The sequence below is a fragment of the Panthera onca genome, chromosome A1 (assembly GCF_046562875.1).
Source record: "Panthera onca isolate mPanOnc1 chromosome A1, mPanOnc1 haplotype 2, whole genome shotgun sequence".
NCBI lineage: Eukaryota > Metazoa > Chordata > Mammalia > Carnivora > Felidae > Panthera > Panthera onca.
Window position 1 is genome coordinate 91,258,405 of NC_138339.1, and position 72,089 is coordinate 91,330,493.

Consider the following 72,089-nt stretch of genomic DNA (forward strand, 5'->3'; position numbering starts at 1 on the left):
ATTCTGATGCTTCCTGCTTTGGTTTTCTTCTTCAATATTACTTTGGCTATTCGAGGTTTTTTGTGGTTCCATACAAATTTTAGGATTGCTTGTTCTTGCTTCAAGAAGAATGCTGGTGCAGTTTTGATTGGGATTGCCTTAAATGTGAACATTGCTTTGGGTAGTATTGACATGTTAACAATATTTATTCTTCCAATCCATGAGCATAGAATGTTTTTCCATTACTTTGTATCTTCAATTTTCTTCTTAAGCTTTCTGTAGTTTTCAGCATACAGATCTTTTACTTCTTTGGTTAGATTTATTCCTAGGTATATTATGATTCTTGGTGCAATTGTGAAAGGGATCAGTTTGTCTTTCTGTTGCTTCATTATTGGTGTATAAAAATGCAACTGATTTCTGTTCATTAATTTTATACCTGAGACTTTGCTGAATTCATGTATCAGTGCTAGCAGACTTTTGGTGGAGTCTATCGGGTTTTCCATGTATAATATCATGTCATCTGCAAAAAGTGAAAGCTTGACTTCATCTTTGCCAATTTTGATGCCTTTGATTTCCTTTTGTTGTCTGATTGCTGATGCTCGAACTTCCAACACTATGTTAAACACCAGTGGTGCGAGTGCACATCCCTGTCGTGTTCCTGATCTCAGGGAAAAAGCTCTCAGTTTTTCCCCATTGAGGATGATGTTAGCTGTGGGCTTTTCATAAATGGCTTTTATGATGTTTAAATATGTTCCTTCTTTCCTGACTTTCTCGAGGGTCTTTATTAAGAAAGGATGCTGTATTTTGTCAAATGCTTTTTCTGCACGATTGACAGGATCATATGGTTCTTATCTTTTCTTTTATTAATGTGATGTATCAGATTGATTGATTTGTGAATATTGAACCAGCCCTGCAGCCCAGGAATGAATCCCACTTGATCATAGTGAATAATGCTTTTTATATGCTGTTGAATTAGATTCACTAGTATCTTGTTGAGACTTTTTGCATCCATATTCATCAGGGATATTGGACTGTAGTTCTCTCTTTTTTTGCTGGGTCTCTGTCTGGTTTGGGAATCAAAGTAATGCTAGCTTCATAGAATGAGTCTGGAAGTTTTCCTTCCCTTTCTATTCTGCAGGGTCTGTGCTGCTCTGGTGGATATTCAGTTACCCATTGCAAAGGGGTGTGGTTTGGTGTAGTCTGGACCCACCTGCACTATGGGCTCTAGGACTGATCCCTGAGGCCCTGCCTTGGTGGTGGTGGTTGGTGTCGGGGCAGGGGAGGAAATGGCGATCCCCCAGTCTCTTCTCCATGGACCCAGAGGCTGTGGACTCTGTTTGAGTTGTCCTCAGTGTGCCTTTGGTGCAGATGGGGCAGTCCTCCTCACTGCTCCAACTCCCCTGACCCTGCCCTTGACTAGGATTCAAAGTCTGCTCCTTGAACTCTGACACTGGGGAAGCTCCTCTCAAAGCAGCCAATATGTCATCTCAGCTGGCTTTGTACCTCAGCACTTCAGGGAGGATGACCTTCTCCTACTGGGGACTGAGAGCCACCGCCCTCCCCCTAGCCCCTGGGGTGGCAGTCACAGGCAGGCCTTGTCTTTTCCCACAGCACTCCAGGGAGGGGGCCACTTTCTCCTTTTGCAGACTGGGACCTAGACCCAGCCATTGAGCCCAGTGGTGGCAGAAACAGGCAGGTTTTATACTATCAGGCAGCCCTCCAGGGAGGAAACCACTTTCTCCAACTGCAAACTGAGCCCTTGACCTACCACCACACCCAGGCCCCTGGCTCCCCTCCTCCAAGGCCCTTGGCTCCCCTCCTCCCCACATGTGCAAACAGGGAACTGGCCTCAGGCCAAAGAATGCCCCACAGTTAGAGATCGGATCCCTCTCATTCTCAGTCCAAGGTCTTTCTCCTGTCCATAAATGGTCCTGCACTTCCCTAGATGCTCTTTCTCTTACCTTTGTCTCTCTGCAGAAGGGGATGCCTCCCTTCAGTGCCCACAAGGCCTTTTTTTTAATCTCCCCTAGTTCAATTGTCCACCTATTTTTTTTCCAGCTGTCCCCTTTTCTTCCTAGTAGATTCATTCTCTTTTCCTCCCAGGCTCTGGTGTTCAAAGTCCTTTGGCTTCTGCACTTATTTGTTTGAGAGAATGGGAAGTATGGATCCCCCTACTTCTCTACCATGCCAGCCCCTCCCTCTCTGTACCAGTCTGTAAGGGACAAATTTGACAATAGTTCCTCAAGTCAGTTTCAAAAACTGAGGCTTCAAATTATTTAGTATTGTAACTAAGGTCATGCAACTAATAAGATTTCCAACATTTGAAACCAAGTTCTTTAATTCTGAATCCCAAATAATTTTTTACTACCACACCATACCACCTTTGTGGTGAATGCTGTTAAGTGGTAACAAGCTCTCTAAAATTTCAGCGGAAATAACAGTAGCTTTCCTGTTCCATCAGGACTGTAGAAGCTCCATAATTAGGCTTTCCCAGATCACTGACAAACATTTATTTCTAGTTTCAACAAACTAAAAAGAATATTAAGCACCTAAATACTTTAGGAAGAACCAAAAAATGTATTCCCCCTAGGGAAAATGTTGATAAGGCAATGTTTATAGAATTTATAATGCCACAAAAATATGTTAGGAATGATTTAACACTTGCATTTTGGTATGTACAATTTAGTATAAATTATTTTATCACAAATCAAATAATTTCTGGGGTGCCTGGGTGGCTCAGTCGGTTGGGCATCTGACTTCAGCTCAGGTCACGATCTCGCGGTCTGTCAGTTCGAGCCCCGCGTCGGGCTCTGGGCTGATGGCTCAGAGCCTGGAGCCTGCTTCCGATTTTGTGTCTCCCTCTCTCTCTGCCCCTCCCCTGTTCATGCTCTGTCTCTCTCTGTCTCAAAAATAAATAAAAAAAGTTAAAAAATTTAAAAAAAAAATAATTTCATTTTATTTTTCCATAGTATCCAATATTCATCCTTCTTAATGCTCATCTTATAAACTCTGGCTGTTACTTTATCACACCAAACTCATTCTGGTTCAAGGCCATTCTGTTTGCTTTTCTCTTTGCCTGTAGTCTTACTCCTGATCTTCATGTTACTGATATGCTATATATTTCTTATGTCTGTTAGAATAGCAGTGCTTTGGAGAACTTTTTTTTTGATCACTTAATCTAAAATAATGTTCCTCCCCACCCACCCCCAGTCTACCCCTTGCTCTCATTTTTCTTCTTAATACTGCCTTTTGTTGGCATTATATATGTATTTCCCCCAGTGACTGTTTGATGTCATTTTCCCCCACTAGAAGGTAAACTCCATGAGAACTGGAGAACTAGAGAACTCTCAGGAAACTAGACATAGAGTTCATAATGCCCTTTCCCTAATGTTTTCCCTGATCTCTCCATTGGCCAGTGAACTGTGTAGCATTGTTTAGCACCTAGAAGGGCTTCAACCACTTAATTTCTGAATGAATGAATGAATGAATGATGAAGCAGGTTTTGCCAAACAGTTCTCAATACTAGAGTGCCAAGAATTGTTAACACATCAAACAGTTTTGAATGAAGTCCTTTTACCTTTACGCTTCCATTCCAGTTTATGTCATTACTGCCATATTTTCTTAGTCATCCATTTTTATGATTCCAGTTTTAATCTAATTCAAATTGTGTATTCTTTCAAGCCTCAATATCCACTTTGTGAATGCCTCTTCAATCTTACCTTTGTCAGACTAGGTAAAATACTGTTTACTTCATACATATATGACCAAACTAACCTCACACTGGTAATTATATCGTGCTCTGATCCTTCTTAATTATATAATGGGTGCCAGGCTTTCTCTTCTGGCACATGAATCTAGCACTCTTGAATTGCTTAGTCTTTGCTATTCCCACAATTATTCCCTACTACCCTTACTGTTGCTTTAATTATTGGCCTTGCTGTATCTCACCTTTGCATGTTTTAGTTTCTGTACATAACCCATTTTTTTCCTCTTTCATTACATCTATCATTGCTCCAGTATTCAATTCATAATGTTCTTCCACTGATGTTTTCCCTCTTAACTCCATTTTCCAATGTTCTCTCTTGAAACACAGTATTTCACATCTGATAATATCTTGCCAATGTAGGTGGCAGAAGAACATACATGTATTTATTGCTTAGTATTCTATCCTCCCTCTGAATCCTTAGCCATACTCCTTAGAAATCTAAATGTATGCAGAGAAATTTAATCCAAACGCTGCTGTTTAAAAGTTAACAATTTGTGGGGCACCTGGGTGGCTCATTCCATTAAGCGTCTGACTTCCACTCAGGTCATGATCTTGCAGTTTGTGAGTTCGAACCCCATGTTGGGTTCTGAGAGCCTGGAACCTGCTTTGGATTCTGTGTCTCCTTCTTTCTCTGCCCCTCCCTCGCTCACGCTCTGTCACTCCCTCTCAAAAATAAATAAACATTAAAAATTTTAAAAAATAAAAAATAAAATAATTTGATTCTCCCACATTGCTGTGAATATAGTACCTGACTTTTATTGTCTCTGAGAGTTGGCAATGAACTATTTGTCCTTAAATGCAGTTTTCAGACATGGTGAAAATGTGGTATTGGAATGGTTATACCCTTCATTGTGTGATAGATAAGTAAAAATAAGAAAAGCATAGAAAGTAGGACTAAGGAAAAGACTCATTAAATAGAGAGAAGGATGTATCTATATATTGTAAACATTTAAGTTCTAAACAATTTAAAAGATAACCACAAAAAAGGATAAAAGAAACTAAAAGTTTATGAGATTAATGTTTCTCTCTGAATACTTATCTGGCTGCAACAGATATTCAGTTTATATCTGCATAAAGCCATTCCTGTCAAATTGTGGTCACACTTGTTCAACACCAGGTGTTATTAGGTTAACCTCTAAAGTACTGCGAAATAATTGCATCTCTATGTAATATGAAATTCTAGTGAGTAGTGTTTGCTTAAACAGTCTAAACAAATTGACTAAAAATAGACAAAATTGGAATAAAGATGGTAAACAGGCACAATAAAATCTGGAGGGGGAAGTAGATTCTTTGGCTGGTACTAGTTGTTGTTTTTGTTGTGAGATATATAAGTCCAGGTCATAATTAGCAACTTGAAATCAGTTTATTTCTTGGGGACACTGAATGAATATAATTGAAATCATGAGCTGCGTAACAAAAATGGACATGGAATGCAATGCTGTCATGATATAACAAACCAACAGTCAGAGTTTCATCACAATAATAGGTAATTACATATCCTTTTAAAGGTTAGAATTTAATATTCTGTCGGTGGAAAAGGTCTGAAAAAGGAAGGTGACTAAATTTTTAAAATATGTGGCCGGTCCTATAATGTTACTTATTCTTTATTTAATAAGGATTATATAACCATGATAGTTTAAACCAATGAAATACCGGAATAAATTAAAAGTTACATAGTATTAAAAAAATAAAGATCAAGAGTGCTAGGAAGGGATGTTTTCTTTGTGTCTTTTCAGGTGTATAGGCACAAATACTTCAACATTTTCCAAAGAAATTGATTAACTGTTAAAAACTATACTTTCTATTCACTTTTGAAATGGACTTCCACTTTCTAATTTTGAAAATAACAGATATTCAGAAAAAAATAAGGCTTTTGTAATTTGTCGACTGAAATGTAGAGTAATTGTTTTTTGCTCTTTTTTCTCCCCTTACAACCCCACTTCTCCTTCTCCTTGTAGAACAACTACAACATATGGTTAGTTTCTGATGTATTCTGAGTACGGATAACATATTGTACTGTTTTGACCTTTTCAATATTCTGCACTTTAATTGGCTGCCCATTCTATATCTTCCCTACAGGTTAGTGGAACAGCAAGCAAGGAGAAAATGCATAGAGCAGCCAATCAAATCACAGAACATTGAAAAGGTCAAAGCTGTATAGTAGAATCCTGTAATTGTCTGAATGTATGAGACATTAAAATTCTACCACATCCTTCTTATGACAAAGACTGTAATGAAACAGAAAATGGCACTGCATAAATCTGTTCATATGACAATCATTGTTCTGAGAATTGAGAACATAATTTTACACATTCCAATTATAATTTAAAAAATTGCATTATTTTGGTATTCCACAGATTTTGTACTGGAGTTAAATTACACATAGTCAGCAGAACTGTTTATCTAACAGTGGATATCCAGTCCAACACAGAATTACGTATCAATCTTAAATTTAAATATGTCTACATTTATCAGAATCGAGAGAGACATCGTTAGCATAAAGAATGCTTTTCTCTTCTGCAGGACTCACTAAACTTACTTGAAGAAGTTAAGCTTTTTAAGGAAGAAACATAAAACTAATGTGAAAGTTTTCCCCATTTTCTCAGAAGCGATCTTCATTGATGATAAAAACCAGACTCAGAATCCCCTACGATAAAGCTATGGAGCCTGAAGCTGGAAATATATTCTGTATCTGGTTCTTAGATTATAGTCAAGGAAGACAGTTTTAGTCGGAGCATTGACCTAGAAGCCACATTTTAAGTGTCTCTCTTAGAATTTTTATTCCCTTGACTACACACATCTAGAGGTGATCAACTGGACGAGAGAGAGAGAGAGAAACAACACTCCAGAATTTCAACAAATGACATTGTAATGAATATTGGCATAATTCAGAAGAAACAAATGCAAAGCTTGCAATGAATTGTTATAGAGCATGAGATTTGTCACCTGTGGCCATGCTAATCATGTATAGTCATTAATAATAACTATTATATGGATGTATTTAAAAGAGGTCGGTGTGTTTATAACTTATTTTCAGCCTCTATTTCATTTATTTGTTAGCAGGTTGATTGGAAGAGTGTAGAAGAAAAATGGAAAATTTGTTTATATATTTTACATTTCCTGAAGATGTCTTCTTATTTGAACCCTAGAGGTTTATGCGTAAGTGCAGAAATTGTTTCCTTTTTTCTGGAAAATAGTATAGTTGCTTCCAAACTTTCGATTTCTCAACCAGAATTATATTAGATATTTCATTTATTTGCATTAAAGATTTTTCATCTCAGTCTCATGTGGAAAATGCATATATGAATTTAGAAAGCTTAGATGCCAACTGCTTTTTTATTTTATTTTATTTTTTTACATTTATTTATTTTTGAGGGACAGAGAGAGACAGAGCACAAGTGGGCCAGGGGCAGAGAGAGGAGACAGAATCAGAAGCAGGCTCCAGGCTCTGAGCTGTCACAGCACAGAGCCTGACATGGGGCTCGAACTCACAAGCCATGATATTATGACCTGAGCTGAAGTCAGACACTCAACCGACTGAGCCACCCAGGTGCCCCAATGCCAACTAATTATTTTAACATTAAACTTTCCAGGCATTAAATATGGTTAGTTTTAGACATATCAAATCAAGACTTATTTTTCTGATAATATTAATCGTATTTTGGGGGCTTTATTATTTTGTCAATTACAAAGTTACATGTACTGTGAGGTAACTCATTTTATTTCTCCATAACTGAAATTCACTTGGCTTTTGAGATACTGTTTCCAATGATTTAGGAGTTCTGGGAAAGCCAGTTAATTTTTCTTTGTTTTAGGATTACCAGTCATTGTTTTTAGGATTGCACCCATTTCCTATTATATTCATATACTTTAAAGTGCCAGAATGGCAGTGTTAGTCACTGCCTTTGGGGAAATAGAATCTTATCCAGTATCATCCTCTGTCCTCCTGAGCATCCCTGCAGCATATCGTGTTCAAATAATATTTTGAGTTGAGTTTATCGGCTTTTGTGACAGATATCAGCGAACACCTGTCATGGCCCCTCTTCATGACGTCTGAATACCTTGCTTATTTCTTATCTTAATCTCTTGCTTTTTGTATCCAACATCATGCTTTTAGTCATTTTGAGTAAATGGGTACTGGGAGAGTCAGGGAAGTTTTTGGAAAATCTCTAATACAATGACAATCTCTATAGAGCTTTTCTTCTGTTCGTTAATTCAAACATTTTCTTCAAACTCATGACCTATGCACCATATTTTTATGAAATACCAAATAAGTTTATGGCTTTTCTGGTTAAAATCCTAGGTATAATATTCAGATAAATTCTTCATTCTCTTAAAATATATAATACTTATATTAGGGTTTTCTCTTTCCTGTGTTCCAGTTTATCAACCAAAATCTTAATGTCAGTCAACAGTTACTCTCTTCTACATTATTGTTCAGCATAAAAACTTCGTATTTTATGTTTTCCAGATCTAGTTCTGATTTAAAAAGCCAAGGATAAAAATTACAAATTATTGTTGTGTTTTGGAAGCCTGGCTTTTACAAATGAAGAGCATTTTGATGTTCAGGTTGTCTCTGATAGTTGATAGTTATTTTGAAAACTAAAAGCCACAGCACAATTTACACGGTTTATTCAATAACCACCTTAAGTATTATATATATAAAAGGGAAAAGGTTAATAATGGATAGATTAAAAATGACTTGAATGACATATCAATCGAATTAATGCAAATTTGATCTTGTTAGATTCTGATTCATATAAAGAAGCTACAAAAATTATTGAGACATTTCAGCAAATTTCAATGTGAACTGAATGTTTTATGATATTAAAATAACTTTTAGATATTATTATTATTATTATTATTATTATTATTATACGGTGGGGTGACTGGGTGGCTCATTCAGTTAAGAATCTGACTTTGGCTCAGGTCATGATCTCACAGTTTGTGAGTTCTAGCCCCATGTTGCGCTCTGTGCTGACAGCTCAGAACCTAGAGCCTGTTTTGGATTCTGTGTCTCCCTCTCTCTCTCTCCCTCCCCCACTCACTCTCTCTCTCTCTCTCTCTCTCAAAAATAAACATTAATGAAACAAATATATTTTTATCATATGTCTACCTTAAAGAAAAAGCATCTGTTATTCATAAATATATGTTAAATATTTTCAGGTTAAATGACATTATTTCTGAGATTTTCTGTTAAATAAGGTCTAGAAAAAGATAAAAATAAAAATATGTGTATGGTGGGTAGGGGAATAGGTGAACATGATTGTCCAAAAGATTGCTATTTACTAAAACTTGATAATGGATACATGGTAATTTATTATTTTGTCTTACTCTTTTGATATTAACATTTATACTATATTTTTTAAAAAAAATTACTTCTGGTATTGGTAGAGTAACTTATCCTAAATATTTTTATGAGAATGATAAACTTTTACTCTTTTTTGAAAAAATGCTACCTGAAGGCAGTACAGGTTGACGAAAAGCAGGAAGAAACTTAAGATACAGCCTTTGAAAGAAGGGGAAAATGTCATGAGATCTATATTTGATTGACTTTTTTTCCATTGATGGCAGACCCAAGACAGTGAAACACGATGGGAACATAACTCAAGTAGTAAATTCCAGCCTTATGGGGTCAGAGTTTAGGGATCCAGTGTTCCTAAAAGGGAAGCCCCCATCTGAATACAAACTCTCATCTATACTTGGTTGACTACTGATGTGTTCCTGTGAGGTTTGTGACTCCAAGAAACCTAAGAGAAAACACTTGTAAGGCAAAACAAACAAACAAATAAGTAAATAAATGGAAAATTTCAGCTACTGAATACTATATTAGATACAAGTTTAGTATTGAAGTTCTCTTACGTTGGATACATTGGACTTTCTATTAAAATGTCTGATAGGCCTTAGAAATATTAACCATATTTCAGAAATGAGATCTGAACACCAGTTCTAAGGATAATATCAAAACATTTTCCCTAACAAAGAATAAAAACAAGCATTTAGTGAACTAAAGCGATCCATTTATTAGATGACTGCCTGGCTGGAAAATTTTCAACATTCTTTGAGCAACAATGGCCAGTATACAATAAAGAAAGCAATAGAAATGGAAATGAAATGGAAAATGTAATTAATAATAAAGAGATAGAACTATTCATAGATGTAGAACCATAGATAACCCAGATGTTGGAATTAGTACAATGTCTGTACAAAAATTGATGAATTTGCTGAAGATTTTATGGGATAATTGTATGCTACAGTTAAAGATATGGCAAATATCAGGGAAAATGTAAAAAAGCTCTAACAAAAAGAAATTCTAGAAATAATGCAGTTTCTGAAATAAAGCATTTATTACATGGCACTTACAACCAAAGGTGCAATGCACAAGGAAAAGTGAACTTTAAAAAGAGAACAGAAATGATGTAAACTAAAATATAAAGAAAAAACAGAATATGAATAAAAGATCATAACCTCAATGAAATGTAGGACAGTATCAAGCATTCTAATTGTGTCATTCAAGCTCATAGAGAAAGAAAAGAGAGAATATAAAAAGACGTTTAATGTACTGCTGGTTGAACATTTGTCAATTTTGGCTAAAATATTAACTCATGGACTCAGGAAGGTTTCATGGATTCAGCCTCAATCAGGCTAAATACTAAGGAAGTAATATTTAGAAATTTTGTAGGCGAACTATTGAAAACTAACAGTAAATGTTAAGAATGTTAAGGGACCAAGTAAAAGAAAGATATTATGTGAGAGAAACAATAAAGAATGGTAAAAATTCTTAATTAAAGAAACTATTGAGGCAATGAAGAAACCCAAAAGTCTGGCTAGGATTTGATATCTCACAAAACTCTCCTTTGAAAATAAGGCAAAAACATTTTTAAATGTTTTTAAACTGAGAGGATTATTCTAGTTGAGAGAATTATTCTTCAGCACATACTGCCATAGAATTGGTAAAAGAAACCCATCTGGCTGAATAACTGCATTACATATAATGGATTAAGCTATTTGATTATGAGGCAGTGGTTGCCAAACTGTATAAAAAAGCAAATTTGATTATATAATATTTATAAGACAAGCACATTTTTTAAATATTGCTAAGGTATAATTGGTATACAACATTGTATGAGTTTCAGTTATACAACATATAAATTTTATCTGTGTGTACACTACAAAGTGATCACCACAATAAGTCTAGTTACCATCCATTACCATATAATTCGCTGCTGTTACCCATTTCATCGCATGACTTATTTATAACTGGAAGTTTGTAGCTCTTGACCCGCTTAACACTTTTCACCACCCTCCAACTCTCTTGCCTTTGGATAACCACTAGTCTGTTTTCTGTATCTCTGAGGTTGGTTTTGTTTTGTTTGTTCTTTTGCTTTTGTTTTTGTAGACCCAAATATGAATGAAACTATATTGTCTTTCTATGTCTGACTTAGCTTAATACCCAGGTCCATCCATGCTCTGAGGAATGACAAGGTTTTCCTTTTGTATGGATGAATAGTGTTCCTGTGTGTCTGTGTGTGTGTGTGTGTGTGTGTGTGTGTGTATTTTCTTTATCCATTCATCCATCAGTAGACACCTACATTGTTTTCATATTTTGGCTGTTATAAATAATTCCACAGTGAACATAAGGGTGCATATATCTGTTCAAAATAATATTTTTGCTTTCTTTTGATAAACATTCAGAAATGGAGTAGCTGGATTACATGGTAATTCTATTTTTGTATTTTTAATATTTTTGAAGAAACTCCATACTGTTTTCCATAATGGCCACACCAATTTATATTCCCACCCATAGTGCACAGGGGTTCCTTTTTCTTCACATCCTATCCAGCAAATTTTTGTCTTTTGGATAATAGCCATTCTATTTAATAGTTTCAGTGCAATCCTTATCAAGATCCCAGTGGCATTTTTCACAGAAGTAGAACAAATAATATTTTAATTTATATGGAACCACAAAATCCCCTGAATAGCCAGGGCAATCATGAGACAGAACAAAGTTGGAGTTATCATGCTCTCTGATTTTAAATTGTACTACAAAGTTATAATTTAAACATTTAGTAATCAAATAAACATGGTACTGGCATAAAAACAGACACATAGATCAATGGAACAGAATAGAGACTTAGAAATCGACTCAGACATGTATGGTCAATTAATTTATGACAGAGGAGCCAAGAATATACAATGAGGAAGGTACAGTCTCTTCAATAAATGGTGCTGGGAAAATTGGAGAGACACATGAAAAAAAAATGAATCACACTGTCTTACACCGTACACAAAAATTAACACAAAAGGAATTAAAGACTTGAATTTAAGACCTGAAATCATAAAACTTCTAGAAGAGAACGTAGGCAGTAAGCTTGACATGGATCTTGATGTTGAATATTTGGTTGTGTTTCCAAAAACAAAAATAGACAAGTGAGATTACATCAAACTAAAAAGCTTCTGCACAGCATAGGAAATTAAAAACAAAATGAAAAGGCAACCTCCTGAATGGGAGAAAGTATTTATAAATCATATATCCAACAAGGGGTTAATATCTGAAGTATATAAAGAAGCAACTCAAATGCAAAAAAAATAAATCCAATGAAAAAAGTGGGCAAAGAGTCTGCATAGACATTTTTACAAAGAAAATGACATACAGATGGCAACAGGCACATTAAGAGACGTCCAACATCACTAATTATCAGAAAAATGCAAATCAAACCACAATGAGATAGCACATCATGCCTATTAAAATGGCTGTTATCAAAAAGACAAAAAAGCAAGTGCTGGAGAGGATGTGGAGAGGCATTTTAAGCCTGAGTTGAAAATAAAAGGATACAGGTGTGCTTGGGTGACTCAGTTAAGCATCCTCTTGATTTCAGCTCAGGTCATGATCTCAAGTTTCATGAGATCAGACCCCCCCTTTGGGCTCTGCACTGATAGCGGGGAGCCTGCTTGGGATTCACTCTCTCCTGTCTCTATTCCCTTTCCTCCACTCAAATGTGCATTCTTTCTCAAAATAAATAAACACTAAAAAAAGGAAAGGATACACATATAAAAATGTAAGAAATTTGACTGCATATCAGATAAAACTGACTTGAATACAAGGTATATAGCTAAAAATTTAGAAAGGAGTTTAGGTCACACATATCCCAGTGACAAAGGGAACAAGAAAATTTAACAAACCCAGAACTGGGTGTCTTGGTGAAAGTCCATGAGATCCTAGACATCCTTACATTAATCAGAGTTCAAACCTCACTGTCATTATGGCAAGTAAGTTTCCAGGTGTCCAGAGCTATCTGAAGACAGAATAAAAAAATGAGGAGAGGGGTAGATGCTTGAACTGATTCAAGTTACCTGAAAGAAATTAAATTATAATTAAGAATACTCTAACTTATTTTAAAAGGCTAATATTTTGCCCTCACATCAACAGAAATAAGATCTTATAAACAAGTTTAATTCACTAACAGAAAAACAAGGTTTCATTCCCTACTTCTGAATTCTAGAATGTAATTTCTATATAGTCCAAATATGTATACTTTTTCAAATAACATTTTTATTTTAAATACATTTCAATTTTCAGAAAATTGCAAAGATAGCACAGGAGTTCCCATATACCCTGTAATCAGATTCCCTTATAATTAAGACCTCATGTAGATATGAAAGAAAAGTCCATTGCCCAAATGGAAGAGGTAATTGCTTGTCAACCACAATATAAAATCTGAGCTATAAAATCTGTTTGAAAATAAGTCTTACAGAAGGATTAGACCAAGGACTTCACACCAATTATCAAAAACTCTGAACAGACTAAATGTATTTCAGAGGAAAGATACAACTCATTTTGTGGCACCTTTTAGTTATATAAAATGTTTAAAGTAAAGATAATATGTGTGTATCATTAAAACCTGATATGCTGAACTAAAGTTCATTGAGAGGAGAGAGAGTGTGTGTGAGAGAGAGAATATCTATAGCACATCACCCAGAAACCTTGGATTTTGAACCTGATAGCATGAATGAACATTACAAAGGCAGATTGTGGTTGTTATGGGGCTGTTCAGAAAAAATCCTGACACATGATAAGATTATATATCCCTGTTCCCCTTTGAAAGAAAGTGTGGCCATCTGACTAGGTTTGACCTATATAATGCGAATGAAAGTGATGAATAATACTTCCAGGTGGAAGCTTTAAGAGCCAGTATACAATTCACCATTTTCCCTTTCCCTTCTTTGGTGACTCTGAATTATAGATTGAGATTGAACATCTGTCATCTTGGGTCTCTGAGTGACTATGATCTGAGGTTTACAGAAATTTTAAGTAAAATACCCAAGGCCACACAATCTGTTACAGTACAAAGGTGGGAATGAAACATTTGCCTCTTGTCATAGTAAAAGTCTGTGTTCTTAACCATACTATTACAACAGAAAAAATACACAAAGCAAAGGAGTAGCAATTCACAGAGGAGAATAAATACAATTGGTCCAAAATATATAAAAAATATTTACTTCAGAAAAAAACAAAATGAATATTTAGGAAAAATAATAGGTCATGGTGTTACCTATTGATATGTATACATACACAATCACACAAAAAGTGCAATGTTCGAGATAATGCAGTTTACAGCAACTGTCATCCATTGTGTATGGTATTATGTTAATATGCTCTTTATGGAGAGTAATTTGACAGTATATGCTTAATGCCTTGATAATGTGCACTCCCACAGATCTAGCAATGACAGTTCAAGGAAATTATCTTTAACAGATAATTTCACTAGCACACAAATCTTAATGTATATGGATGTATAAAATGCTTTTTGACTTCCAATATAGTCGTGTCAAAATTCTATACACAGAATACAATGTTATCTCATGTTTGGAAGATAATGAGAATGACCCCTAATGTTGGGCTGGCTATATATCATATATTCAATATATATTTTCCCTTGTGAGAAATATTCTGACCCTCTCCCAAAGAATATCAGACTAATAAAGTCTTATTCAGTTATGGCATCAAGCTCAAAGGTAAAGGCATCCTATAGTTTCCTCGCGAGTTTCAGATTTGGCTTTAGGCTCTATACCCAGTAGAATTCTTCCTTTTCTAAATCTTTCTTCAACACATATGAAGGGAGTGTTGGAGCATATACCATTTTTGGTTTATTATGCCAAAAATTGTTTAAGGGTAAGGGTCATTTTAGGTCTTAGGCGGTTTTGCTTTTTATTCCCTACTTGTGATTTCTTTAGTGGCACGCATCTCTCATGTACTTGGTAGGTTTTCCATCTGTTTAACTTAAATCATTTCCATGAGCATACACACTTTCATATTTTTGAGTCTTGTTTTTGAATTTTTGATAATTTGTGTTTTCTTGACCCTGTGACTTTTTGTTTTTGCATTTTCTGTAATTTCTGTTTTACTGACCTTGTGTCATTCCTTCTCTGAAATTAGATTGCTAACTTGAGCCTATAAGACCTTTATTATTATAAAATTTAGTTGTATTTTTTTCCTCTTGTTTGACATAAACATTTAAAAGATTTTACTTAATATCCCACCCATAGTTGGGCCTTTACTCTCAAGAGTATTACTCAGTTTTTAAGAATGAATGAATGGTTTTACTCTTAATTTCACTCTTGTATTGGGCTTTCATTGTTCAATTTTTTTCAAATTTTTCTCTTCCTAAATCCGTTTAAAATAACTGAATTTTCTAATATTTCAAGGCTGTGAATTTCTGGAAATCAGCTGAATTCCTTTCTTTTCTGCTATAAAGTAGATGATTCCTTTCTAAATCAATCTGTTTATTATAATTCGTATTATAACTAACAACCAATATCCATTTTTTACCTTCTTCCAATAGAGATGAACAGTTATGAAGTAAATCATCTGTAATTATATACAGGGCATTTGAGAGGAAGGGTCGGCTATTACTAGTAATGCTGGGCAGTAGATACAGACTGGGACTATACTGAACAAACAAATTCACTCTAATTATCTGCTGTACAAATCATGGCAGATGAGTTTTGCAAAATATGTTTCTATTATATAACCAGTATCAACATCTTCCTTGGTTTCAAATAACATTTTTTAACTGTCTGTGAAACAATTGCTAATCCAATATTTCATATTTTAAATTTTTGTTATAGCAGCATTTAAATTCTGTACATTACATTCTATATGACAACATGGGCTAGTTTCTGTTGTGGTTTAAAAATAAATGCTAAAATGTATTGTAGTTTAATGCAATGTAATTATATTTGTCTAATATGCTTCTTATCATACTGTGGGTTGGTAGCGTATCCCTGCCCACTTTGGAGCCTGTTATGGACTGAATTATGCCTCCCAAAATTAATATGTTGAAGTTCTGAGCCCTCATATAACTCAGAATATAAATGTATTTGAGGATAGGGTCTTCAAAGAGAAAATTAAGATTAAATGAGTTCATATACGTGGGTCTTAATCCAAAAGAACTGGTGTTTTTTTAAGAAGGGACATGAGCAATATGAGTTCACAGATGACCATTTGAAGAGGTAGCCAGAACATGGCCATCTGCAAGGCAAGAAGAGAGGCCTCAGGAGAACCCAAACCTGTGGACACCTTGATCTTAAAGTTCCAGCCTTCAAAAGTGTGAGAGAAATTAATTTCTGTTAAGCCAATCCAATCTCTGTTATTATTTATGGCAGTCCTAGTAAACAGACTCAAGGAACCAGGTGTTGGATGCCCTATCAGAATATGGATGTTCATGGTCACTTGGGCAGAATGAAGCATGATAAATTACACACTTACTATAAAAAGGTGTAACCAGGAAATTTTATATCTATATTTTTTTCACATTTCATTGGCAAAACACTTCACATGGCTACACATGATACTTCCTTGTTCCAGTTTTGCATGTAAGTAAGGAACTTGGAAGTCATCACTCTGTCCAAACAAAGAGTACAAAGCTGAGCCTGGGTGGTTCAGTTGGTTAAGCATCTCACTTTGTCTCAGGTCATAATCTCATGGCTCATGAGTTCAGGCCCCATGTTGGGCTCTGTGCTGACAGCTCAGACCTCAGGGCCTGGAGCCTGCTTCAGGTTCTTTCTCCATCTCTCTGTCTGCCCCTCACCCACTCACACTCTGTCTCTCTCTCTCTCAAAAAAATAAATAAAACATTAAAAAATAACAATGCTGAACAGACTGAAAAATCAACAGCTCTTTTTGGATACATAAAAAAGGGAGGGGCAGACTGCTGCCCTTCTCTAATCTTGGGGATTAGAGAGACAGAGAAGCAAATTCAAGGAGTCCTGGCTCACTAGAGCAGATACATAGAACAGAAACCACCACAAGAAATAGTGCGAGGGTAGGAAAACCTGAACTGTGATTGACGAATTGATGGAGACTCCGTGTGGCCAAGTCTGAGGTTTAAAATCTCCAGGGATACCCAGTCATAGGAGAGGTCTCATAATATTAAAGGTTTGCCTCCGGGAACTCAACCAGCTTCCCATAGTAGATATCTGAAAAAAGTCCCCTCCTGCTTTCAGCAGGGGGAAGGGTAAAAGAACGATTTTGAAATATGCCAGAGCATTTTGTTCTCTTTAACAAGGTGTGAACTCAGGGAAAATTAGTGAACTAAAGCCTAAATTGCTGATGCATTATATAATTGACATGGCGACACTTAACTTCAAGAGGTTAGAGAAATGCAGTCCTGTCATGTGCGCCAACCCCCCCCCCCCCCACAAAGAACTGAAATATCAATGAGTAGTTCTAATGAGACTTGTAAAATCACTTGCGGTATTACCTTGGGACTGATAAGGCTGTATATTTACATCCATTATGCTCTGTGCAGACCACCCTATAACTTTTATCTTACTGTTTTCTTTATTATAATTATTATCCCCAACTAGGTTATAAACTTTTTAAGTCACAGTATATAGATTTTTCCTTTTTTAATATATATAATCTCTGATATGAAGTAGAATGCAAGTCATGGTTCATAGTATGTGCTCAAGAATTGCTGTTTAAATAATGGCCTGCCTAATTTTTTTCCCCAACCATTGTAACTATATACCATTTTAGCAAATTATAGTCACTCTCATTATCTGCCTTCCAAAATATCACAGTTCAAATTAATTAAATTACATTAAATATTTTGCAGTGAATGAACAATATATAGCATGGATTACCATCTTTCTAGTTTCCAACAATAGTTTTCTCATTGCTTTCTGCCTGAATGTTCAACCAATATGACTTATTATATAACTGTTGAAAATGTCAGGCAGGTCTTTATAAATATATAGAAATCTGTGTACACTTAACCTCAGTCATAATCCATGTACCTATTTTCATGACCTCTTTTTTTCTCTCCCGGTGACTTAGTTCATTGGGAAGTATAACGGGAGTCTGGTCTCTTTGCATCCTTAAGATGAGCTACCATGAATTATCCTTTTATTGCAGAGTGTGCACAACATTGTTTCTTTTGTTTTATCTGAAGTAATTTCAGTAGGTAACATAAATAGAAATGGGTTGCTGTCCAAATGTGATAAACATGGAGCAGAAAGAAGAGGATGTAACAAGAATATACAATATGTAAACTTAACTGGAAATGAAACATACCCATATACCTGGAATTGAAGGTGACTATGTGATCAGTTCCTTCATCTCACACCCTAGTAACTCTAGTGAATATTAGAATGAGAGCCCAAGATAATTTTATCTGAATTTTAAAGAATGAAACTCCAGCAGTTATCTACTTTATATTTGTCATCTCTGTCCTACAAAACCTGAACTTTAGAATAAGTTGTTTAAGATAGAGGCAAGAGTAGGGGTGCCTGGGTGGCTCAGTCAGTTAAGCATCCGACTTCAGCTCAGGTCATGATCTCGCGGTCCGTGAGTTCGAGCCCCGTGTCAGGCTCTGGGCTGGTGGCTCAAGCCTGGAGCCTGCTTCCGATTCTGTGTCTCCCTCTCTCTCTGCCCCTCCCCTGTTCATGCTCTCTCTCTCTGTCTCAAAAATAAATAAACGTTAAAAAAAGTTAGAGACAAGTGTATACTTACTTGTAGATGCATATAACCCTTGTTCTACTCTGATTTTAAGCATTATGCCTTCCACGTTTTTCATATGAGTATATAAGCTGACTGTTTTGGCTCAGCTAATTAATTGAGAGGACAGGATGTTGAATACTAGAATTATTATTTAATTGTACTGACTTTAAGGTCCTCGAAGGAAGGTTATGTGTCTTACATTTCCTTTGTATCTACACGATGCTGACTATATCAACATCGCTCAATACGCCCTGGTATGTAAATACATTAATAAATGAAATATTTATCTTTAACATTCTGGGGATGATATAATAATCCCAAGTGAAATATTTTACGTCCTAAAATAGGCCAGGTATTTGGGGACAGGAAGAAACTGATGGAGGCCTGATTTTTTGATGGCAGGGAAAACTGATATCCCTACCTTTGCATCGAGTTCTAGTTGGATAGTAAGTTACATGAATTTCACTTGGTGTCTGCTGCCCCAAATAATTTAAATTGGTCAAAGATGAGTCTTGATTAAAAGGAATATATCCTAAGTTTTCTGATAAAAGAGAAAATGAAGACTTTGTCTTGTAAAAATTCTGAAATTAGTCCTCAGTAAAATCTGATATTCCTAAATATTCTAGGGTCCCTCTCCCAGACTTTTTTTTTTTTTCAGATCTCTTGGGTAAATTTTAGTAATTTCAATCATTCCTTGGTCTGAGAAATAGAAATCACAGATTTAAACCACAGTGATTATAAAGGATGGTTATTACCCTTTCTGTACATCGGAAAACCCTATAAGTTCCTTGTATAATAATGAGGTGGAACAGATAACTTTATGCTCTGAATGAATGTTTCAGTTAAGAAAACAGTTACCTTATAACCGTGTTTAAATTATCTTCTAAAGAGACATTAATTTTCAGTGAAAAATACTTAATACAATTCCAAAAGAAATTTGTCAACAATACACTACATGCATTGGTTTTAAAAACTTCTCAGAATAAGTACTGATTTTCTCAAACTTCTGTGCTAAAGGAGTGGCTAACACAAAAATGCTGTATCATATTGCCAAATATGTGTTTATTTTCTATTTATGGGGATCTTTGCTTTTTTTTAAACCAAATTCTTTGGGAAAAGAATGGATAGTTTAGAAAATATGCCAACATGTCAGAATAGGCTTAATTTGTATTTTTTCCCCTATAAAATTATCTTAGACTTTTAAAGTTCAAAATATATTTCTAGTATTTTTATATAATTATAAAAAATGGACATTTACACTAAATTGGAATGTTCCTAAATAGTGATTTTAAAGAATAGTCTTGTCAATTCTTAAGGATAAAAACTGGCATGTCTTGAGGGTCTTATATTCTATTAAAGGGCAATAAATCATGCTTGTTTATGGTGCCATAAATTTTTCCCCAAATGCTGAATCACTTCCAATGTGATATTTCTACTTGAATTGCATTTTTTATATTATTTAGTAACATTACAGTATCCTTTTTTAAAAATTACTATTGACTTGCTTCAGGCCACAGAAAGATGAGTCCAACAAGATTTAAAGAAAATATGATTCTGAGTTTTAAAAGCCTACTTCGTTCGACTTTCTGAAAGCTTGTCAAAGATTTACCATTTTGTCTATGCCCTTTTCTCTGTAGTAAACAATAATCCTTTCAAGTAGTGCCTACCCCAGGATAGATAAGCCTGATTAACTTCCATATGAAGTTTTATTAAAGTTTTTTGGGGGGAGGGTTGTTATATGTTTTTATTTTTGTTTTGTTTAGATCCAGGCTCTTCTCCATGATGCTTATATCAGTGCTCTACCCTTCAAGCTATTTCATTTTTTGTTGTTGTTTTCTTGTTGTTAACATAGGATTGCTGTGTTTTGTTTTGGTTTGTTTTTGTTTTTGTTTTTCAGTAACTGTAATAGCCTAAAGAATCTATCTCACATTCCTTATTTCCTACTTGGTGAATTATTTTAAAAATCTTAGTATTCTCATTTTCCTTTATTTAGTTATATGATGCTATTTCTTAGTAGAAATGGTCAAAATTATCATTGGAAATATATACCTATTAGTCATCTACATGATATGACTTTCCATTTTCCAGAGAGATGAACTATTCTTGTTATTCTCCTAAATAACAAGAAGAAAGAAGCTGAGAAGCTTCTTGGAAGCTGAGAGATGGCTAACTGTTTTGATATGAGATAAAGCAAGAGAGTTTTAGTTCCAGTGCAGTGTTGGTAAAGGCACTCCAAAGAGGGCCATAGGTGGTGAGGAGCAGCCCTGATTGGTAGCATTTGCAATTTTCAGTGAGCACTTGGGATGGGGTATTCATAATAGCCTCAGTTGGGCCAGTACCAGCTGGTTCCAGCAAACCACTATTCCCTTCCCACTGACCCCATCTCTTTTTAGCTGCCTGACATTTCCCCTATTGGAATCATCTCTCAGTGTGAGGTATTGCTTTCTGAATTCCCTGATTAAAATTTAATGGTTCTTTCAACAAGTGTGTAGCAGCTATTGATGTGTTAGGTACTAATACAGTATCTGTCTATGAAGAGTTCACAAAAGAAAAAATAGGTAGACACCAATTATATAGGAAAAGAGAAAAACAAAAAAAAAGTGCTTACAAAGTATACTGGAGAGCTAAGTAAATCCTCCCATAAGAAGTTTTAAAATACAAGGATTAAAATGCACGGATGTTATGTGTCCAGCTTCACAAGTTTTGGAAAATACATGTATGTGTATACTGATGCTATCACACTATGAATATACAAAGTTTCTGTCTTTCCAGTTTCTCATGCTCTTCCCAGTCAATCCTGGTCACTCCCCAGAGGAAACTACTCTTCTGATTTCAAACACAGGTGATTAGTTTGCCTGTTGTTCTAGAAATTCATGTAAGTATAATAATAAACTCATAAATGCGTACTCTTTTGAGACTGGCTTCTTCCAAACTACTTTTGAAGTTTGTCATATTGTTGGGTGTATTTTGTAGTTAGTTCATTCTCTTCTATTGGTATTGTATAATATTTATTTTTCTTTTATGTAATATGCATCTCTTGTCAAAGGACATTTGGTTTGTTTCTAGCTTTGGCTATTATGAATACTAGCTTTAATAAACCTTCATATACAAATTCATTTGTAGACATACATTTTTATTAACCCAGATTAATAAACTAGGAGCAGAATTACTGAGTCACAATGTAGGAAATATGTAACATTTTTAGAGACTGCCAGGGTAGTTGTCACAGTTTTTGTACCATTTTGTACTCCCGTTGGTTATTATCCATACTTGCCTACATCTGGTGATACTGGTCTTCTTTAATTGTCCATTCTGGCAGACCTGTAATGATATCTTATTGTAATTCAAATAGCATTTTCTTTATGAATGATAATATTGAATGATTTTTAACATGTGCATTGACTTGTATCAATTTCTATGTTATCTTGAGTAAAGTGTTTCTTAAACTCATTTAACTACTTTTATTTGAGTATTTTCTCATGTGTACTATTGACTTGTAGGAGTTCTATATATATACTACATACATGGCTTCTTTTTGTCAAATATATGTGTTGTGAATATTTTCCCTATATAGCTTATTTGTTAATTTTCTTAAAATTTCTTTAGATGAGAGAAGTGCTTGTAGTTGTTGAAATACAATTTAGAATTTTTCTTTTGTAGATTTGCTATCTGTTTTCCCTTTTAAAGAACATTGCCATCTCCAATTATGAAGATATTTTGTTTCTTTCTCCAAGCTCTTTCACTTTAATATTTATGTTGGGATCAATCTGAAATTATTTTATATATATTAGAAAGTAACATCCGTTTATTATTTTCCACATAGAGTTGTTCTAGCACCATGTGTTGAAAAAACTTCTTTACAACATTGATTTTTTTTCATTACCTTTGTTAAAATCCCTTGACCGTATGAGTCTATTTCTAGCCTTTCTTTTCTGTTCCCTGTGTCTATTTGCTTATGCTTATGCTTTTAACAGTCTGTTAGTTTCCATAGCTTAGAGTAAACTGAAATCAGGTAGTCTAATTCTTCCAACATTATCCTTCTTTTTTCAATATTGTTTTACAGATAAATATTTCACATATTCCATTTCTTGTGTCAATGTTGCAATATTTTGGGGACATTTTCCATTTTATCCAAGATGCCCTGTTTTTAAATAAATGTGTTCATTATAATCACTTGTTATGTTTGTAATGACCTGAAGGGGCATTCTCTGTTTCATTCCCATTATTGGTAATTTTTTTCTCTTTTTATTTTATTTTTTCTATTAGAGGTTCTTAAGTTGCTTTAATCTTGTATAAAGAACTTTCTTTTTCTTCTGTTTGTTCATTTTCTATTTTCTTAATTTACACACGTCACTTTATTATTTACTTCCTTTAATTAGTTTGTGTTTAATGTATGCCACCCTTTATTTTCAAATTGTCTAAGGTAGAGTTTGCATCATTGATTTTAAATCTTTCTTATTTTCTAATATATTTTTTGCAACTACTACATTATTTGCAATTCATAATTTAACTTGTTACATTATACTTTTTAAATTCAGGTGTTTTATATTTCTCTCTTAAATTTCTTCTTTAATGCATGAGTTATGTAGAGATATATATTATTTAATTTGCTGTTATTTGGGGATTTTAAAGATGTATTTGCAATTGATTTCTAATTGAAATCATTAAAGAACTATTATTTTAAGATTTGCATCTGTTAAATTTATGAAAATTTGTTATATGGCCAAACAAATGGTCTGTCACAGTTAATGTTCTGTGTGCACTTACAAAGAATATTTGTTGTACTGATTTTGTTTTGTTTTTTGGTATATTGCGCTATAATGTCAATAAGGTTAAATTGGTTTACTTATGCAATTTTTTGACTCTAGTGATTTTTGTCTATTTTTTTTAGCACCTAGAGCAATTATTGGAACTCCAACTTTATCTGACTTCTTTATTTTGAGGATTTAATTAATTTAATACATATTTAGGACTGTGATGTCCTTCTAGTGAAAAGTACTTTTATCATTGGATAATCTAATTTTTATCTCATGTATTATGTTTTCTGAAGTATACTTTGCCTGATATTAACAGAAGCAAATACGTTTTCTTTTTTTCTTACTGTTTGTATGTTGTATATTTTTTCCATATTTTTCAATTTTGCCCATCACATTTGTATAAATGTTTATTTTGTAAATATCTATCTTGGGGCACCTGGGTGGCTCAATCAGTTAAGCGTCTGACTTTGGCTCAGGTCATGATCTTGTGGTTCACTAGTTCAAGCCCCACATCAGGCTCTGTGCTGTTAACATCCAGCCTACTTTGGATTCTGTGTCTCCCTCTCTCTACTCCTCCCCCACTCATGCTCTGTCTCTCTCTCAAAAATAAATATACATTAAAAAAAATTATAAATATCTACTCTGTCTGATTTTAATATAGTCAAGCCTTCACATTTACTTTATATTTTATATTTAAGACATAAAGTTGGTATTTATATTTTAAAATATAGAATAAGTTCCATACAGTTCATTCTATAAAATTTTCAACTATTATTTCTTCAAATACTTTTTTTTTTCTCCTCCACAATTATTCTCCTGTATCTTCCAGATACATGCATTAGAGTACTTAATGTTGTCCTACAGGTCACTGAAGAGTTATTCTCTTTTTCATTCCTTTTTCTTTTTCCACTCTCTCTTCACATTGCATAATTTCAATGGCTGTATCTTTAAATTCATTCATCTTTTATTCTTCAGTATCCATTTTACTGCTAAGCTCCTCTAATGAAATTTTAGATATTTTATTTTTCAGTTCTAGAATTTTCATTTGATTCCTTTGATAGTTTGTTTCTTCTCTGGTGTTGCCCATTTGTTCACGCATTATTTTAATATTTGTTGCTTGAATGCTAATTCTAGTATGTGACCTATGTCTAGGTTTTGTCCTATTGATGGGGTTTTGCTTCACTATGGATTTAACTTCTCTGTTTCTTCACATGCATTATAAATTTGTAATTAAAAACTTCTGATCTCTTGGATTGCTACTTTGTTGAGATTGTAGATTTTATTTTATTTAAAGATTGTAGATTTTTATCCTTGCAGGAAATATATTTACAACTGGATGAGATTTCTCTGCCAAGGTGTATTTGGGCCTACTTGGATAAGATCCAGACTAGCCCTTTCAGGAGGGCTAGAGTTGTTGTAATTCAAGACATGGTCTCCAGTCCGTGTTTTCTCCAGGCCTCTCCAGCTTATAATTTGGCCAGAGACACACAGTACTACATGCAGATTTCTTAAACTTTTTCTCTTTATAGTTCTCTCCTCTCCAGTATCTTAATCTTCAAATTTCACCTGCTTAGCAGCCCTGAACTATGATCTCTGTTTCTTCTACCCAGTAAGATTGTTTCATAGAAGACATACTTCAATTTCTCAGAGAAATATTTATCAAACTGGTAACAGTAGAGTCCTGGAGTTACTTAGGATTCTTGCAAGCTTGAAATTTATTTTAGCATTTGTACTTTACTTAAGTTTGAAAATTTTGAATAAAATGTTACCTAAAATTAATCAAATTCAAACAGTTTTGAGGTACAGCGGAAGTTGCAGGATGGCTATGAATGAAGCCAAAATTACAGAATTTCATGGGTTTTTTTTCTCATCTGTATTATCAGCATAGGAAAAGAAGAAAATAAAAGTCATTTGCATGATTTTTATGTTAGCAGGAAGGAGTTTTCAAACATTAAGGAAGTGGAAGAATATAAAATGCACATTAAAAAGTTGGCACTTCCCAAGAGATTCATAAAATCAGATAGGCTTAAGTATCATATTTCTTTTACACAAAGGTAATAGGCACATCTCAAGCATTTCCAAAGGGAGTATTTCAATCCGTAAATTTGATCAAAGTATTCAGTTCGTACATTCATCTAACATCTGACTCTCCACTTGAAAATGTATAAAAATTGTGACTTTTATAAAACTCCACTTGAATGTATTTATATATCTCAACCATATACAAAGCTAACTACCACCTCCACTCTTTTTAAAACCATGCCAACCGTATCATTTTCTGTAAGTGGAACACTCTAGGGCATAAAAGTGTAAATTAGGATTGTTCCAGAAAAAAAGATGTATGTTCACCCCAGCCATGAATGTAATGTTACCATAATCCATCAATTATTAATGATAGAAACTGTTTTATTTTAATGGTAGAAACTGCTAATACATGTTAATTCTGTTTTCTTTTTCTATCCCCACACCTAGTCCACCTATCTACAAAATACATATAATATATACGTCAGTGTATTTTAATTTTCTATGCCACCTTGACAGAGAATATAAAAATTTCTCATGTTGACTGCTCTAACAGCTTTTCTGTGTCTACTGCTTGTCCCCTCAATTGCACACTCCACAGAGCAACAAAAGTGCCATTAAAATGTACATTAGATCATGTTAATATCTCCATTAAAATCCCTTTAACAGCTCTTCACTGCAGTTTTTTTTTTTTTTTTATTAAAGACTTTATATTTTTAGAGCAGTTTTAGGTTCACAGCAAAATTGATAAGAAAGTACCAAAATTTCCATTATGCACTCTGGACCCCTGCATCAACATCCACCACTAGCATGGTACAGTTGTTAAAATTGATGAACATACATTGACATATCACAATTACCCAAAGTCTGTAGTTTAAATTAGCATTTACATTTGATGGTGTACAATCTGTGGGTTTGGACATGTAGCTTTCAGTATAGTACCACACAGTGTATTTTCCCCGTCTTAATAATCTTCTGTGCTTCTCCCTCCCCCTTTCCCTCCATCTTAAACAAACTCCCACAGTCATTAATCATCTTATTGTTTCCATAGTTTTGCCTTTTCCAGAATGTCATATAGTTGGAATAATACAGCATGTAGATCTTTCACAATGACTTCTTTCACTTAATAATATGCACTTAAGGTTCATGTCTTTTCATGGCTAGATAGCCAATTTACTTTTAGCACTGAATATTTCATTGTCTAGATGTACCACAGACTATTTATCACCTACTGAATACCTTGCTTATTTCCACGTTTTGGCTGTAATGAGTAAAACCCCTCCAAACATCTGTGTGCAGGCTTTTGTGCAGACATAAGTTTTTCCTTCCTTTGGGTAAATACCAAAAGGATGATATCTGGATCTTATGGTAAGAGTGTGTTTAGTTTTGTAAGAAACCTCCAAAGTGTCTGGCTTCACTGTTGTGCATTGCCACCAGCAATGAACAAAGGTCCCATTGCTCCACGTCCTTGTCCACATTTAATGTCAGCGCTCTAGTTTTTGGCAATTCTGATAATTGTGTTGTGGTACCTCAGTGCTTTTTTCAATTTTCATTGCAATTAAAAAAAATCAGGCATCCTTTTAATGACTCACCAAGACATGTCATAATTTGGTCCTTACCTAATTTTCAATTTTAATTGTTTTTGACTGTCCTTCTCAAAAATTGTGTTCTAGGCCAACTGATGATTAAGTTCATTAACCACTTCAAAATCTTTCCAGGCAGAGTGCCAACATGTATGCTTTTCCTTCTACCTGGAGTGTTCTGCTTCCACTCTAATGAACCTCTGATCCATTAGGTATATGCTTTAATATTTCCTTTTCTGAGATATTTTCTCTAATAAACAGCCTATACAAATGAGTGTTTTATACGAATCTATTGCTTTCTCAACCCATCTCTTAATTTCAGCTCATTATTACAAGTACTATAATTACAAACACTTAATTTTATTTTGTCATCTTTTTCCCCAACTAGAATAAAAAATCAGTGATGATAGCATCCAAAACTATTTTATTTCCGTGATATTCTGATATCATGCAATTTCCAGTCATTAGTGGGACCTTAAATATTTTTTGACTGCTGAGTAAAATGAATTGTTATAAAGAACTTTGATTTGTTTCTGTTAACCTCTAATGAAATAAATGGCACTTGTTTGGGGGAGAAATTTTAAAGGTCATTTAGTTAAATAGCTAACTTCACAGAGACTCCCCTTGGCAGATATATACAGATTTTGTTTGAATGCTTCAACCTGAGAAGATTAACAGTATTGTCTTCCTGAACATATACAGAGACTGATGAAAAGCAGAAAAGATACCCTCCCTAAGAATAATTTGTTTTAAAAGCTAAATAATAAGGTCCAAAGAAAATCTGGAGTTTGCTATCTTCCATGGTTTGCCTGCATCTTGTACATTGCTAGTGCTTTCAAATGTCCTGGGCCCTGGAAAATAGCAGGGGTGATTACTACACTATATTTTAGCTAACTGGAATTGAAATAAATAAATTAAAAAAAAAAGCATGGGGATGAATAAACAGAAAAGAACGCCCCCCATCCTCCCCCTCCCCCCCCACACACAATGCCAATAAGCAGAAAAGTTTAAATCATGGCCAGCAGGACAATGTCAGTTTGGGATACACTTAGTTCCAACTTATTTTCTAGTAATTTTAGGTAAATATTATATATATATATGTATATATATATATATATATATATTATATATGAAAACATTATATATATATATACATATATATGTGTGTATATATATGTATATGTATATATGTATATATATGTATATATATGTATGTATATGTATATATGTGTATATATGTATATATATGTGTATATATATGTATATGTATATATATGTATATATATGTATATATATGTATATATATGTATATATATATGTGTATATATATATATGTATATATATATATGGTGTGTGTATAAATGTGTGTGTGTGTGTGTGTGTGTGTGTGTGTGTGTGCTTGTCCACATGCTCATTTTGTTATTCCAGGACGGAAGTTCTATTTTGAGTTATAGAAAATCTCAACTTTTCCAGACTTGGGGCATGCCACCATGAATCCCAACTTCAGTTTCCTAATATTTGAACACTTTGTAAATTTGTAAATTTCTTTTCTTTCTTTCTTTCTTTATTCTTCTTTCTTTTTTTTTTTTTTTTTGTCTTTTTGTTTTTTTTTTTTTTGCAGATTTCCCTTAGCTCCGCAGTATAATGGTGTGTGGCTACTTCACTTACTGTGTTTATTGATGAAACTGCTATCATATAGTTACAGTTTTCTATAAATGTATAGTGACAGTTTCACATAACATTGACTTTCTTCTTGAACAATTATGTATACCAATAACAATACTCTAAAATCAATGAAATGTTTATTTTAACAGGTGTCTGGATAAGCTTTCCTATCATACCTCCTAAGATGTAAGCTGAATGCAGAATATGATATCATAATATGCAAAACTAGAAATGAATACCCTTAGGCCTTTTTCTATTAATTTTGCAAGAAATAGATGGTAATATTTTTATTTTTTTATTATTCTTTTAATGTTTATTCATTTTTGAGAGAAATAGAGCACAAGCAGGGGAGGGACAGAGAGAGAAAGAGATGGAGACACAGTATCCGAAGCAGTCTCCAGGCTCTGAGCTGTCTGCACAGAGCCCAAGGCAGGGCTGGAACCCATGAACCTGAGGTCATGACCTGAGCAAAGTTGGACATTTAACCAACTGAGCCACCCAGGAGCCTCAATGATAATCATTTTAGACTCTATAAAAAGTCTTTGTTCTTGAGTTAATATTTACTCTTGACACTCATATATTTAAATATTAGTAAGTGATGAATTTGTATGTTTCCATTTTTTAAAATGAGTCATTCTCTAATACTAAAAATCCTTCTAAAATATTTCTTTGAATGTCTGATTATAAATTTATTGAAATATGATTCTGGCTTGTCTCATTATTTTAGAATAGGATGTCCTTACACAAAGTCTTCACTCTATCATTAATGGAAGTTAAATTTTCCCTTAACTTCTCATAAAAATTGGTAATTAGTAGGCATTTGGACCAGATACTAAAAATACAAATGTTGAGAGTCAACATTTAAAAATCCCCACAAATTAATAATGTTTATCTATTTTAGTCACTACTGCTAATCTAATGTCAAAGCTCTAATCAATTTAGTAAATATTACAATTAAAAATTTGGAACTATTTTACCTGAGGAAAAGAAAAATGACTGTTGACTAATGGAATTATTATGGTATGGGAAATTTTTGAATTTGAATGTATATGGACATTTGTGTTTGTGTTTCTTTGCATATCTGTGTTGTGAAGGGAATGACTGGATATCACAAGATTAAAACAGTTCATGGTACACCTGGTGTTTTGTTTTGTTCTATTTTATGTTGTGTTTTTTAAAATTCTGAAGTGAGACAGAAATATTGTGCCTCTTGAAGAGCACTGGGTGTTGTACGTAAGTGATGAGTAACTAAATTCTACTCCTCAAATTAATATTGCACTGTATGTTAACTAACTAGAATTTAAATAAAAATGCGAAACTAAAAAAATAAATATTATGCCTCTGCTATAGTAAAAGATTTATCTTTTCCATTTGGGGGCATATGGACTTTGGGTGGTGCATATTATGTAAGAAAACAAAACAATGGGGCGCCTGGGTGGCTCAGTCGGTTAAGCGTCTGACTTCAGCTCAGGTCATGATCTCGCGGTCCGTGAGTTCGAGCCCCGCGTCGGGCTCTGTGCTGACAGCTCAGAGCCTGGAGCCTGTTTCAGATTCTGTGTCTCCCTCTCTCTGACCCTCCCCTGTTCATGCTCTGTCTCTCCCTGTCTCAAAAATAAATAAAACGTTAAAAAAAAAAATTTTTAAAAAGAAAACAAAACAAAATTTTAAAAAATCTCTCTTTCCACAAACTACTGCACTGCTATTAGCTAGAACAATTATTTTCTAATCAGTTTGAGTGCATCTGGGCTAAATGTTTTATCATATGATTATTTTTTGGAATATTTATGTCATAAGTGTGTTTAATTATGAAATAGTATATGTGGACTTTTGAAGTAATAACAAGAGGGACTTTATGTAAACTATGTTTAAACTTCAAATTTTTCTATAAAATTGTGTCCACATATACATAGTTTGTACCTTAATTTCTCTTAATAATTATCAAAGAACCAGGAACAAAGATGACATGTAAGATATTTTAGTTGAAAAATTAATCTACCTTTGAAAAGCAATATAAATATATTTCTCGCTTATTTATCTCAGTTTTTGTATTTGTTTTGTGTAAGTATACTGTATGTTATCTAAAAACTGAGTATGTTAATACTGACAAGTTATGTCCCTGTTTCACTTGATTGATGATGATCTCTTGTTATACTAAAAAGTTTAAATGAGGTATTTCATGATGTCTGTCATCCTAAGAACATAGAAAATTGCCATGGATAATTCTCTTGAAAGTTTTGCAGGTTAAGTGCTAATGCCTATAAATAAGAACATCTCTAACAGCAAGGACTGCATTTTTGTTTTGATATGTTTTTTTTTCCTTTTTTTTTTTTTTTTTTTTTTTGTCTGGGAGATGGGGTATTTAAGTGCTCAGAAACAAATAGAGTTGGCCCCATTTTGCCTTCTTTGAGATATTTTTTTTATTACAAGAAAAGAAGAGAGGAAGAAAGAAATAAAGAGTAAAATCAATGCTTATTTTGCTATTTACTGATTTCTTTCAGATTACCACATAGATCTGATGAGAAGGAATTCTTTGAAGTTCATTTTCTTCCCAGTGCTCTAGTACTAGAATTTTCTCATGCATTTCATATTAGCAGTTGAGCATGATTGTGAAAGAAAAGCTTGAGCCACTGTTTTCAGTGAGACCTATAATTTTACAGAAAGTGCTAAAAGTATCAACTTTGTCATATGGAAAACTTCCTGGCTTCAGTGCTTGAGATACAATATATCTGATCTATACTAGTTTCATTAGTTTTGTTAAGGAAGCATGCAGCATTCAATAGCATGCAGCTTAACACTTTAAAACATGGTAATTTGAGGGGTGCCTAGGTGGCTCATTCAGTTCAGCATCCGACTCTTGGTTTCAGCTCAGGTCATGATCTCACGGTTTGCGAGTTTAAGCCCTGTGTCAGACAGCCTGCTTGCAATTTTCTCTCCCTCTCTCAGCTTATCCCTCCCTGATGCTCTCTCTCTCACCCTCACTGTCAAAATAAATAAATAAACATTAATAAAAATAAATAAAACATGGTAATTTGAGACTTTAATATGAAGAGTAAACTACAGAAATATAATTTTTAAGAATTAGATGGATGCTTCTTAACCCACCGGGTACTATTTGTAAGTGAAAAGTCACACAAAGAAAAAATCATCTGTTGTAGAAATGAAGATAACCCTTCTAATATATGTCTGAATACCTAAAAGGTTATCTTGGTTTTTGATGAAGAAGTTCTAGAGATGTGTTGTACAAAATTGTACCAGTAGTTACAATGTTAACAATGTTATACTGTATTATACACTTAAAATATTGTTAAGAGGGTCAGTAATTATTTCTCTGTTAAATAATAGTGGTTATGTATATAGTACAGATAGATCTATGATGCTTTGGAATAAATAGGACTGCAAGGACTGACACATAAATTAATAAATTAATAAAATAAAGTAATAAAACAATTAAAATTGAAATAAACTTGTGCCACATCTAAGTGGAAGTGCCAACTTCTACAGCAAGGTGGTATTGTCATTGGCATATAGAATTGTTGAGTAAACCTGCCTTTGTGTAAACTTCACTCTTAGCATCAGTGCCTGTGTGAAAGCAATGTTAACAAGATTCTCCAAGAAAGAAAATGGAACACGGATACTATTATATGGAAATTTGATGGAGTGATGTGGTGATTTGGTTGTTGCACTTCAGATATGAGAAATAGGAAAGATGAGAATATAAATTGAAATATAATAGTAAGAGTGATTTGTTTTTGACCTAATAATCTGAGAGAACTAAAGTGATTTTCAGAGTACTTCCTCACGAATCTGCTGTTTTTTTCTTACATTTCTTTAATCTTCTGAAATCAGTCTTTCTTTTTCACTGGTATATTTTTTTTTTTTTAAATTTTTTTTTAACGTTTTTATTTTTTATTTTTGAGACAGAGAGAGACACAGCATGAACGGGGGAGGGGCAGAGAGAGAGGGAAACACAGAATCGGAAGCAGGCTCCAGGCTCTGAGCCATCAGCCCAGAGCCCGACACGGGGCTCGAACTCGCGGACCGCGAGATCGTGACCTGAGCTGAAGTCGGACGCTTAACCGACTGAGCCACCCAGGCGCCCCAATTCACTGGTATATTTAAGTCTCCAGTATTTACAGTGAGTATACCATGTTACAGTGAAGTATTATGGTAATTGGATGGTTCTGGTCACAAAGAGAGGGAGTGCACAAAGCGAGTAAACAGCTGTGGCATTTCCCTTCTCCTCTCTGAGCATGAGCACCAGACACTGAGTAAGAATCATAGGGAATCTTCTGTCAGCTTCTGCTTTTCACAAAATGAACAAATGCATGCAAGGAGGAGGAAGGAATAAGGTTCACAATGGCAAGAGTTCAGCTCCACGTTCTGAGTGTTTTACATGTTTGTTTTGTCTCCCTCCCTCCCTCTTTCCCTCTCTCCTTCTCTCCTCTTTTGGCTTAGTAATATACTTTTAGAAAAATTTATATTAAACACAAACATGCATGTGGTGCACACATACCTGTGGCATCATAAGCACTGTTTTATGTTTTTCCTCTTCAATGTTATTTGTTGGGGAAATACTCATAAATGTGACAAAAAAAAACGAAAAATAAAAAAAAGGAAATAAGCTAATTTGAACTGGAGTGGGAAAAGAATTAAAAAAATAAGCTACAAATAATGTGGATCATTTGGAAGGCTTAAGTGTTGTTTGTGTTTTAAATAAAGAAAAGGAGGAAATTAAACATGTTTTACTTAGATTTTAGAACGACAAAGATTCTTAAGAGGTCTCACTGTTTATTCAAGTTTTAAGGATCTTGGGATCATCCGTTAATGAATTATAGAGGCCTCATTCATTCTGCAGTCAGCCAGAGAGCCATTTAAGTTTTATGGTTTTCTCCCTCAAAAGCTCTCAGGGCACCTTATAATTCAATTATATTATAAGTACCCCTAAGACTTTTAATTACATAAGGCAGATGAGTTTAATTCATGAATTTCTATGAGATATACTTGAATAAACATGCATTTAAGTTTTGAGTCCTTTCCCTTGAACAAAAGAAGACATATAAATGACATTGTCTTAGTTATTAAGTAAAATAAACTTTTTTACTATCTTCCACATTCTCTAAAGTACCCTTCTCCCAACTGACCACACAAAAAAATATTTTGGCAATCCCACTAAATACAGTATCATCTAATATGCTAAGAAAGGAAAGAGACTGAGATGTCCTCAGGAAATTTTCCATTACTTCTATAACTTTCCTCTTCCTTATCCCTTCCTAAAGTTCCAGTGTGCCACTGACTGGCCCTACAAAATCCAAGAAAGAATATTGACAAAATAAATAGGGGACAAAGAGTCCAGTGTTATTAGGAAAATTATGTTCCTATGCATTCTGTTCCCCTTTATGTAAAGAACTGAATCCACTATGCAGGTAGAATCCAAATCAAACAATAAGGAAATAAACAAATAAAAGTTTAAATTAGTTTTTTCCTAGTTGCTTGCTTGACAGAGCCCTGAGTCCTAAATGATTCTCTCATACTGAAGTTTAATAAATTTAGGGAAAAGTCTGTTCCATAGACTTCCTTTTCTAGGTATCATAATGAAAGTTACATAATGAAATTAAAAGTTATGGGAATTACTGCAGTGAAAACATCTGCTTAGCTCTTTAACACATTATATCACAAAACTATTGGCCAGAGAGCTCTATTCTCCCAAGTACTAGCTATCGGCTCATACCAATGTTTTGAAGAATATACCTTGAGAAACTCTTCTTTGATGTAAACAAATATGTTTGGGAAAATTGTATGCCAAGCTAAATTTTTTTCTTAATTCCTATTCTAGAGGAAATTGTGAAGATTATAGTATCAGTAACCTCTAAATATATGGCCAGTACCTTTAGGATTTGGCCTGTAGTTTTCTTGTACCAGAGAACATCTTTACTATAAATCATTTGTAAACAATTGTTAATTTAATAATTTTACATCTGAAGTAACATGTTTTTTTTTCCTTTGAAACAAGGACATTTTAGGATTATTGCAATTTAGTTCTTGGCTGCCTGCGTTAATTGATTTAGTCATTCAGTACAAATAGTTTAGTCACTGTGGCAGGCGTGGAAATGAAATAATACTAAATGCAATAATAATTTGTAATTAACAGTTATTTTTTTTTTATTTTTAATGTTTATTTATTTTTGACAGAGAGAGAGGCAGAGACTGAGCAGGGGAGGGGCAGAGAGACAGGGAGACACAGAATCCGAAGCAGGCTCCAGGCTCTGAGTTGTCAGCACAGAGCCTGATGTGGGGCTCGAACTCACAGACCGCGAGATTGTGACCTGAGCCAAAGTCGGACGCTCAACGACTGAGCCACCCAGGCACCCCATGTAATTAACAGTTATTAAGTGCTTTCTGTTTATTTCACATCTGTTATCTCAATTAATCCTGAATAGTGCCCTATGAGGTGGAACTATTGTAGTTCCTATTTTGCAATACTAGAAAAACCAAAAAAAAAAAAAAAATGGCTAATCAATTTGCCCAATATCACATCACTAGTAAAATAAATAGCTGAGATTTCACCTTTGACAGTCTGGTCCCAGATTCAGTGTTCTTAACTGTACTATGCAATAGAATGAGCTATATAGAGAGGAATAAGATAGACTTCCTTTTAGAAGTTTAAAGTTTACTGAAAGAGCCATCCCCACAAACAGATATGGAAAAACAAGGGGACAGTGACAGTACAAGTGAAATGAGAGAAATTCAAGGAAATGTACATACATGAGTCAAAGAAAGAAGTGAGAAGTTCAATGTTAGATGTATCTAGCTACAGTAGCAGGGGTCATCTGGATGGAAAAAATAAATACATAATTGATAATCCTTGCAAGAATTGCAGAAAGAAGTTAGCATGAAATTATAATTAAGTTGACAGGACATAAGCAGCAATCATAGGAATCAAGTAAAGCAAGAAGATGATGTGAATAAGGATAAATCCTGGTTTATATTAGCAATTAAACTGTGATACTAAAGGAGTAGTGGATCTTTTTCTTGCTAATGTTCTCAATGAGCAGGAGACGTTAATCCATTAAACTGCTCAATTTATAATATGGCTAAATTAATAGAGAGCAATATAAATAATAACTATATATTTTAAAATTCCAAAATGAATCTCGCATACATTTTTATTTAGTTCAATTCATTTTGACAAATGTATAAGAAAGGAGAATTTCTTATCAATGTAAGACTCTTTCTAATTTGATCTTCTTTGTTAAGAATCAGATCAGGCACAATGAAATTGTCATCTGTGATTGGCCAGGGAGTAATTACCAGAATGAAGAGAATTGCATTCTCAGGGCTCAAAACACTATAAAACAGTTTATGTATAAAATACTTTTATTAAGGTGCAGAGTAGTTTTGTGAACATTGTTAATGTGTGTCACATTTTACCACAAAAGGCAATGTAAGTTCAAACCTTTTCTAACATTTTCTTTACAAAAATGAACAAAATTTTAAAAATTGGCAAGCATTTAAAGCTAAAAAATATGCTTTGGAAGTTAATCTTATTACCGCTCGAAATCTGAGTTAAGCTGTTTCTCTACTCTTATTAACTCTATCTACAAACTGACATTTGTACATTTGTGTGTGCTTATGTGTATGTGAGAGGGCAGGCAGTGTATGTGTATGTGGAAATTTTCTCAGTACATAACTTCCTAGATCTAGATATCTGTGTAGTTTTACTTTATGTCTTTGAGAAAATGACCTTTCCATTTCCTGAAATATATTACCTATATAATTCCAGTTCTTCAGCTTTTCTCTACACTGTGAACTTCCTACATTGAAAAATATTAGTGTAGGGGCGCCTGGGTGGCTCAGTCGGTTAAGTGTCTGACTTCGGCTCAGGTCATGATCTCATGGTCCGTGAGTTCGAGCCCCGCGTCGGGCTCTGTGCTGACAGCTTAGAGGCTGGAGCCTGTTTCAGATTCTGTGTCTCCCTCTCTCTGACCCTCCCCCGTTTATGCTCTGTCTCTCTCTGTCTCAAAAATAAATAAATGTTAAAAAAAAATAAAAAGAAAAGAAACATATTAGTGTATACATTTATTGAAAGCTATGTCTGTTATTAATTGGGAAAAGAGCAACACTTGCAATACACTTTTTTTTTTATTGTTTCAAGGATAACTCTATCCTCTGCCACATACCAATTTAATTATTGCATACTAAATTACCCTGCCTTTCCTGGGTATTGTTTTGTATCCAGTATTTATAGAGTAATACCCAATTGTTGAATTTTAAAATAACATTCTAGGGCCACCTGGATGGCTCAGTTGGTTGAGTGTCTGACTGTTTTTGGCTCAGGTCATGATCCCACAGTTCCTGAGATCAAGCCCTGCCTAGCTCTGTACTGACGAGGAGCCTGCTTGGAATTCATTCTCTCTCTCTCTCTCGCTCTCGCTCTCAACTCTCGCTCTCTCTCTCTTTCTCTCTGTCAAAAAAATAAATAGCATTTTAGCCTTTGTTTTTTCTGTATTGCTGATGCTAAACATCTAGTTTGCCCTGTTCCCATCTTATTGTCGATTGTGTTACTACTTGAAGCGTCTGTTTGCAGAATGCCATGCTTTATTCAGATTTGAACTTTTTTCCAACTTAGCCAAATACAAATTAAACTTTACTAAATAGTAGTGATGGTGAGAAAAGTAATGTTTCAAAGCATGGTTGTATTAACAATAGTAGTTCCTTGGACAGCCATGTGAAAAAAGTGTGGGGTGTGTGACTCTAACTTCATGTTGTGGATAAGGAAGTGGCATTCTTCTTAGGTAGTGTCTGAGGCAGCTGTGAGCTTACATGAACCAGAAAAAAAGAAAGATACCTTGATGGGAATAAAAAGGAAACAACTACTATCGCAATACAGGTTCAATCTATTTCACTATTTCATCTAATTTACTGAAAGTAAAAAAAATTTAGAAAAGAAAACAAGGAGCAGATAATAACAAAAAGTAAATTGTCACTGGGAGGTATTTTTGTTCAATGGAGATATTTTCTTAACACTTCTAGAATGGAAAAAATAAAATACAATTACTTCACGTGACAACGGAATATTAATAGAGGATATAGTAAGTAGTTTGTGATTATAAATTGCTATTGTCTCTTAAGAATCTATTTCACAGTAAATCAAGCTTTGTCAGTTACTGACTCTTTTAAGTTTGTAGGAAACCAGAGAGACAATACTGAATGATCAGATTAAAAACTTCTGTTTTAGAATCAGATAAATCTTTTAGGGAGCTACTCTGTTACCCCGTTCAACTATGTAATTATGTAAGCGGGTAAACTGAGGACCCTAGAGATAAATGGATAGATCAGTGCTATATGACAGGAGCAGGTTTCGTAACTCCTAGATCAGGGAAGTTTTGGGGTCGCTGTGCTTTTGCCTGTTTGTTTTTCTGAGGCCCTGGGCCTACATAACACAACAGATATGTTTTTTTTTAAACAGTTAAACTGAAGAGTAAATTCCACTGGATTGGGGAATTCATCATTCTGCTAAAGTGATGGAAAAGAAAGATTTCCCTTTCCCCAGCACGTGGGAGATGGATTCTAGAGTATGGTGGGGAAAGGAGGGGCTGTTTTAGCATACAGCTGGTTTTGTTCTCCACTGAAGACTAAAAACACACAAAAAATTTGCTGCGTGGATTCAGCACAAACTGTGGTCATGTAAAAACCCTGCTGAACCCTAATTTTTTTTCACACCTGTCAGACATCAGCATGACTTCTGCTTCATAGAATCTATAGATACTGAACAGCTTTCTGAAAAGTGTGTTTTTTTTTTAAGATCATGATGTTATAAACCTGTGCAGACTGTATTTCTCAAAAGGTGGGTCTCTTACTGTGCAAAGAAAGGCATCTTGCTGTGTGAGCTTCCTTATAGCAGCATTTCAATTTTGAAGCAATCCATGTGCTTTGTTATTGTAGGATTTCCTTATTTCTCACAAATTACCTAATGTAAACCAGTCAGTAACACAGAATAATTCACTTGGCCTTGAATAACATATAACTATATATCTTTATGCATGGTAGAAAGTAGTCATGTTTATTTTCAATGAAATTACAGATAATACCTTGTGTGAAAGATTGCTAGAGTCTGAGAAATGTACAGTGACAGACCTTTATTTATTTTTGGAATAAAACTTGTCAAGCTCTAACCATCTTCTATGAACTGAATTAATTTTTTATACTGAAGTATCATTTTTTGCAAAAAGCAATTGCTTCACATTACAGAAGACTTGTTTATTTACAAAAATGGTTTTGTATTGGAAAAAATGAGATTATCCTATCTTTTGTGAGAATATGCGAGATTTCTGTATTTAAAAAAACTTTTGTTTAACTTTTTATTTTATTTTTTGAGAGAGAGAGAGACAGAGTGCAAGCAGGGGAGGGTAGAGAGACAGGGAGACACAGAATCTGAAGCAGGCTCCAGACTCTAAGCTGTCTGCACAGAGCCCAATGTGGGGCTTGAACCCACGGACCCAAGATCAGGACCTGAGCCAAAGTAGGATGGTTAACCAACTGTGCCACCCCGGTGCCTCTGCATTTTTTTTTAACCAGCATCTGCCACAGTTTGGGGATTTAATATGATTATAGCTATAACTCTTTAATCAATACATGCTTTTTAGCAGTAGAAATAGCTCCTCATTTCATTGCATTGGTATGCAATAAGAACATAATCTGCAACTTGGAATTTAAGGTAAAAGTAATACTTTATATGTATTTAATATTTAATATATTTAATACAATAAAAATTAAATACTGAGGGAAATGATGACCAAGTTACCATAGAGATATGAAGTTGCATGTATACACTGATTAACACTCAAAAATATTCCTGTGATTTTAATAACCAATTAGACTTGAGATAAAACAATAAATTCTATAATTCATCTTGTTAATTATTTGTATTTTTACAGTGTGGTATGTTACAGATCTTTCAAAGCAATCAACTCTATAGAATTATGGTTAGTGGAGGTACCAGTTTAAAGTTCCATTGCTGTGCAAACTCATTGTTTAGAGAATTCAAAAACTAATTCCAGCCCACTTCTTTTGCCAAGAGTCTGTTTCTTTTCCAGTCTTTCTCTCAGGATTCCCAGAGGTACCGGGATTCTTAAGGAGGAGTTGGGTAGGAAACAGGTATCTACATGTTCTAGAAGACTTGTTCATTGGATAATCGTCAATGACTATAATTAGGCCTGTCTACAAAGAAGAGGATTCCACACAAGGAAAAGTGCTCTAAGATACCAAAATGACTCAACAGCTTAACCTGACCTGGGTATACTGATATGTGTGTGGAGAGAATGACCCATACAGTAAGTTTCTGCTGCAAGGTATATATGATGGTTGTTGTCCACAGAACGATGCTGCTCTTCTCTGGGTCCTGCACACTGACAGTTTTTAGTTTATGCTGTGGGTAAATAGAAGAAAAGCACATGCCTTGGAGAACATCAATAAGCCAATATTGATTCTATAAGTATAGTTTGCTGACCTCCAGGCTTATTTCTTTACTAAAAATTGTAAATTTAAAAATTATTCAAAAAGATAATATAAAAGGTGAACATTTCCTTCTCCACCACGGAAACAGTTGGACTATGGCAACTATTAATACCTGAATCAGAATACGTAGCCCATAATAGTACAAAGAATATTAATATTTGTGAAAAAGAAATTTAATCTCATTCACTGTGATCCCTCTTTATTAGCTCTTAACAAAAAAAAAATTTGTTCTACTTGAATAGGTTCTAATTTTATACAAACTTTATTTGCTTAGTTAATTACTTTTGCTTCTGAAGTTCTCTAAAGAAATTACTAGCAGTTTGGAAAGCATGCTGTTCAGAATTGTTTTGACATATGTGGGTAGAAAAAATGATGCTGAAAATATCAAACAAATGCCTTTGGTTTAGAACATTCATCCTTAAACATCTGTTAATACAATTGGTATTGCATCAGAATGCAAACAAATTCCTCACTTTTGAACCTCACTAGGTCTGAAACATATAAAATTTATAACAAGTCATATGAGCCTTGCTTTCAATTCCAAAGACTGTTTGGCCTAGGCTCACCAATAGCCCACTCAAAACAAATGTACCTCACTTCTCAAAATTGCATGCCGGATTTATGATTTCAGAAGCTTGTTGTTTGTCTTATACTTCAATTCAGCATTATAGTCTTGCATTCTGACCACCTCAAATGACAGCTTTTACAAATCATAAGTACTATTATTCCTTACACCTTCCTAAAGAACCGTTATCTCAACTGAGCTCTTTGGAAAAGAACTACAATATGTTTACTGACTTTTAACTCATGACTCTAAGTTGTGTTTTTTTCCTACTTTAGCTGCAGAATAAATGTCCTCTTTTTATTTTTTCACTTCTTACACAGGGTTTTAGAGGATATACTTTCCTTTTGCTGAGAAAAAATACAGAGAAAATTTCCCTCCGAGCTTTTTCTATCTCCTCTAAAGCTACACCAAAACCAGAAGCCTGACCTTTGGATTCTTCCATGACCCCAGCATTCTCAGCAGGTATGTTCAGGGCAGGTGGTATTGTGAAACTGGTAGGCAGGACTGGAATGCCAATATCTCCCCTGCTGTACTCACAGGGCAGCTGCCAGGAACATGCTATTTAAGAGTGTTGGGTTAGCCTCTGCCAGACCATAAAGTGTTACCAGTTTTGAAAGTTTCTTGAAGCATTTTATTGTATGATTTCATTATGTTGCCATAAAACAGAAAGTGTATACTAGGATTTAAATAGTAATAATAGATGTTGTCTTTGAGGTTCATTAAGACTATCAACATATTAGGGGCACCTGGGTGGCTCAGTCATTCAAGCCTCCGACTTCAGCTCAGGTCATGGTCTCACAGTTTGTGGGTTTGAGCCCTGCGTAGGGCTCTGTGCTGACAGCTCAGAGCCTGTAGCCTGCTAGATTCTGTGTCTCCCTCTCTCTGCTCCCCACCCCAACCCCTTGCTTATGTTCTGTGTCTCTCTTTCTCTGTCTCTCAAAAATAAATAAACATTAAAAAAACTTGAAAAAAAAAGACCATCACAACATATTAATAGAGTACTACACCCAAAAGGGACCCTTCCCCCAAATTCCCAGTGAATGTACATGACTAGATAATTTAAAGAGACTTTGCTTTACTGGTAATGCCACAAGGCACACAGTGATAATTAAATAAAATGTTCAATAACCTATAATACTATTTTCAATCTCAACATTTATGTATATAATCCACATTTTCCTTTTATAATTGTGAATTTAAGCAGTTCTTTAAAAATAATAAACACTGAGTCATTCAAATCACATGAAATTCAATATCCATCAAATTCAACATTATATCATTATAATCTCTGAGACATTCTGGATGGTTTTGCTTTTAAACTTGATATTATATTAGTGCATGAACACATTGATTCACAGTGTGAATTTATAATGCATAGTTAGAATGTGTCACAGTACTTGTAACTCACTCATCAAGAAGCTAATCAAGCCCAAGCACAGGAAACATAAAGAAAACCACACCAAGGCACATCACAATAAAATTGCTCAACAACAGTAAAATGTAGGAAATTGTAAACGCCTCCAGAGGAAAAAGACATGTTATATACAGAAAAAAAAAAAACAGATAAGACTGAAAGCAGATCACTCATTAGAAACAACACAAGCAAAAACATAGTGGAAAATAATTTTAAAGTTGTAAAAGGAAAAAAAAAAAAAAAGAAATCTGACTGCTTAGAATTCTTTATCCAGAAAAAAAAATGTATTTCAAATATGAAAGTGAAACAAAGATCTTTTTCAGACACAGAGCTAAAAGAATATATCATCCCAGCAGAACTGCACTACAAGGAATGCTAAAAAAAGTTATCTAAGTAGAAGGAACATGGTACCAGATGGAAATCTGGTTCAAAATAAAGGAATGACGAACACCAGAAACAGTAACTTTATGGATAAATGCAAAGATTTTTAAAATTACTGGGTCACCTGGGTGGTCCACTCAGTTAAGCCTCCAACTTCAGCTCAAGTCATTATCTCATGGTTCGTGTGTTTGAGCCCTGCATCGGGCTCTATACAGACACTGAGCCTGGAGCCCTGCTTCAGATTCTGTGTCTCCCTCTCTCTCTGACCCTCCCCGGCTTGCACTCTCTTTATCTCTCAAAAATAAATAAACATTAAAAAAAATAAAATAAATATTTTTAAAATTATCACTTAAATCCTTTAAAATGATAATTAACTGTCTAAAGTGGAAATAATGAACCTGTACCATGGGGGAATCATGTAGAAGGAAAATGTGTGACAGCAATAGCACACAGGTCAGAAAGGAAGAAATCCAAAATAATACTGTTATAATGTTCTTTCTTGATATATTATTTTTTGATAAATAAAACTTGAAATTATATTTATTAGTAAAGTGTGATAAGTGAACAATGTACACTATACACCCTAAATTAACCTGTAAGTGCCAGAACAGTTTTATAATCATGTATTAGTTTCACTTGCCACATAAATTACCACAAACCTAGTGTCTTTACACAATGTATACCTATTATCTCACTCTGTTACCAAATTTCCCTGGGTTACCAGTCCAGGCTTGTTTTTGATGAGTTCTCTGTACAGGGTTCCACAGGCTGCATTCAAGGTGTTAATCAGGACTACATTCTCATCTGAGGTCCAAGGTCCTCTTTCAAGATCATGTGGTGGTTATAAGAATAAATTTCTTTGCAACTATGGAACTCATGGCAAACTTGCTTTTTCAAAGCTAGCAGGAGAGTTTTTCTCTGATCTCTAGACTGCCTTTTAAAAGAATCCATTTGATTAGGTCAGGCCTACCCAGGAGGAGTTTGCTTTGATTAATTCAAAGTCAGCTGGTTAATTGAACCTTAATTACAAAGGTAGAGTTTTGGGGATGCCTGGGTGGTTCAGTCAGTTAAGATTTTGACTTCAGCACAGGTCTTGATCTCACGGCTTGTGAGTTCAAGCCCCTCACCAGGCTCTGTGCTGACAGCTCAGAGCCTGGACCATGCTTCGGATTCTGTATCTGTCTCTTTGTCCCTCCCCTGCTCATGCTCTGTCTCTCTCTCAAAAATAAACATTAAGGGCACCTGGGTGGCTCAGTCGGTTAAGCGTCCGACTTCAGCTCAGGTCATGATGTCGGTTAAGCGTCCGACTTCAGCTCAGGTCATGATCTTGCGGTCTGTGAGTTCAAGTCCCGCGTTGAGCTCTGTGCTGACCACTCAGAGCCTGGAGCCTGTTTCAGATTCTGTGTCTCCCTCTCTCTCTCTGACCCTCCCCCATTCATGCTCTGTCTCTCTCTGTCTCAAAAATAAATAAACGTAAAAAAAAAATTAAAAATTAAAAAAAATAAAATAAAAAAAAAACATTAAAAAAAGAATTTAAAAAATACAAATGTAGAATTCTTTCACACATGTGAAATAATGTATTGTAATAATAGGGGTAGTATAAATTTAAACCCAAGCATATAAGTAATCACATAAGTGTAAATCATCTCACAATGCAAATTGAAAGCAGTGATTATCAGATTGTATATAAAAGCAATGCCAATTATATGCTGCCTACAATAAAAACAATTTATTTTTTTTGCAGATGTGCAATTTTATTCACTTAGGAAAAACTTTATGCACAATGAATGCTATTAACTAGTTTTGATGGCAGGTTTGAAACTGAATATACTTACAAAATATTTAGAGAAGGATTAATTCAAACTGTATATATTAACAAAGCAGCCTCACATCTAGCCATTCATCAGTGAAAAACACTTTAAATATAAATATACAAGCAAAATAAGAATAAAAGCAAAGAAGTATACCATGCTAATGACAAGTGACTGGTAGTGGGTATATGAATATCAGGCAAAATAATTTTCATAGTAAAGAACATTATCACAATGATTTTTAATGATAAGTGTGTCAATTCATCAGGATAACAGAAAAATACTAAACATTTTTGCATATAATAAAACATTTACAATATACTAATATATATATAGCAATATCTGGAAAGCCTATAAAGAGAAATAGACAAAGTATATCACAGCCAGGGATTTCAACATGTTTCTCAATAAATGATTGAAAGAATTGACAGAAAATCAGTAAGGTTATGGAAGACTTGAATAAAACAAATACTTTGACTTAACTGATACTTAAGGAACACTATACTCAATAACAGCAGAGCACATATCTTTCACAAAGCACATAGAACATTTTGCAAAGTAGAACAACATTCTGGGGTATAAAGTAATTCAAGAGGATTCAAGCCATTTGTACATAATGTAACCTGACTGCAGTGTAAATTGGAAATCAACAACAAAAATATCTGGAAAATGCCAAATTATTTGAAAAATAGAAACACTCCAAATAATCCATGTGTCAAAGAAGAAATCAACAGAAAAATTAGGAGAAATAAACTGAAAGAAAGTAAAAACAAAATATTTTGAAAATTGTGGAATCCAGCTAAACCAGTACTTATATTTAAATATATAGCATGAAGGACATATAGTAGAAAGAAAGAAATAGTTCAAATAAATGGTTTGTCCTTTAGTGTCCACTTCAAGAAACTAAATAAGGGACAGGTTTTCCAGTTCAGCATGTAGCTGCCCCTCTCTTCTTATGAGTAGAATGCTAAACAAATTGAAAAGTGAACAAATCTTAGGTTCTTAAGAGAAATGAAGTCACAGGGAAGCCACTGCTCCCCTATATGGAGAAACAGACAAATGGATACAGAGGATCACAACATCTTGGTCGAGAAACATCTGCAGGAACCAATACACCCCATGACAGTGGGAAACCTGAACTATAATTGACAAATCTCTGGAGGCTCAGTGTGGACAGCTCTGAGAGTTAAAAACTCCAGTCATAGAGGGACCCTGTGCTTTGTGAATTTTACCTCCAAGAGTTCAGCCATTTTCTCACTATAAATACTGGCATACCTCAGAGATACTGCAAGTTTGGCTTAAGACCACTCTAATGGAGTGCATATCACAAGTAACAAGTCAGATTAACTTTTTGGTTTCCCAGTTCATATAAAATGTATGTTTACACTGTACTCTAGTCTATTAAGTGTGCAATAGTTTTGTATCTAAAAAAATGTATTTACCTTAATTTAAGAATATTTTATTGTTAAAAATGCTATTATCTGAGCTGTTGGAAAATTTTAATCACTGATTGCAGATCACCATAACCAATATAATAATAAAAACCTTGAAATATTGTGAGAATTACCAAATTGTGATACAGAGACATAAAATAAGCAAATACTTTGGAAAAAAGGCACTGATGGACTTGACACAGGGTTATGACTAATCTTCAATTTGGAAGAAAAATGCACTCTCTGTGAAACACAATAATGTGAAGTATAATAACACAAGTTATCCCTATGTTGGAGAAAAAAAAGCCTCCTGTTTACATCAGGTGGAAGGAAACAGGAATGATTTTGAAATATGCCAGAGCACCCTGCTCTTCTTAATAAAAAATTCCTCAGGAGAAACTAGTCAGCCAGCTACTAATCTCCTTGGGTTTTTTCAGAGCCTAATTCATTGGAAGAAAAGAAACATCCAACTCCAGACCACTCTAGTAATCCAGTACCACCAAAGGAGGAGTGGGGGTGGAGGAACTCAGAAGTAGTTGTAAAACTCACAGTCCAGAGGCATAGACTAATGAAAAGACTGAAACCAAAATTATAGGATTATAACATCTGTCTACCCCACACCCTCCACCCCATTACTAAAGGCCTATTTATAGTAGTTTCTTTTAACCAGTACATCATGTCTGGCTACCAAGGCATTTACAAGACATACTAACAGGCAAAACAAACAAACAAAAGTAAAATAGTTTAAAGAGACAGATGGGTATTGAGGAGGGCACCTTTTGGGATGAGATCTGGGTGTTGTATGGAAACCAATTTGACAATAAATTTCATATTTAAAAAAAAAAGAAATGTAGACATGGAAGGGATGTTGGAGTTATCAGTCTGGGATTTTAAAACAGCTATGACTGTTATGCTAAGAGTTCTGATAGATAAAGCAGATGAGAGGGGGAAAAAATAGTCACCTGCAAGAGTGACTACTCTGAAATTATGCCTCAAAAGTGAAGGGATGGAAGGATTTTCTCAGACAAAAATTTAAGGAATTTATTGCCAGTAGACTCGGTTTGCAAGAAATATTAAAAGAAATTTTTATAGAGAAGCAAATTAATATAAATCAGATGTGAATTGATATAAAGAGCACTGAGGAAGGAATAAGTAAAAATAAAATTTAATTGACCTAATAGGTAAGAATTTGTTCAAGTTAAAATAGCATCAGTATATTTGATTATGTATACTTACGTATATATGTGTACAAATGATTGTATATAAGTGAAATAAATACCAGAAAAAAAAAAAGAGATAGGAGGGAAGAATTAGAATTATTTGGTTATTATAAGGTACTCAGACTGCACATGAAGTGGTGTAATGTTTTCTGAAAGATGGCTCGGATTCATTGTAAATGCATATAACAAACTCTAGAGCAACCACTAAAAAAAAAAATGTATAGCCGATATACTAAGAGGGAAGAGAAAATAGAATTATATAAAATATTCAGTGAAAACCAAAAAAATGCAGAAAAATTGTGTGAAACAAAATTTGGAACAAAGAACAAGAGCAACAAATAGAAGACAGTAGATAAATATTACTCCAAATATACAATAGTAACTTTGAACTTCAGAGATCTAAATACACCATGTAAAAAGACAGAGATGATCAGAATGAATCAAATAACACCCAACTCTATCTTATCTATAAGAACTCACTTTAAGTATAAATATACACATAGATTTAAAGTAAATGAATTGAGGAGTACCCAGGCGGTTCAGTCGGTTAAACGTCTGACTCTCAATTTCAGCTCAGAGTCCCACATCCGACTGTGTGCAGACAGCATGGAGCCTGCTTGGGATTCTCTCTCTCTTCGTCTCCCACTCTCTCTGCCCCTCCCCTGCTCATGCCTTCTCTCTCTCAAAATAAATAAATTAAAAAAATAAAAATAACAAATAATAAAATAAATGAATGGAGAAACATGCTAACACTAATAAAAGGGGCAACTATATGAATTTCAATAGAGCAAATTTCAAAACAGAAAATTATCAGAGTTACAGAGGGGTATTACATAATAATAAGAGTGAATAAAAATAAATATAAATATAAAATAAAGAAGAGCTCACAAAAACATAGACCAAGATAGAGTTTCTGGCCCCTAAACATACATTAAAAAATATAAAAGAGTATAAATCATACAATGTCTGCTCTCAGATTACAATATAATTAAACTAGTAATCAATGATAGAAAGATAACGTGAAACATCCCAAATTATATTGAGATTAGATGACAAACTTCTAAATTATGTAAACATAAAAGAAGAAATCTCATGAGACATTGAAAAATATACTGTCCATGTTCATGGATGGAAGAACAAATATTGTTAAAATGTCAATACTACCCAAAGCAATCTACGTATTCAGTGCAATCCCTATCAAAATAACACCAACATTCTTTAGAGCCAGAAGGAACAGTTCTAAAATTTGTATGGAACCAAAAAAGACCCCAAAGAGCAAAGTATTGTTGAAAAAGAAAACCAAATCTGGAGGCATCACAATTCCAGACTTCAAGTATGATTGCAAAGTGATAATCATCAAGACAGTATGGTACTGGCACAAAAACAGACACATAGATCAATGGAACACAATAGAGAACCCAAAAATGGATCACCCAAACATATGGCCAACTAATCTTTAACAAAGCAGGAAAGAATATCCAGTGGAAAAAATACAGTCTCTAGTAAATTGTGTTGGGATACCTGGACAGCAACATGAAGAAGAATGAACCTGGACCACTTTCTTACACCATACACAAAAATAAACTCAAAATGGATGAGACACCTAAACATAATACAGGAAGCCATCAAAATCCTAGAGGAGAAAACAGAGAACAACCTCTTTGACCGTGGCTGTACCAACGTTTTACTTGACACGTCTCTGGAGGCAAGGGAAACAAAAGCAAAAATGAACTACAGGGACCTCATCAAAATAAAAAGCTTCTGCACAGAGAAGGAAACAACCAGAAAAACTAAAAGACAACTGATGAAATGGGAGAAGGTATTTGCAAATGACATATCTGATAAAGGGTTAATATCCAGAATCTATAAGAACTTATCAAACTCAAAACCCAAAACACAAATAATCCAGTGAAGAAATGGGCAGATGACATGAATAGACACTTTTCCATAGAATTTATCCATATGGCTAACAGACACATGAAAAAATGTTCAACATCACTTATCATCAGGGAAATACATATTAAAACCACACAAATACCACCTCACACCTGTCAGAATGGCTAACATTAACAACTCAGGCAACAACAAATTTTGGCGAGATGCAGAGAAAGAGGATCTCTTTTGCATTGTTGGTGGGAATGCAAGCTGGTGTAGCCCTTCTGGCAAACAGTATGGAGGTTCCTCAAAAGTTAAAAATAGAACTACCCTGCAACCCAGTAATTGCACTACTAAGTATTTATACAAAAGATATAAAAATGCTGATTCAAAGGGGCACATGAACCCCAATGTTTACAGCAACACTATCTACAAAAGCCAAAATATGGAAAGAGCCCAAATGTCCTTCGACTGATGAATGGATAAAGAAGATGTGATATGTGTGTATCTGTCTATCTATACCTATATATATGTTGCCATTTGTAACAACGTGGATGGGACTCGAGTGTATTATGCTAAGCAAAATAAATCAGTCAGAGAAAGACAAATATATGACTTCACTCATATGTGGAATTTAAGAAACAAAAACAGATGAACATGGGGGAAGGGAAGCAAAAATAAGATCAAACAGAGAGGGAGACAAACCATAAGAGACTCTAAAATACGGAGAACAAACAGGGTTGTTGGTAGGATGTTGGGTGGGGGATGGGCTAAATGGGTGATGGGCATTAAGGAGGGCACTTGTTGGGATGAGCACTGTTATATGTAAGTGATGAATCACTGGATTCTATTCCTGAAATCATTATTATACTATATGTTAACTAACTTGGATTTAAATTTTTAAAAATTCTGAACAAATTAAAAAAGTAATCTGTAATTTCTCTCTCTCTCTACACACACACACACACACACACACACACACACACTGAACTACTGAAAATGAAAGCACAACTTGCCAAAATGTGTGGGATGCAGTGAAAGTAGTGCGTAGAGGGAAATTTATAGCATTGTATGCAAATTTAAAGAAGAGAAAGATCTAAAATATCTAAAATTATCTGAGATTTTACCTTAGGACACTAGAAAAAAGAGAGTGAATTATATTCAAAGAAGAAAAGAAATAATAAGAATAAAAGTAGAAATCAGTAAAATAGAAACCTGAAAATCAATAGAGAAAATCAACAAAACCAAAAGTTGGCTGTTTGAAAAATATAAAATTGATATTCTCTGGCCAGGCTAAGAGAGAATACAAATCACTAATAACAGAAATAAAAGTTCACTATAGAACTCATGGATGGGAAAAGCATAATAAAAGAATACTATGAACAACTCTATTCCTGCTATTTGATAACCTAGTTGAAATGGACTAATTCTCTGAAATACACATTCTGCTAAACTCACACAAGAATAAATGGATGATCTAACTATATTATGTCTATTAAATAAGTATAGTTAATAACTAATGCCCTTCCAAATCAGAAAGCACCAGGCCCAGATAGGATCACTGGTGAATTCTATCAACTGTTTAAGGAAGAATTTATACCAGTTCTCTGCAATCTTTTTCAAAGGATATATATGAAAGGAATACTCCCTAAGCCAAGTTACAAGGCCAGCATTAGCCTAACACCAAAATCAGACAAAACATTATAAAACTAGATCAATGCCTCTCATAAGCATAGGTGAAAAAAATCCTGAACCAACTATTTCCAAATTGAATCCAATAATTTATGAGAAAATTATGCACCTGACTAAGAAGGATTTATTCCAGTTATACAAAGCTTATTCAACATTTGAAAATTAATGTAATCCATCATATCAATGGACTAAACAAAGAAAAATCATATCATATCAATAAGTGCATTAAAAATTGATGTATAGATTCAATGCAATCCCAGTTAGAATCCCAGAAAATTGTTTTGTAGACATTGAGCAACTGATTCTAAAGTTGATGTGGAGAGGCAAAGACTCAGAATAGCCAACACAATATTGAGGGAGAAATATAGTCTACTAATCTTTGAAAAAGTTGCAAAGGCAGTACAATGGAGCAGATAGTCTTTTCAACAAATAGTGATAGAACAACTGAACATGAATATGCTTAAAAAATTTAGACACGGGCCTTACACACTTTATAAAAAATTAACTCAACATGGATTGTAGACCTGGATGCCTGGCTGGCTTGGTCAGTGGAGCATGCAACTCTTAATCATGGGGTTGCGGTTTTGAGCCCCATATTGGATGCAGAGATTCCTTAAAAATAAAATCTTTAAAAAATGCATCATAGACCTAAATGTGGAACAAAAACTATAAAACTCATAGAAATTATATAGAAGAAAATCTAGATGATATTGTGTTAGATAATGACATTAGGACGCCAAAGCCACAACCCATGAAATAAAGAATTAAGCTAGACTTCATTAAAATTAAAAATTCTGCTCTGCAAAAGATATCAAGAGAATAAAGGCAAGCTACAGACTGAAAGAAAACATTTGCAAAATATATATCTGATACAGGTTGTTATTCAAAATATACAAAGAAGTCTTAAAATTCAACAGTAAGGAAACAAACAGCCTGATTAAAAAATGGTCCAAAACCTATAGAGACACCTCACCAGGTAAGACATACAGATGTCAAATAAACACATGAAAAGATGTTCCACATCATATGTCTTCAGGGAAATACAAATTCAAACAATAATCAAGTACCACTGCATACGTGTTAGAATGACAAAAATACAGAAAAATGACAACATTACGTGCTGGCCACGATATTGAGCAACAGCAATTCTCATTTATTGCTATTGGTAATGCAGAATGGTATAGCTAATTTGAAGACAGTTTGGTGGTTCCTTACAAAACTAAATATACTCTTACAACATAAACCAGCAGTTGTGTTTCTTAGTATTTACCCAAGAGAGTTGAAAACTATGTCCACACAGAAAACTGCACAGAAATATTTGTAGCATCTTTATTCATAATTGCAAAAACTCAGGGCGCCTGTGTGGCTCAGTCGGTCTAGCGTCCGACTTCAACTCAGGTCATGATCTCACAGCTTGTGAGTTCAAGCCCCGCATCAGGCTCTGTGCTGACAGCTTGGAGCCTGGAGCCTGCTTCAGATTCTGTGTCTCCCTCTCTCTCTGCCCCTAACCCACTCGCATTCTATCTCTCTCAAAAATAAATAAACATATTTTTTTTACATAATAATTGCAAAAACTTGTAAGCAACCAAGATGTTCTGTGGTAGGTGAATGGATTACTAGACTCTGGTTCATTCAAACAATAGAATATTATTCAGCAGTAAAAAAATGTGTTATCAAGCCATGCAAAGACATGGAATAAACTTAAATGCATATTACTTAGTGGAAGAAGCCAATCTTGAAAAGACTACAAATTGTGTAATTTGATTCAATGACATTCTGGAAAAGGCAAAATATGGAGAGAGTAAGAAGATCAGTGGTTGCCAAGTGTTAAGGGGGAAATAAAGGGATGAGTAGTGAAACATAGAGGATTTTTAGGGCAGTGAAACTATTCCTTATGATACTATTTGTTGGCTACATGATACACGTTTGTCCAAACCCATAGAATGTACAACACCAAGAATAAAGTCTTATATAAAGTATGGACTTTGATTTTGATGTGTCAATTGTCAGTTCATCATTTGCAAGAGATGTGCCACTCTGGTGGGGGATTTGGTACTTGGGGAGGCTATGCTTATATACATGGAAAATTTCTGTACTTTTCTCTAAATTTTGCTCTGAACCCCAAATTGCTCTAAAATACTTTTTAATAAAGTTAAATTAAAAAAAGAAACTTAAAGTAGAAAAAATTTTTAAAAAAGCAAAATCTGTAAAAACGAGAAAATAAGGAAAATTAGTGAATAGAATAGTTGTATCCTTCAGAATATTATTACCAACATCTAGACATGCTTATCAGGAAAAGAACACAAATAACAAATATCAGAAATGAAGCAGGTGGTACTCAAAATCAAAGTTAGGAAAATGATACAGCAAAAACATAAAAGAAAAAGAGATATATGTACAATCCTAGTTCCAAAATATGGAAGTTATTTTTAATAGGTAAAACATGCATATCATAAGTAGCCATATAGAACATTCAGAACAATTGGTAAGGAACTAGATGATTTCAACAACACTAAAAACAAATGTCCTTAAAAAAAAGATTTTATTTAAATTCCGGTTAATTAACATACAATGTAATATTAGTTTCAAATGTACAATATAGTGATTCAACACTTTACTACAACACCCTGTGCTCATTACAAGTGCCCTAATTGACATTTTTAGAACACATCATCCAACAATAAAATACATATTTTTAAGGTAAACATAGAATTTTCAACAAAATAACCATAAGGTAGGCCATAAAGTTAGTCTCAAAAATTTCAAAAAAATTGCTATCCTATGGAGTACATATTCAGTGACCAAACAGAACAAAATTAGTAATTATTAACAAAAAGTAAGATATTCATGTATTTGAAAACTTAAGCCACATACATATAAATATCCCTTAGGTTAAAATATATACCACAAGGGACATTATTTTCAACTGAATAATAATAATACAGTATATTACTTTTTGTGGGATGTGGTGAAAACAGTGTTAAAAGGAATTTTCTTAGTATAAGTGCTTCTATTAAAAAAAAAAAAATTGGGAGCGACTGGGTGGCTAAGTTGGTGAAACTTCTGACTCCTGATTTTGGCCCAGTTCATGATCTCATGGTTCATGAGATCCAGCCTCCTGTCAGGCTCTGTGCTATCAGGATTCTTGAGATTCTCTCTCTCTCCTCACCCTTTGTGCCTTTGCCCTGCTCATACAATCACTATCTTTCTGTCAAAATAAATAAAAGAAGAAATAAATTAAAAACATTAAAAAAATCCATTTTCTAAATTTCTAACTTAAAAAGCAGAATATAGTAAAAAATTAAAGACAAATTAAGTAGAATTAATAAAACGTTAAACGAATATGCATTATAGGTTGGTTTTAATAACCTACAAGTGGAAACAACCCAAATATCCATCAACTAACGAATGGGGAGATAAATTTTTTCTAGATTTATATGGTGGAATCCTACTCAACAGTTTAAAAGAAACATACCAAAATATGCAAAAAGAATGATTAGTCTCAAAAACCTTAGTTTATTAAGAGAAATCATATGCATAATAATATACAATGTATTGTTTCATTTATACTAAATTTTGTAACAAATTTTAAAACTGATTTCTGGTGACTGAAATAATAACATCGACTTCCAAGGGGTATTGGTCACATGAAGGAATTCTCTGGAGCGATGGAAGTGTTCTTCATCTTAATTAGGTTGTTGATGGGGCACCTGGGTGGCTCAGTGGGTTAAACATCCAACTTCAGCTCAGGTTGTGATCTCACAGTTCATGAGTTCAAGCCCCACATCAGGTTCTGCGCTGATAGCTCAGAACCTGGAGCCTGCTTCGGATTCTGTGTCTCCCTCTCTTTCTGCTCCTCTCCTGCTCGCAGTCTGTCTCTGTCTCTCAAAAACAAATAAACATAAAAAATTTTTTTTTTTAAAATTAGGTTGATGATGTATGTATTCAGTAAACTTCATTGAATTAGAGAAATAAAATTTCTGTATGCCATTATTTATAATTTACTTTCATTAATGATATAAATTAATGGGGTGATTTACCTCTATAGAGATTTTTACATAATTGGCATGGCACCGTGAGTATTTTCAAACTGTTCTATAAAACGTGGTAGTGGAAAAGAACAAATCTTTATTCAGGAAGCAACTGCTTAACTAGCTATATAGATAAGAACAAATCTCTTCCTTCTTATTAATGTCTCTGTAAAGACTAGTAAAATAATGTATATAATATTTGAAATTTATAAATACATTAGAGTTATATATACAGTCATGTTTCAAGTAAACTGCTTTACATTATAGCTACCGTAATTTCTCATGTGTCTTGTTTTTGAAAATGTATTTCTAGAAAGTTTGTGTTACTTATTTCCAAAGGGATACCAAAGTTTATTTGGGCTAATGTACAAGCAGAGATAATATCACCATATATATTTATGTGTTACTATCAATCAAAGCTATTGTACCCTTTTATTTGCTTGGTCTGAATCATTTCTTTATGTATTCATAGGTCAACTGAAAACAACAAGAAGAAACAAAGACACCTACAGAATAAATTCTGCCTATTCTGTAAGTTCTCTATCAAATACATTTATTTTTTTACAAATCCAGGTTTCTATACATATGGAGTCTATAAATGTATTGTGTGTTTGTGCTATTGGTATAATTAGCACATATATATATATTATACAATTAGCATATATATATATATATATACACACACATATATATATATGTGATGTACCTAATATATATGGATATTTAGCTTAAGTAGCAACTAAAATATCTCCTTAAACAATAAATTTAAATCACATATCTTTTTAAAGAAAAAACGTGAAAGAATAGTGTTTTGTCATTTCTTTAAAATAGGATATCTGTAAAGAATGGAGTTTGGGGGTGCCTGGGTCGCTCAGTTGGTTAAGTGTCTGACTTCGGCTCAGGTCATGATCTCATGGTTTGTGAGTTTGAGCCCCAAGTCAGGCTCTGTGCTAACAGCTCAAAGCCTGGGGCCTGCTTCAGATTCTGTGCCTTCCTCTCTCTCTGCCCCTCCCCCACTCGTGCTCTGTCTCTCTCTAAAAAATAAATAAACATTAAAAATAATTAAAAAAAAAAGAATGGAGTTTGGAACTTAGTATTAGGAGATCTTAGGCTCTGTTGGCAAGGTTGTCATTTCCTCATTATGGGTCTACTTTGTACTCTTGCTGTATATAAACCATAATTAAAAGCACTTTCTACACATAAAAAAACATTAATAGAGGAAGTAATAGAATGTTTAGGAAAATCATTTAGTTAATCCATCCTAAATTTTACTTAGAGAAAGAGAAATATTTGTCACCAAGAATTTGTATTTACTAGTGTGTTTTACATTATAAGATAAATAATAAGGATAAATCAGGGCCATGGTATACAATATTAAAATTGTTTCAAATTTTCACTTAAAAATGCAGATGGTAACATGAGGTACACTGAAAATTTCTGCTTGTGATTCTTCAGCTTTAAAAAGGGAATAAATTGATGTGTTTATGAAATACTTCTAAGTCATACAGAAATCTGAAAAAAATATGATATACTAAGTATGGAATTTTTTTATCTGCATTTTTATTTTATTTTTTGTTGGTTTCAATTTTTTTATTTAAATTATATTCATGTAACATATATTATACTATTGGTTCCCAAGTAGGGAATTACTATTTCTCTTAAAAGAAGGATTTTAGTAATTATCCTGCTATTTTTCCTAGGTTTACATGAAATAAAGGAAATATTTGCTAATTGCCCACTAGTTTCAATACACTTGTTATGGAGCTAAATTACCCAGTTGGACAGGATACAGATAAAGTTTACCACATACTTGCTTCGTCCAATTCATTCTGTGTTACATAAATACAGTTAAAGTGTATAAAGTATAAAATGTTCTCATACTACTGACTAGCCATAATTCACCTCTTGTAAGTAATTGAAATGTGACTAGAATATGGGTTGTAAGATTAAAAATTAGATTGACCAATGCTGTCTCCCTGGAAAATATCTTTATCATCTATAGTTTTTCAGTATCCTATATTTCTCTGTATCCCCTACTAAAATTGTTACTTAAATATTTTGGGGTATTTTTTATGTAATGCCTATATGCCTTTTAGAATATTTAACTCCCTAAATAGAAGGATTGTGTATACCTTGTTACCAATGTATTTCCAATATGTGAATAGAGTTCTCAGCACTGAATAAGTATCAATATAAAGTATTTCATGATGGGTTATTTTTAGCTGAGTTCTGTTTATGGAATTCTGTCCAATTAGACTGGGAAAGATTGTCTGCTTTCTGCACTATTGCCATCACAGAAGGGATATGGAGGCAGTTAAAAGATGGTGGCATACCGGGTGCCTGAGTGGCTCAGTTGGTTAAGCATCCGACTTCAGTTCAGGTCATGATCTCATAGTCTGTGAGTTCGAGCCCCACGTTGGGCTCTGTGCTGATAGCTCAGAGCCTGGAGCCTGCTTCAGATTCTGTGTCTCCCTCCCTGTCTGCCCCTCCCCTGCTCATGCTCTGTCTCTCTTTGTCTCAAAAATAAATAAAAACTTTAAAAATTTTTTAAAAAAAGATGGTGGTATAGGAAAATCCTGAACCCACTTCCTCCTACAGATATACCAAATCTTTAGGTACATATGGAGCAGTTACCTCTGGAAAAGATCTCAAAACTATTTGAACAGCCTTTCCTCAACAAAGGATGAGTCACATCAAGATGGTTAGGAGAGGCAGAGGCATAGTCTCACAGAAAACCTCACCCCAGGTGCAGCAAGCCATAATCAGGAGGGTCTCACAAATATGGAGCTTCTTCCTAAGGATCCAGGGGTTTATGCCCCACATCAGGCATCCCAGCCTTGGGACTCTTCCAGAAAGTCAAGCCCCCAAACTGTCTGGCTTTGAAAATCAATGGATCTCACTCACAGGGCCATTGGGAACTGAGTTTCTGCTCTTAAAGTATTTGTACTCAGATTTACTTCGGACCTAGCACAAAAGCAGCATTTGAAAGAGATCGTTTGCCAATCTTAAAGCTTCTCCCAGAGGAGCAGGGCCCTGTTGTAACTCTCGCCTGGATGGAGGTACTGGCAGATGCTATCTTTGTACTCTGCCTCTACCTTGGCAGCAAGTGCATGGAGCCACAGGATCCTCCTGCTGCCTCACTAAAGCTATTCTCCCTCTGCCTCACTAAAGCTAGTGGGCATATGAAGTCTACACAAGGGATGCCCCTTATCACCTCTTGTTGCAAGGGGCAGGGCTTATATGTCTGGGACCCAAGGAAGTGAAACAACCAGAGGCAGTCCTTGTAAGTATACACCCCACAGGGCACTGCACAGACAGCAGTGAAATATACCACAGTCTTCCTGTGAAAAATGCCTGTTTATTTGTCCTGGAGCTTTAGTCTGAAAGATATGCTTTAAGTTTGCCACACATCTAGAGACTTCTGAGGTGCTCTCAGAGAATGTAGGTTGGGGTGTCATCTTTGGGCTTTCCCTTGGCCTCACTACAGCTCACTAGTACTGACCAGGAAGGAAGTTACACACCCATATAGAGCTCCAATTTTTGCAATTGTCACATAGGGGACTTCTCTAGGACTGCCTGGTTTTGAGGTGAGCCGTGTTTATGATTTGCAGTTCCACAGGAATATATATATATGCATACTTTGAAAACTGTTGACTGAGCATCTGGCTTCCAGTTAATTAAGAATAAATTGAGCTGCTTAAGTAATGAAAGATTTGAGACACATTGGTTGATTTGTGGATGTTGAACCATCCTTGCTCATGTACTGGAAGAATTAATATTGTTAAAATGCCCATAGTACCCAAAGAAACACAGAATCAATGCAGTCCCTCTCAAATTCCAATGGATTTTATATGGAAATAGAACAAATAACCCTAAAATTTATACAGAAACACAAAAGACACTGAATAGCCAAATAAATCTTGTAGAAGAAGAATGAAACTGGATGTATCAAATTACAAAGCTATAATAATCAAGACAGTATGGTATTGGCATAAAAATAGACACACACGTAATGGAAAAGAACAGAGAGCCCAGAAATAAGCTTATGTATATATGGTCAGTTATTTGTGATAAAGGAGTCAAGAATATAAAATAAGGAAAGGACATTCTCTAATAAAGGGTGCTGGAAAAATTTGGACAGCCCTATGCAAAAGAATGAAACTAAAACAGTGTCTTACATCATATGAAAAAAAATTAACTCAAAATGAATTAAAGACTTCAACCTAAGACCTGAAACCATAAAACGTATAGAAGAAGACATAAGCAATTAGCTCCTTGATATTGGTCTTGGCAGTTTTGGGGAGTGAATGAGGTGAAGAGGTTCAAACTTCCAGTTTTAAAGTAAATAGTCATGAGGATGTAATGAACAACATGATGACTAGTGTCAATAATATTTTATTGTGTATTTGAAAGTCACTAAGAATGAATCTCAAAAGTTCTCCTCATGAGAAAAAGATTGTGACTTCTATGCTGATAGATGATGACAGACTTACTTAGTGGTGATCGTTTCATAGTGCATACAAATATGGAATCATTAGAATGTACAACTGAATATAATATATGTCAGTTATACCTCAATTAAAAAAAAAGTTTTAAGGGGCACCTGGCTGTCTCCATTGGTTGAGCATTTGACTCTTGATCTCAGCTCAGGTATTTACCTCAGTGTTGTGAGTTTGAGCCCCATACTGGGCTCTGTGCTGGGCTTAGAGTCTACTTAAAAAAAAAGGTATTAAGAAAAAAAAGAGTATATAATAACTGAGATGATCAATATTATCTTTAAAATAGTTTATAATTTAAAAACTTGTAAAATTATGGGAAAGACCTATTTTAATGTAGACCTATCTTAAGGAAAGAGAAATTATTAGGTATTTGGAGCAAAATAGACACAGATATGGAAGCCCAAATTGTGGCTTAATGACCATAGATCCCATACAAATACAAATGTAGTGGATTCATTACATTTCAAGATAGTTTGGAATGGAAGAGTTCTAATCCTGAGAATTCTATCAGACAGAGAAGGTAGAGGTAGGAAATTCTGAAAATGGGGTGGGAAAGAGAGAAACAAGGACCCATGTAAGTAGCAGTAAAGGAAAGGACTACAGTGGATGAGGTAGGATGGGGATGTGAAATATCCTAAGTTGTAAGTCATAGGTCGCGTGGCACTGTGTTTAAAGAGTCGTTGTTGTTTTCCCACAATGCATGTTTACCTTCATTTTTTTTTTTGTTTATTTACTTATTTTGAAAGAGGGAGGGAAGGAGAGAGAGAGAGAGACAGAGAGACAGAGAGACAGAGAGACAGAGAGACAGAGAGTCTGAAGCATGCTCCGGGCTGTCAGTGTGGAGCCTGACTTGGGGCTTGAACTCATGTACTGTGAGATCATGACCTTAGTGGAAATCAGTCAGACACTCCACTGACTGACCCACCCAGGCGCCATGAATGTTTGTATCTTTAGACTTTTTTTTTCTTTTGTATTTTCATCTGTAATCCTTCATGCTGGATAATGGAACATTTATAAAATACTTGGGTTCAACAAGGGGAAGAAAAATCTAATACCTCGATGTTCATTATTCACTGTTGTAGTCAAGCTCATTTAGGGGCCAAGTAAAGTGATAGAGGTGATGAGCAGGTATTATTCCATTTTCCGTGCTGGGTCTTGAAGCCCTTACTCCTTATCTAAGATAATGTCACATAACCCTTACCATGCAGGTGCTACTAAAAGGGGAACAGCTGAGTTTTCCTAAATCTCTTGCCACTATTCCCCGTTCACATTTCCCTTTTACTGTATGTAGCTATCTCTGAGTAATGTGCCTTCAGTGATATGAAGTCCCCCTTCCCACTTTGACCTCCTTGTGGATCTGATGATTATTGGTCTTCTGATAATCATCTGAGGATTGATTAGATCACTTCAATCTCTTACTCTTTTGACTACATTTATTTAGAGTATTTTATAGTTAGGTGCCTTCCACAGGTATAATAGCTGGGGTTTCAAAATTGTCCTATATAAGTCTGGAAAACCTTCAAGTTCTGGCTGTCGAATCCCTTGCCCCTCTTGTCTTCTTTCAATTGCTAACTCGTTTTGAATCCCACTCCTATTTAGATTGTATACATTTTATATATTTAAAAAGATCCATGTTTTAGCCTTCTTTCTAGTGCTCATATTCATGTAACACATGATACATTCATCTTACCTCAATAGTTTCATTTTAGTAATTGAGTTACTTTTTATTTTTCTTGTCAACTTCAAAAAAAAAATATTTGGGTGTCTATGTGAACTATTATCTGTGTCTCGTCAGTTGCTTAACTGGATATGAAAATAGTCACTGAATCTTGCAGAGTGTTTGGCTCTGTGTTATTGAGGATTTCTTTAAATGTCATATATATTTTTTTTATTTTCTATTCTATCTTCCATTATGTAGGAGAATTCTGCTCCAGTGTGGTTATGAATCTCCAATGTTTAGCTCAGTCAATTTGCTAAACCTAAAGATTCAGAAACTATAGCCTAAATTACTGCCATAGTTACATTAACTATGATTCATAATCTCATAAATTAACTTCACATTAATTTAAAAATCTATGTAAATAATTACTGTTTCTATAATAAAATTATTCATAAGAGAGCTTTTCATGAAAAAGCTTTTTTGTCATCAGTGTATTTTAATAATCTATTGATATTTATTTTCTATTAATAATTTACTACTGTATCTCTATTAAAATCCAAATTACTTATTATTTTTTTTAAATTTTTTTAACATTTTTTATTTATTTTTGAGACCAAGAGAGACAGAGCATGAACGGGGGAGGGGCAGAGGGAGAGGGAGATACAGAATCGGAAGCAGGCTCCAGGCTCTGAGCCATCAGCCCAGAGCCCGACTAGGGGCTCGAACTCACGGACCAGGAGATCGTGACCTGAGCTGAAGTCAGACGCTTAACCGACTGAGCCACCCAGGTGCCCCTACTTATTGTTTTTTTTAATTCAGCGGAGCTAGTTGATACTTGCTTTTATAGTCCATGTTTATTAAAAATCAGGTTTTTCTGGGGCGCCTGGGTGGCTCAGTCGGTTAATCGGCCGACTTCGGCTCAGGTCACGATCTCGCAGTCCGTGAGTTCGAGCCCCGTGTGGGGGGCTGTGCTGACAGCTCAGAGCCTGGAGCCTGTTTCAGATTCTGTGTCTCCCTCTCTCTGCCCCGCCCCCGTTCATGCTCTGTCTCTGTCTCAAAAATAAACGTTAAAAAAAAAAATTAAAAAAAAAGATTTTTAAAAATCAGGTTTTTCTTATTGCTATGTTTAAACCAGATGTGTGCCCCCAAATTCTCACTGCCTCGCTTATGAAGGGCCTCTGCACCTGGGTTTAAATTGCCAAGGAAAGAACTTATGATTGAATAGGCTCATTGACCTGGCTGTAGCTAGGTAGTTGGGAGCATCAAGACTACTCACATGCCAGCACACGAGCGCACACACACACACGCGCGTGCACACACACACACACACGCGCACACACACACACACAATCACACACACACACACACACATATTCATGTGTAATTCATGTTTACATATTCATGTGTAATTACATTGTTCATGTGAATTTGAGATGTTTTAGTTTCTGGCTATTGAGGATAAGGAACATTTTATGTTTTTGTTTCTCTTGGAAGGAATTGCTGTGTTGTGTGTGTCAATTTATAAGAAACTAATAAATTGCTTTCATAGGCTTGTAAAATTGTACATCCACACCAAGAGTCTGTAAGTTCCAGTTACTTCATATTTGTCAGCATTTGATAGTATTATTTTAACTATTTATTAATTATAGTATGTTTGTAACTGTTTCAAAATGTAATTAAAAATTGTTTTTAATGTTTATTTTTTGAGAGAGACATAGACAGAATGTGGGTGGGTAAGGGGCAGAGAGAGAGGGAGACACAGAATCCGAAACAGGCTCCAGGATCTGAGCTGTCAGCACAGAGCCCGACGTGGGGCTCAAACTCACGAGCTGTGAGTTCATGACCTCAGTCGAAGTTGGACGCTCAACCGACTGAGTCACCCAGGCGCCCCTCAAAATGTAATTTTAATCTGCATTCCCTTCATGACTAATGATATGAGTACATTTTCATATGCTTGATAGCTAGCTTATATGGAGTTAACTTCTCTACAATCCTTGGTCAATGTAAAGTCTCTCTATATTTTTTATATTATTTTTCCTTCATTCATACTTTCTATTCCATTTTTCCTTTTGTAAATAAAATTTCTATTTGTAAATGTACAACTTTTGTATATCCAAAGTGCATGCTTTGATTTATTTATTCCATTCCCTTGTCCTTTGGACTTATTGTAATCTGTAGAACAATGTTAAATAGTCGTTTTTAGTGCATATCTTTGTCTTTTTCTCATTATTAGAGGAAAAGCATACAGTCTTTCACCATTATCAATGATGTTAGCTGTAGTTTTGTGTTTCTTTTTATATATTTTTCCAAAATGCTGTTTATCAGATTGAGGATGTTTTTCTCTCTTCCTAGGGTTATTACTTTTGTTTTTAAAATCATAAGTAGTTGTTGCATTTTTATTTAATATGCTTCTTCTGAATGTTTTAAGATGACCATATTGATTTTATCCTCTATGAATTTTCAGATATTGATGTTACTGCTTATTCCAACAAAGATAAATATAATTAGCCCGTAACAAACTACATATAATGTGCAGATAATTTAGTGTGCCAAAAACTTACTAAACAATATCTTAAAAATAATCAAAGAGAAAGAAGAGATTATATATGGAGAAAGAAGATATTACATATGGGGGATTCACTTGTTAAAACAAGACATGTTTTAACAGTAAGTATATAAAGACAACATAATGGAGTAATAGCTTCAAAATACCTACAGAACTTACTGCAGATTTACCTTTTTAGACAAGAAAGTATTATTTGTGTTCAAGAGTAGAATGCAGCCTAAAAACTAATATATACATGCATATACATATATGCATGTATATATGTAGAATATATATATACGTGTATGTATACACGTATATATATATTCTACAGTATGTCCTCAAGGAAGAGGAAAGTGTAAAGTGATACCTAAAATAATTCAAGATGCAAGATAAATACTAAGAAAAAACTGTAAACATGGATTAAATATCCACAGCTGTAAAACACTATGATAATTCTCTCTGAGGAAGTAAAAAAGCAAATGAGAGTAACTCAACACAGGATAAGAAAAAGCATAGTTCACAGGACCATTTAAGATTATTGTATTTTTCAGGAGGAGAGGAATGTTAGTAATCATCTGTGAACCCAGTTGAATGAATACACATTTTAAAATTTCAACAACACATTTGATAGAAATAGGGCATATAACTTATAACCTAGTAGAGGAAAAAGATGAATAATAATTCAAAATATGCAGAAAAGAACAAATAGAAGCATAGAAAAAATGTTTTAAAAATGTAAAAAAAGAAATAAGGTAAAAAGGAAATATAAATTAAATTACACTAATAAATCTACATTTAACATTAATTATCTTGACAATTAAAAACATGAGAAATGTATTAAAATTAGCCATATTTTAAGAGAGGGAACATAAAAATAAAGACAAATACAAAGACAGTATAAAACAAAGTTATGAAAACGACAGTCAAATATAACAAAGCAATTCAGCATTATTAGGGTGAAGATGAATAAATCAAAGAACAAGAAAAAACAAAAAAAATAGGGTTTCTACTATAATGTTAAAGAATAGAATTAACATCAGAAGTTTAAGATATGTTCTAGTTTCTGTTTCTGTTTTTAGTATACTGCTTTTTTTTTAAGCTTATTTATTTATTTTCAGAGAGAGAGAGAGAGAGAGAGAGAGAGAGAGAGTGGGGGAGGGCCAGAGAAAGAGAGAGAGACAGAGAGAGACAAAGAAAATCCCAAGCAGGCTCTGTGCTATCAGTGCCGAGCTGGATGCGGGGCTCAAACTCATGAACCGTAAGATCATCACCTGAGCCAATATTCATTGTCCGATGCTTAACTGACTGAGCCACCCAGGTGTCCCTGTATGCCTCTTTTGAGGCATATATCCAAAGAATCCTACTTATTTTTCCCCCTAAAAATAGATATCTAGATTTTCCTACATGTAAGTTCTCCCACCATGAAAATGAGCATATTCATGTTCCTTTATACGTCAATGGGAGATTCTCTGGTGAAAAATGCCCAGTACTGAATTTCTGGAATGTTAACGTATGCTACTTAATTTCACGAAGTTCCACAATGTTTTTCTTTTTAGAATATAGCCAGTTTACAGTTCTGCCATGAGCCACTGAATTTTCCCAGATCTCTTACATTGGTATTATCTTTTAGTTTTTGCTAAGCAGATCATCTTAAAATGTTGCCTCATTATTGTATTAATCTGAATTTCCATTGGTGTGAATATGTTAGTTTAGTTTTAATTTAATCTGAATTTTCTACTTTAACTTCTTGGCATATTCATATTCTTTGCTCAATTTCCTATTGTTTTTCCTGTCTCTAGTTGTTTTGCAAAAGTTCCTCCTAAATTCCTGATGCTAATCCCTTGTCAGTTGTAGATGTTGTAAATATCAAAGTCCAAGCTGTCACTCCATCTGTTAACTTTGTTTATGTGCTTCATTGAAAAAAAAATCCATGAATTCTAATATTTATATTGCATATATTTAAAATTTTGAGGATATTTTATCCACTCCAAATTTACAAATTTATAGTCACCATAAAGAGAAAGAATAGATTTCCCTTCACTTCATTCCTCAGTCAGCATCCATGGCTTGATAAAGACAGCATATTTATACCTTTAATTGTTCCATGTATTGTTTTCATACAAACCACTCCCAAAATGCCACAGTCAAGTGTCACCCCAAGCTTAGAAGGCCTTGCTCTTTGCTATGAATTTAATGTTTAATCCCAGGGTAAAAATTAACTTGGATAAAATGGGCTGCTGCTAATGGAATATCCAATGGGAGTATTATGTTTTGTGGCTAAGTGGAGTTTATCTGTGAATTTAAGGTACACATAAACCAATGCCATAAACATGAAAATAAGAATAACATAAACTTGCTGACTTCAGTTGCCATACATATGCCGATAACATTGAAATTTATATTTCCAGAATTAACCTAGAAAGACAAGGGAGAACTTCTGCATATAAATATGTTCATCACTGAGGCTTTATTTAAATAAATGAGAAAACCTAGAAAAGAATTACAGAATCTCTTGAACCCAATGTTTCCAAGGTCCCTAAAGGATTAGGTAATGACTGGAAAGAGAACCCATGTGCAGCCTAACGTGTGTTGTGTGTGTGTGTGTGTGTGTGTGTGTGTGCACATGGGTGTAAATGAATGTTGCTGCACTTTATAAATTTGAAACATAATATGTGGTGAATTGGCTAAAGTGAAAAGGTAACTATATAAAATAAATCATATTCTTTTATCAGCCATGAGGATCTACTTGTCTTTTATAGGTACTATATCTTTAATACATTTTCTCTATGAATTAGCTGATCCAGGGTTCTTCATGTGGATTTACTTAATGAAGGCTATATGCCATACAAAATCAGGCCTGTATTACCACCCTTAAAAAGGACAGTCTCCTTGTTGTAAGATTTAGCTTCTTGGTCTTTTAGTACATAACTTTCCTTCAGCAAAGATCTAGATTTAACTCCAAGTTTATTCCGTGAATTCCATTCATTGAAGCAGGAGCTTACAAATTTTCCTGAACCTTGGTTCAGGCCACACACAAGAAAATGAATAAAAATTTGAGCTACATTATACCACCACGGCCTGGATTGTATTCTTTTTTCAGTATAAATAACATACCATATGATATTAGCTTCAGGTTTACAACATATAATTTGACAATTCTATATATTACACAGTGCTCACCAGAGTAAGAGTAGTCACCATCTGTCACCATACAGTATTATTGCAATATTATTGATTATATTCCCTGTGCTTTCCTTTTCATCTTTGTGATATATTCTATAACTGGAAGATTTTTTACCTCTTAATCCCCTTAATCTATTTTGCCCATCCCTCTACCCACCACTTCCCTGGTAGCCACCAATTTACTCTTTATATTTAAGAGACCATTCTTTGTTTAATTGTCTGTTTTGTTTTTTACATTCTACATATAAATTTAATCCTATGATATTTGTCTTTTTCTTACTGATTTCACTTAGCATGATACCCTCTAGGTCTATCCATGTTGTTGCAAATGGCAAGATCTCATTCTTTTTTAATGGCTGAGTAATATTCCACGTTTTATTTATCCATTCATCTATTGATGGACACTTGGGTTGCTTCCATATCTTGTCTATTATAAATAATTCTGCAATAAAACATAAGGGTGCATATATCTTTTCAAATCAATGTTTTTGTTTGCTTTGTTGAGACATATTTTTTTAAAAGAACAACAAAAAATGATCCATTTTGTTTTATCTGCTTTTCATATCTTTCATGAGAATGATCGTGTTGTTCTAATTACATCTAGACTCTTAATTGCCTTTGCAAGTGTTTTTCTTCACATCTCTTCAACACATTGGGGGATGGGAAGCTTGTCCATAACTTTTTAAGTTAAGATGAGCAATAGTTTGAGAAACTGAATCCTGATCTTGATCTTTTGATTATTTTGTTGTTTAAGCACCAACATGTAAACATGTCCACACACACACATTAAGTTAGGCAAGAGAAAGTGAAATGATTAAACAGTCAAAAGAAACAAATAGCGTTGTGGTTATGGTGAAAAATCTAAGAGCAAGGAGAAATGCATTTTGAATTTTGGTGAAATCATAAATGGTTTACAAAAATATAGCATAAAATTAAAATAAATATTGCTAAAATGTAACATTTAAATCTGGTACTGTTAGTATCCCCATTTGTGATCATTCAAATGAGAATAAAACAAAACAAAATATCCCCTAAAAGTTTTAATTGTTTAACCTAGTAGAAGATTCAGTCCTAAGAGGTGGGAAGTGGAGTAGGAGCAAGGTTTGTTTCTCTAAATGTGAACTTCAGTTCTTATCCTTTCCATTCTATACTTGTAATCAGTAAATCGCTGGGCTTGGTGATAATGCATGCATATGGAAAGGACTAATTTATTTTCATGAAGACTATTAATAGGTTGCAAGAGAGAAAAAGTAATTAACTATAACTTCCAGCCTTATAATAACCATAAACTTATTAAAACTCTCCACAGTAATATTTAGAGAATACTGATGCAGTATGTCTTTGAAGATCAAGTTGTACTGGACTTGCATGCAAATATTTAAGAAGTTAATTAAAATATGAATTATTTTTGAACTCTGATTCTGGTTATATAGTAAGAGCACATTCTAATTATTAATGAAGCATCCTAACTTTCTTCTTTTTTCCTAATTAGCATTTATGGTTATGTCTGTTTGAGGCCATCAGAATTCAATGATACTACTAGACACATTGGTATGAATTGCAAAGTTGGAGAAAAAGTTTATTTTAGTACTTTCCTCTTTTTTTCCCAGTAATTAACGAATTTACCCTTTACTCTGAGTGCCTTATTTTTATGTTGAAAATGAAATGTGATATTTTTTAAGATTAAATGAAGGTGCTTCCATATTTTTACCCATTTTCAGGATATTAGGAAGTAGATGGAGATCAAGCCAACTACCACAAAAGGATAATTAGTGATTCTAGGTTATTTCATTTGATTACCTTACAGCTCATTGTATTAAATCTTTATGTGTTAGTATCAGTATCAATATTGGAATAAAATTAGGCATTTTACAGATAATCCTGAAATGTCAATACAGATGCATGCACATATAAGTTAGAATAGTTTGGTGCTTTGATGTGTATCAGTACAAAACTTCCAGTATGACTACAGGTCCAAAGATACGTATTATACATTCAGCTAGTCCAGGTGTTAGAAATAATCTGTATTGGGGCACCTGGGTGGCTCAGTTGGTTGAGCATTAGACTTCAGCTCAGGTCATGATCTCACAGTTCATGAGTTCATGCCCCACATCAGGCTCATTGCTGTCAGTGCAGAGCCGACTTTGGATCCTCTGTCCCCTTCTCTCTGCCCCTCTCCTGCTTGCATGCTGTCTCTCTCAAAAATAAATAAACATTTGGAAAAAAATAATCTATACTAACAAATATTTGTAGAGAGGTCAATAATGAGCATCTGAAATATTTATATTTTTATTTATTTAATGATTTCATTTACTAATGTTTATTTTTATTATTGTCAAGTGTTAGCCAATTAATTAGCGATAGAATTGTATTTGCATTTATGTCTAAATATAGGCAGTAACATAACAGCAAATTCATATCTTTTGTAAATATTTTCATTGGAGACATTTGTACATTTGCACAAAATAAAATATTCTCAAAAGAAAACAAAAATTAATGGAATGAGTTGTACATTAATAGTCTTTACCCAGAACAATATCTGTCTTTTACATCTTACCTTGTTATAAACTTTACTACATTCCAAACTGAATTAACACTTGGCAAAAAGTTATCACTAAGGCCACCAGATATCTACTAAGCAAGAAATACCTGAATTCTCCAACATTGGTGATTGTATTCTGTCAGTTTGATCCACTAACATCATCTGGGAACTCACCATGAGACATTATTATGCTTGATTCTGATGATTAAAAAATAAATAGAATGTTCCCTGCCCTTGAGACTTTTTTCCTACACAGGGAAAGAAGGAATGAAGGAAGAAAGGAAGAACATCATTTCTAATATGGTCTGAGTTGACAGTATTTTTCTTTGTTGTAAAGGACAGTATTCACATTATTGTCAAACTATAATTGTTAGCCAACCGTTTTATTTCACACATAAGAAAATTGATGCTGAGAGACAAACTAATTTTTTCAAGTTCATATGGTTTGCTATTTTTAGGTCCAGAATGAAAAACGTATGTTTTCTATAGATTCCTAAGCATCTCAAGAAAATGTATGATTATAGATCTAGGAAAAGATACTTAGATATGGAAGAACTTGTCCCTTTCTCAGCTGCTTTGACTTTTGAATCTGTATCTGCTTTGACTTTTGAATCTGTAGCTGGTGTCTTAGCCTTTTCATCTTTTTTCTTGATGTTGCTTAAATATACTATGGCTAGATTCAACTCTGTTGTAGGCAACCTTGATTTCTTCCTTTTCTTCCTTATCTTTTGTTAGTATTTTTTTTTATTAAATTTTTTTTCCAATCCATATAAAGTAGTGTTTCTCAAACTTTAATAATCATCTGAATTACTTGGGGTATTAGTGAAATGCAGGTTCTAATTTAGTTAAGTCTGAGAAGACACATGAAATTTTGTGATTTTGATAAATTCTTAAGTGATGTTGATGCTGCTTATCCTAGCCTCATTCTTTAATGATTAGCAAGGCTTTGAAAGGGCAAAATGATATAAATTTGTTATTGCTCTACTTTAAAGGCTGAGTGGTCCCTTCATTCCTTGCAGACATTTGAGATTTGGAATAGTCCACCTTGAGGGAGGCTGCCTCAAAGCGATTAGGTGGATAAAGAAGGCTTATGCATTGTTGTAAAAAGATCCATATGGATGTAAGGAACAAAGAACACAAATCAGCTATTGAACTTCCATGATTCCCTTTTCTCAGTGACTGTTAGGTTTATTGACATACATTTAAGATTAAATAGCCAAAAAAAAATAACATTTTCTTTTTTTTTTTCAATATATGAAATTTATTTTCAAATTGGTTTCCATACAACATCCAGTGCTCATCCCAAAAGGTGCCCTCCTCAATACCCATCACCCACATTCCCCTCCCTCCCACCCCCCATCAACCCTCAGTTTGTTCTCAGTTTTTAACAGTCTCTTATGCTTTAGCTCTCTCCCACTCTAACCTCTTTTTTTTTTTTCCTTCCCCTCCCCCATGGGTTTCTGTTAAGTTTCTCAGGATCCACATGAGAGTGAAACCATATGGTATCTGTCTTTCTCTGTATGGCTTATTTCACTTAGCATCACACTCTCCAGTTCCATCCACGTTGCTACAAAAGGCCATATTTCATTTTTTCTCATTGCCACGTAGTATTCCATTGTGTATATAAACCACAATTTCTTTATCCATTCATCAGTTGATGGACATTTAGGCCCTTTCCATAATTTGGCTATTGTTGAGAGTGCTGCTATAAACATTGGGGTACAAGTGCCCCTATGCATCAGTACTCCTGTATCCCTTGGATAAATTCCTAGCAGTGCTATTGCTGGGTCATAGGGTAGGTCTATTTTTTATTTTCTGAAGAACCTCCACACTGCTTTCCAGAGCGGCTGCACCAATTTGCATTCCCACCAACAGTGCAAGAGGGTTCCCATTTCTCCACATCCTCTCCAGCATCTATAGTCTCCTGATTTGTTCATTTTGGCCACTCTGACTGGCGTGAGGTGATATCTGAGTGTGGTTTTGATTTGTATTTCCCTGATGAGGAGCGACGTTGAACATCTTTTCATGTGCCTGTTGGCCATCCGGATGTCTTCTTTAGAGAAGTGTCTATTCATGTTTTCTGCCCATTTCTTCACCGGGTTATTGGTTTTTTGGGTGTGGAGTTTGGTGAGCTCTTTATAGATTTTGGATACTAGCCCTTTGTCCGATATGTCATTTGCAAATATCTTTTCCCATTCCGTTGGTTGCCTTTTAGTTTGTTGGTTGTTTCCTTTGCTGTGCAGAAGCTTTTTATCTTCATAAGGTCCCAGTAATTCACTTTTGCTTTTAATTCCCTTGCCTTTGGGGATGTGTCGAGTAAGAGATTGCTACGGCTGAGGTCAGAGAGGTCTTTTCCTGCTTTCTCTTCTAGGGTTTTGATGGTTTCCTGTCTCACATTCAGGTCCTTCATCCATTTTGAGTTTATTTTTGTGAATGGTGTGAGAAAGTGGTCTAGTTTCAACCTTCTGCATGTTGCTGTCCAGTTCTCCCAGCACCATTTGTTAAAGAGACTGTCTTTTTTCCATTGGATGTTCTTTCCTGCTTTGTCAAAGATGAGTTGGCCATACGTTTGTGGGTCTAGTTCTGGGGTTTCTATTCTATTCCATTGGTCTATGTGTCTGCTTGTGTGCCAATACCATGCTATCTTGATGATGACAGCTTTGTAGTAGAGGCTAAAGTCTGGGATTGTGATGGCTCCTGCTTTGGTCTTCTTCTTCAAAATTACTTTGGCTATTCGGGGCCTTTTGTGGTTCCATATGAATTTTAGGATTGCTTGTTCTAGTTTCGAGAAGAATGCTGGTGCAATTTTGATTGGGATTGCATTGAATGTGTAGATAGCTTTGGGTAGTATTGACATTTTGACAATATTTATTCTTCCAATCCATGAGCAGGGAATGTCTTTCCATTTCTTTATATCTTCTTCAATTACCTTCATAAGCTTTCTA

At 34.4% G+C, this 72,089-nt stretch overlaps 1 long non-coding RNA gene across 1 annotated transcript; it reads left to right on the forward strand.

Annotated features, from left to right (window-relative positions):
- The first annotated feature begins 6,797 nt into the window (after positions 1-6,797).
- LOC132681205 (uncharacterized) lies at positions 6,798-55,246 on the forward strand. The gene is made up of 4 exons (XR_009610944.2): positions 6,798-6,904; positions 39,870-40,106; positions 41,176-41,317; positions 55,185-55,246. It is a non-coding gene; the product is annotated as an uncharacterized LOC132681205 (long non-coding RNA).
- Positions 55,247-72,089: the final 16,843 nt, after the last annotated feature.